Source organism: Micromys minutus (genome assembly GCF_963924665.1).
Source record: "Micromys minutus genome assembly, chromosome: 12".
Taxonomy (NCBI): Eukaryota; Metazoa; Chordata; class Mammalia; order Rodentia; family Muridae; genus Micromys; species Micromys minutus.
In genome coordinates, this window is record NC_137981.1 from 54,804,192 (window position 1) to 54,858,239 (window position 54,048).

The 54,048-nt window shown below is 44.9% G+C and overlaps 1 protein-coding gene across 1 annotated transcript; it reads right to left on the reverse strand.

The window, feature by feature from the left end:
- Positions 1 to 279: 279 nt before the first annotated feature.
- FBXO16 (F-box protein 16) lies at positions 280 to 41,950 on the reverse strand (the record flags this gene model as incomplete). Its single annotated transcript, XM_080926764.1, has 7 exons — positions 280 to 477; positions 15,923 to 16,022; positions 20,830 to 21,059; positions 24,430 to 24,594; positions 25,836 to 26,042; positions 33,121 to 33,156; positions 41,855 to 41,950. The coding sequence occupies 7 exons, from the start codon at positions 41,948 to 41,950 to the stop codon at positions 280 to 282; spliced, it is 1,032 nt and encodes a 343-aa protein (XP_080782890.1).
- Between the last annotated feature and the right edge of the window lie 12,098 nt (positions 41,951 to 54,048).

The window sequence follows — 54,048 nt, forward strand, 5'->3', positions numbered from 1 at the left end:
GACTTAGAGGTGTCATTCCCCTCCCAGACCTGACTTTCCTGGTATTACCAATGAGGACATCAGACGGCCCCTCATCAAACCCAAGGTGTCCATTGCTGTACTCACAATGGTGTGCGTTTGTCACAATTTCTGCTGTTTACTCTCTTTTCCCGAGACACACACTCACAGGACCATTCACAGTAAGGGACTTTGGCCAAAAGAGTTTAATGGAGGGAATAGACTCCAACTCCCAGCTGTGAGGAACACCTCGCCATTTCTAGAAAAGTCCTCTTCTGCCCTTCAGTCGGCTTCGACTCTGGAGCCTTGGGGAGGGTAAGAGAAGCCGGGGCATTTCTGGGGGTGCTCCATGAAGCCGGGGCATTTCTGGGGGTGCTCCATGAGAACTTCAGCTGCTGCTTCAGGATCTGAGGGTGCCCCTGGCAGCTGCAGAGGCCAGGCGAGACGAACTGGAACTCTTGGAGGGGAACTCAGGGACATCTAGGGAAGAATGAATGCTGTTAGAGGGAAGGTGATGGATGCGCCAAAGGAAGCCATGCAATTAAACTTCCCATAATGATGTGACGTAACATAATGTCGTCTTAAGGCAGGGGGGCATTTCTTAAACTCAACCTGTGTGTGTGTGTGTGTGTGTGTGTGTGTGTGTGTGTGTGTGTGTATGTGTGTGTGTGTGTGTGTGTGTGTGTGTGTGTTAGCGCACACCCATGCACACACATGAGGACACCGTGTGTCCTCAAGAATGGCTCACCTAGGTTTTTTTTTTTTTTTTTAAACACAGGATTGGTCAGAGGTCTGGGGCTCATCAGTTAGGCCAGACTGGCCAGTGAGTCCCGGGGACCCACCGGTCTCGGCCTCCTAAGTTCGGAGATTATAAGCCTACACCACCACACCTTGATTTTTACGTAGGTGCTGGGGGTCAATCTCAGGTACTCATGTTTGCCAGGCAAGCACCTTACAAACTAAGCCATCTCCCCACTCCCACCACACTTTATTTGGACCTCGAGAAAATCATGAAAGAGAAAGGAAGAAAGGGGAGAGATTCTCAGTCTCCATTTTAGAAGTAAATGCAAGGGAGGAACACACTTGACAGCTTTGTGTCACAGCTAGCTCCGAATCTTATACCAGGGTCACCCAAGCTTTCCACCCTAAGCATCTGCATGCACCCTTTTTAACAAGGCAAACGGCCCAAGGTGACATTCCAACCCCAACTCACAGTGACAACAGATCTCTCCTTGACATCTGGCCATGTGCAGGAAAGGGAGAGGAAAAGGCAAAGAGTAAATCAAGGCTGAGCTTGAGGCAAGAGAAAAGGGCTTTAAAAAGTTTGCCTTTGAAGCTAGGCTCTTGGAAGGCAGAGGCAGGTAGGTCTCTGTGGATTTGAAGCCAGATTGGTCTGCATAGTGAGAGCCTATCTTAAATGATAAATTAAACTTTAAAAAGTTTGCCCTTGAGCCTATTATGAAGGCATACATCTATAATCCCAGCTGAACTTAGAGGAAGGAAGGGTTGCTGAAAGTTCCGGGCCAGCCTGGGCTACACAGTTCTAGGCTGTCTGACTCAAAACATATCAAACAAACACAAAAAGCAAAGTAAATAGTTTGCCTTTCCCCTGGCTTCAATTGCATAACAACGAAAGATGACTCTCATGGCCACAGCCCCTCCCCTGCTGTCATTCCCTGCTCTCTGTCTCTGTGCTCCCCCGACCCCCACTCCATCTTGTCAGGTAAAGTGCAGATCATGCAAAATCATTAACCTATCTTATGCTCTGACTCATGTGTGCATGCTTCCTCTGAATCTTGAAAAACCTCTCCATTTTCACCGATTCAGAAACCAGTGATTGTTGTCACTTGCTAACTGTCCCTCGAGGCTGCACTGTGTGGAATGGACCTGTCTCACACCTCTGACCTGCCTAAATTCCTAACAGCTAACTCCCCCTCCACGGGCTACTTTCTCCTACAAGTATCAACGCACAAGGTCTCACATAGCACAGGTTGGTTACTTTGAACTCTTGATCCTCCTAGTTGTGCCTCCCGGGTGCTGGGATTGTTGTGACACATGACTACACCCATTCTAATGTATTGAGTATGTTTTCGCACATGCGTACATGTGGAGGCCAGAGGTTGACATCAGATGTCTTCCTCAATTGCTCTCCATCTTGATTTCTGAGGCACGATCTTTTGTTGACCTGGAGCTTGCTGATTCATGTAGACTGGCTGTCCAAGAAGCTTTACTCTTGCCTCTGTCTTCCCAGAGCTGGGATTGTGGGCATGCTGGGATTGCAAACACACACCACCATGGTCAACTTCAATGTGGGCACTGGCTGGGTATCAACCTCAGGTCCCCATGCTCGTATGGTAAACATTTCACTGCCCGAGCCATCTCCTCAGCCCTGTCTTTGTGTTTTAGGATAAGATTTCTCTGTGTAGCCCAGGCTAGCCTTGAACTTGCTCTGATGCTCCTGCTTCTGCCTCACATGCTGGGATTACAGGCGCGCGTGAGCCTGCCCATCCTGAATGCTTTCATCCTCTGGGGTTCCCAGGACATCAGAATCCTCCACCTTAGACTTGGTGGCTTGGTCTTGTGCATCTGTTCATCTCTGTGTCTTGGTCTCCCAGCCTGCAAAGCTGGGGTCTTGGCTTTGACTGTTACTATAGGGTCTATCTACAGAGGTCTAGAATATATTGGATAGTGATTTCTTTTCCTGCAGAAAAGCAGACAAAACTAGGGCTGGAGTAACAAGTAGCTAAATTCAAAGGGTCAAAGGGTCAGTATTGAGGGTGGGAACAGGGGGATGACAGCATATAACCTTCCCTTGCCTGACATTTCCAGGGTGGTTTAAGATCCCTGTTGAGGCTGATGGGATCACGCAGGAGACCGAGGCAGGAAGGTTAAAGTTCAAAGCCTACCTGGGCTTCAGACAGAGTTCCGGGTCCACCCTGGCAATTTGGCAATTTGGCTAAATCTTGTCTCAAAGTAAAGCTGGGTGTGGTGGCGCACACCTTCAGTCCCAGCACTCAGGAGGCAGAAGCAGGTGGATCTCTGTGTGTTTGAGGCCAGCCTGGTCTACAGAGTGAGTTCCTGAACAGACAGGGCTGTTGCACAGGGAAATACTGTTTTGAAAAGAAGAGAAGAGAAATACCCATGGGACAGGGGAGCTCAGTGGAAGAACACATGAGACCCTAGGTTCAATCCTCAATACCACAGAAAGAAAAACAAAATCAACCAATCAAACCAGCCAACCATAGAGCAGTTGTCAGATGCACATGAGGCAAGTGTAAACCCCAGTGTTCCTTTGTGCCCTCTCAGGGACAATACAAAGTGCTGTCACTCTCAGGATAACAAGCCGGGGCTTGTCCTCTCACTGTAACACTTTCAGATTTAATCCTATTATTGAGTCCTGCTTATCTGTCACTGAATTAGAGGAGCCTTCGCTCAGGAGCCCCGGGCAGCCACAGGCCTGGGCAGGTTCTTTCCCCGCTCTCCTTCATGGCGGCAGGTCCCAGGGGCTCCCCCTGCCTTGCTCCCCCATTGTAGCCCCCCTCCCCTACCGGGGTAGCTGTCCAGACTGTTGGCTTTCTCTTTGCTGCTGAGAGCCGTTCTAGGAAGCTGGTTTTCTTGTATCTAGTTTTCTTGTCCTAGAAAGCAGTTACAGACCTTCTCCAGTTTAAGGCTGGGTTTTTGTTTGTCTGTTTTGTTTTTTTGGGTGTGTGTACGTAAGCACACATGGGCATGTGAGTGTTCACAAGTGCGAGTGCAAGATGTAGAAGCCAGAGGGCAACCTCCAGTGTCATTTTTCAGGAACCATGCATCTTTTTTTTTTTTTTTGAGACAAGATCTCTCAAATGGCCTAAAACATGGCTAACCAGAGAGGCCAGGGCCCCACATTGATCAGTTTGTCTTCACTCTCCCACTGGGATTACAAGTGTCCACTGCCATGAGCATCACAGGTGCTGGGGACCAAACTCAGGCCTTCATGTTTACAAGTCATGCACTTTACTGATGGAGCCATGTCCCCAAACCCAGTTTGCAACTTTATGTCAGCCTGGTGGTGGTGCACGCCTTTAATCCCAGCACTTGAGATACAGAGGCTTGAAGATCTCTTTGACTTGGTCTACAGAGAGAATTCCAGGACAGCCAGGGCTACATGGAGAAATGCTGTCTTGAAGAAGAAGAAGAAGAAGAAGAAGAAGAAGAAGAAGAGGAGGAGGAGGAGGAGGAGGAGGAGGAGGAGGAGGAGGAGGAGGAGGAGGAGGAGGAGGAGGAGGAGGAGGAGGAGGAGGAGGAGGAGGAGGAGGAGGGGAGAGGGAAGGGGGAGGAGGGGGAGCAGGAAGAAAAAGAGAAAGAGGAACAGGAAGAGGAGGACTTCTTTAGTGGCTGCTTTTTTATTGTTCTCTCTCTCTCTCTCTCTCTCTCTCTCTCTCTCTCTCTCCTCTGTGTGTCTTAAAGACAGTGTCTTACACTGTAGCCCAAGCTGGCTTGAAACTTACCAATATATATAGCATAGGCTAGTCTCAAACTCATAGCAATCCTCCTGCCTTAGCCTCCCAAGGGATTACAGGCATGAGCCGTAAGATTTAAAAGAAAAATAGGAAAGACATATAAAAGGGTAAAAACAAAAAAAAAAAAAAAAAAATCTTAGAGGGGTGGACCATGGTCTGCAACACCTGACTTACTGAAAGAACTAGAAATATTCCTCATCCCAATACCAGGGCTCCCCAAACCTTCTCCTTCCTACTGATCTTTGCTATCTTGCCATGAGCTCTCCAAAATGTTCACCTTCTCAAACATAAACTTAGCAATGAAGAAAAATTTAGTAAGGTGGATGTCTTAGTTAGGGTTTTACTGCTGTGAATAGACACCATGACCAAGGCAACTCTTACAAAAGATACTTCATTGGGGCTGGCTTACAGGTTCTGAGGGTCAGTCCACTATTATTATGGTGGGAAGCATGGCAGCATCCAGGCAGGCATGGTGCTGAAGGAACTGAGAGCGCTATATCATGGTCTGAAGGCTTTTAGGCGAAGATTGGTTGGTTCCCATGTGACTAGGAGGAGGGTTTCAAAACCCACCCCTACAATGACACACTTCCTCCAACAAGGCTACACATCTTAGTGCCACTCCCTGGGCCAAGCATATTTAAACCATCCTAATTTCAAGTGGTTCATTTGACCCTTGAGCACCTCATTCTCTATCCTTCCCTTCTACACAGGGCCTCTTCCTTACCAGGTATCTCCAAGAAAGGCCTGTGAGGGAAGTGCTAATGAGTATGTCAGATGAGCAGATACAGTGTTGAGAACAGTATGTAAAGTGCAAATGGCCATCAATGTAAGTACCTGGAATCACTCATTAGTTCACTTAGCATTTCCAATGCTTCTGTAATGTGGGAGAGGAAGGGACAGAGCCAAGCACAGGCATGTGCCTACATCCCCGAGTACCTGGGAAGCTGAAGCAGGAGGATCATTTGAGTTCACTCATTTGAGGCCAGTGAAATGAGATTCCATGTCAGAGAGGTAGGGTTAGAACACAGCAAACCTTTACTTTGTAGAAGACCTCGCTGCCTCCTTCAGTGGTTAGGAATTATGTCCCTTATTTCTATATTATGACTCCTAGTTCAGGCTATGACACTGTGTCTACATGTGGATTATTATTACTTGACCGAGATGATTTAATTACTGGCTGGTGACCATCAGGAGGCTCACTGAGTTCTTATTCCTTCTGAGCAGGATCTATGAGGAGGATGGCTAAGCTGTTTCGGCATGCTATTCTGTACCCCTGCCCTGTTGTTGCTCAGGCATGTCTGGTTAGGACCCATGGGATGGTGCCTCCTTCCCCCCCTCTTGTCCTGGAGAAACAGAAATGATGTATTAGGGAGAGATCATCAGGGCTGCCAGAAGATGCCTCCAGCAGGTTTTCCTGAGGCCAAACCATCAGCTGCAGAGGAAGAGGAAGCAATGTAGCCAGGGTTTGAAACTGTAACCTAAGACTTCAGGTTCTGCCACACAGCCATCCAAGTAGATGAAATAAGGTAGATAAGTCACAAAACCCCCACAAGCCATACACATGGACCTAGGGCTGACTCCTCCTTCAAAACACACACATCTTAGCTCACGGGCTTCCAGCAGATTTTCTTTGTTTTTGTTTGTTATGTTTTTGTTTTTGTTTTTTAAAAAGATTTATTTATTTATTCAATGTATACTATAGCTGTCTTCAGACACCAGAAGAGGGCATCAGATCCCATTATAGATGGTTGTGAGCCACCATGTGGTTGCTGGGAATTGAACTCAGGACCTCTGGAAGAGCAGTCAGTGCTCTTAACCACTGAGCCATCTCTTCAGCCCTCTAGCAGACTTTCAACAAAGCCTCATAATACCAAATGCTGCAAACACACAGAAATACATATACATATAGTATATGCATACATATAAAATATACATTTGCATACGTACAATACACACATATATATACACAAATACATATACACATATACAAACATAAACTCATAAATTCTTACAATACAGATGTATATGTAATATACCCATACACAAATCCCCATGCATACACATATATACATACATTTATATATAAATGCACACATATACACACATGCACATATACACACATTTTCTATAAATACACATGCATGCTCATACACAGAGGTATATACATATAAATCCTTCACTACCTACATTCATATATAGTTAAAACACTATGAGAGGAGTGATTGAAACCTGCCATCATGGATACGCACGTAACTAATAAAATATAATTCACAAGTAAAATTCTTTCCTGGTAGATCCTAAGTAGATGCTTACTTTGTGCCAAATGTTTTGGTTTAAATAGCCATTTGGCATCCGTCTAAGTGTTTGGTGACAGAGAAGCAGGAAGGCTCGCTCCTCTTAGTGGGAAATACTGAGGCCATTCATTATACCTGGAATGCTGACACAGGAGGCAGTGAGTCAGAACATACACTCAGCTCTCTGAGCAGTAAAGGATATATGCGGCTGATGGGTTCCCAGACCTTTTCCTTTCAGGCAATTACACAGCCAAAGTTGGCGGTGGTGTATTTAGTACATTCTGTGCTTCAGAATGGGAGGGTAGAGTGAAGTACAGCAGTACCAAGGAGCCAGTGCAGGGAATGTATACAGACCCATAACATATATACAGACAGATACACAATAAATACACAAAAACAGATACAGTGACACAGACAGAAACAGATACAGTGACACAGACAGAAACAGATACAGTGACACAGAAACAGATACAGTGACACAGAAACAGATACACAGTGACACAAAAACAGATATAGTGACACAGACAGAAACAGATACAGTGACAGACAGAAACAGATACAGTAACACAGACAGAAACATATACAGTGACACAGAAACAGATACAGTGACACAGACAGAAACAAATACACAGTGACACAGACAGAAACAGATACAGTGACACAGACAGAAACAGATACAGTGACACAGACAGAAACAAATACACAGTGACACAGACAGAAACAGATACAGTGACACAGACAGAAACAGATACAGTGACACAGACAGAAACATTTATACAGTGACACAGAGGCCAAATGGGCAAAGAAAACCCATGGCTTGCACTTTTTTTAAACTTGGTTTTGAGACAAGCACTTCTAGCCCAGGCTGACCTCGAACTCCTGTAGTCAAAGCTGACATTGAACTGATTCTTCTTTCTCCATCACCCGAGAGCTGGGATCACAGATGCAGCCACTATGCTCAGTATGTGGTGGTGAAGATTGAACTTGGGGCTTCATGAATGCTGAGCAAGCACATGACTATCTGAGCCACAGCCCCATCCACTTCAGAAGGCAAATAAAGAGGAAAGGAAACTGGGGGAAGATGGGTATAGTATGAACATTCTTGCCACGGGCTGGAGCCCCTGGCCACTATCTTCTTTCTGTAGGGCTGGTCTCTCTGCCAGTTCCCCCTTGGTTTGCTTCTCAGCAGCTGTCCCTCACATATGCTGTGAGGTACCAGGTGTGATTTAGAATTATTATTATTATTATTAGACTACTGCAGCAAGTTATAGTAGTCATTAACTGAAATGCTGGTGAGCATTTGGTTTGGGAAGATTTGCATATGAGCAATGAGATACCTTAGGGATGGGCCCTGATACCGAGGAAATCCATTGATTTTTTTGTGTACACTGCATACAGGTATCCTGAAGGTGAGTGTCCTGAATATGCACTTTATTGTGTTTTTCTGTGACCTGTGTTAGGAGGTCAGGTGTGGAATTTTCCCTGGCGTCACTTGGAAAATGTGACACAATCTGAAATCACTTGGAAGAAGAATGCCAGTGAGAGACTGCCTAGATCAGATAGGCCTACAAACATGTCTTTATCACCTTAATTGATGTGGGAAGACTGAGCCTGAAAAAAAACCAGTGGGTGGCACTGGTTTGGGGTCTGGGCTAGATAAACGTAGAGAGGTGCTGAGCTCCAACAAGCATGCTTGCGTCCATTTTCTCTCTGCTCTTCGGCTATAACTACAGTTTCTGCCTTGACTTTACTGCAACAGTGGATTGTAACTCAGGATTGTGAACCAAATAAACCGCTCCTCCCTTAAGGTGCTTAATGCCAGGGTATCGTATACAGCCAACAGAAGCGACATGAGACCACAGAGCATTTCAGATTTGGGCTTTTTGGATTAGCTAAGAACTAAATGCCTTACCTCCTCCTAACCCTGTATTAGTCCCATAAACTGTCTCCATTTTTCCAGATGAGAAAATAGTCCCCAGAAAGCTTAAATGCCCTGGGTTAAATTTCCAAGTTATTAAATAGTGATACTGGGCATTGAGCCTAGGTTATCTGAGTCCTACTCTGTATTCTTAAACAGCAAAGTAAACAAAAATTGAAAACACGAACACATAGTAGGTGCTTGTGATGGCTACTGTTGGTGTCAACTTGACAAGATTTAGATTTTCCTGGGAGTTGGGTCTCTGAGTCTATCTGTGAGGGACTGTCTTACGTTAATGAACATGGGAGGACCCATCTTGACTATGGGTCAGACCACTGCAAGCAGGGAATGCAGGACAGTTTAGGATGGAGAGGAAACTGAGCTCTAATATGCGCTCCTCCATCCATTGCTTTTGGGGCTTGACTGTGAATGTGATGTGACGGGCTGTTTCAAATCCCTGTTGCCGAGATTTCCCCACAGTGATAAACTATAACCCCAAGCTGCTAGCAAAATGAGCTGTTTCCCCATTAGTGGCTTTGGTTAGAGTATTTTAACACAGCATCAGAAAAGAAACCAAGACAGATACAGGTATCAGGCATGATTTTGATGCTATTATAAACTCAAGCATGTGGCTCCCAGGCCTTTGGAACTATTTTGTTGGAGGAATATGGAAGACTGTGAAACTCTGTGCTAGAACAACCATTGAATACTATGGTGGTCTGAATAGGTTTGGTCCCATAGACTCATATGTTTGGAGGCTGGGCCCATGGGGAGAAGCACTATCAGAAGGTGTGGCCTTGTGGGAATGGCCTTGTTGGAGGAATTGTGGCATTGTGGGGGTGGACTCTGAGGTCTCATAGTGCCCAAACACCAGTGTGGAGGACGAGTCTCCTCCCGGCTGCCTGTGGAAGACAGCCCCTCTTTGCTGTCTTCAGATCAAGACGTAGAATTCTCAGCTCCTTCTCCAGCACCATGTCTGCCTGCATGATGCAATGCTTCCTGCCATGATGACAATGGACGGAACCTCTCAAACTATAAGCCAGCCCCGATTAAATGTTGTCCTTTATGAGTGTTGCCTTGGTCACGGTGTCCTTCACAGCCACAAAACCCTAACTAAGACAAAAGCTGTAAGCCCTGCCAAGATAGACTGTTACCTCTGAGCCAAACAAATTCTTTCTTCCTTGTTGCCTTTATGAGGGTATTTAATCACAGCAATGGTGAAAGAAACTAACACCACCTTTTATTATATCTTACATTTATGTGCTAACACCAACCTGGCAAGATAAACACCATGATTCCCATTTTACGGATGGAAAAAATGAGGCTCAGAAAGACTAACTCATCCACAGTCATTCCATTTAGCCAAAGACCCCAATTTCATCTCTACGTGTAGCCACATTCTTTCTGCTTCTTTCCAAATGACATCTCCAGATGTTTCCTTGGTTGAATGAAACGATTTAAAGTCTCTCCTGTGAAAATGTGTAGCTTTGTATATCCAAACCAAATAGATATTATAAAACAGACAGGGAGAGTTTGCCGGAATTTGAAAGCAGTCACTGATGACTGTCAGTGACAAGGAAAGCAATTTAAATTCTCTTTTGTAACTTCTTTAGTCTTAGTGAACCATATTTCCCAAAGTTCAAAGAAAAAGATGAGAGAGTAAATAAGAATTATTGGCTCAAAATTTGGATTCTCAAATGGAATGGCTTACCTTTGGTTTTCTATCTCATGTCAGCTTAATCACAGCCATGGCCTCCAGGAAAGGAGAAAGGGAAGCATGAACACCCTCACTAGGTACCTGGGGGACCCTGTAGAGTCAGGATCCAGCCTGGAACGTGTGTATGCATGTGTGTGCATTTGTAGGTGAAAGCCAGATAACCTCTAGTGCGGTTGCTCGGGTATCATCCACCTTGATTATTGACAGGGTCTCCTACTGCTCCAGGACTTAGTAATTAGGCCAGGCTGGCTAGTTAGTGAGCCTTGGGCATCCCTTCATCCTTGCCTACCCAGCACAAAGATTGCAAACACATATCACCATTTCTGGTCCCCAGCCCCACACCCTCTCAGTCCTCTGGGTTCTAGGGACTGAACTGAAGGATGTCCACATTCTAGAAAGGCAAGCACTTTACCAACCGAATTATCTCCCTAACAACCCCACCCCCGACAACGACAGCATTGTTAAAGTGTATTCAAGTTCTCCTTTTATACACGGACAGACAGAAAGCTCTAAAAGACTGACTGTTAGCATTGATACTGAACCCTGGCTTCTTCCACTTTTCTTACCACACCGTCCCGGAATCATTTCAGCATACATTTTTCTCTCCTCCTGTTTGATTTAGCAAGCTACAATTAGAATGCTTAAAGAAACATTAAAAAAAAAAATAAGGGGGACAGTAAGAGTAAAGTGATCCTGGAAAGAGGTGAAGAAGGTAATTGCCTTCTGGAGGCTGGAATTAGCGGCGGGTCTTATCTAAGGCAATTAGAGAGAATCAGTGGGTAATTAAAGGCTCAACAGCTTTCTGAAATCCCCAGCCCAGACAGGACCTGGAAAGCAAGGGCCAACTTCCAAGGAAAAGTCCAATGGAGACCAAGGTGTGTGCATTTTATACTCAATCTAGTGGGAAGGAAGGGTCAAAAGAAGGGGTCAGCTGAGGGCTGTTGGGGCACAGCACAGCTAAGGAAATGGCTCAGTGGTTAGAGCACTGGCTGCTCTTCCAGAGGACCAGGGTTGGAGTCCCAGGTCCACACAGCAGCTAACAACTCCAGTTCTAGATGATGTGACACCCCTTCTGGCTTCTGTGGATACTGCATAGTGTGGGTACCAACATAGGTGCAGGCAAAGCACATGAACATGTTAAAATAAGTAGCAATTCTCATTCTCTCTCTCTCTCTCTCTCTCTCTCTCTCTCTCTCTCTCTCTCTTTCTCCTTCTCTCTGTGGTCCTCTGAGTCTAATTCCAGAAAGTCTGATACTCACAAACTGGATTTGTCATCTGGAGACTTCTGTTGAGCTGTGAGACTCGTAAGCCTTTATTTGTATAAATAAACTGAGCAGAATTTACCACAGATCCTTTCCCTGGTCCCGAGCACTGTAGGCTTAGGCTTCCCCTGCTCTGCATCCTGGTGTCTGCTGACCATGCCCTTCCTGTCCCAGTCCTCTCTACAAAGTCACCAAAGCCTCCCTGCAGGGAGACAGCCCCTCCTTCTCTAAACAGCTGTCAAGGGGTGTGTGTGTGTGTGTGTATGTGTGTGTCTGTGTGTATGTGTGTGTGTATATGTGTGTGTGTGTGTCTGTGTTTATGTGTGTGTGTCTGTGTGTATGTGTGTGTGTGTATGTCTGTGTGTATGTGTATGTGTGTGTATATATGTGTGTGTGTATATGTGTGTGTATGTGTGTGTGTATATATGTGTGTGTGTGTCTGTGTGTGTGTATATATGTGTGTGTGTGTCTGTGTGTGTATATATGTGTGTGTGTGTCTGTGTGTATGTGTGTGTGTGTGTATGTCTGTGTGTATGTGTGTCTGTGTGTATGTGTGTGTGTATATGTGTGTGTGTATGTCTGTGTGTATATGTGTGTGTATATGTGTGTGTGTGTCTGTGTGTATGTGTGTGTGTATATGTGTGTGTGTATGTCTGTGTGTATATGTGTGTGTATATGTGTGTGTGTGTCTGTGTGTATGTGTGTGTATATGTGTGTGTATGTCTGTGTGTGTGTGTCTTTGTGTATGTGTGTGTGTATATGTGTGTGTGTGTCTGTGTGTATGTGTGTGTCTGTGTGTATGTGTGTGTGTCTGTGTGTATGTGTGTGTCTGTGTGTATGTGTGTATGTATGTGTGTATGTGTGTGTGTGTGAGATTCAGTATCAGACTGGAAAACCTTTGAGGCTTAAAGACAAGGGCACCATGGTATGTGTGTTTTCACTTGCTCTGGGATGGGACTCCGTCATAACTAACAGTGGTGGGGATTTCTTCATCTCGATAAAAATTTCCCAGAAAATCTTGGAGAATTCAAAGCATCCCCAACCAGATCTAAGCTTGCGTCCCATCTTCTAACAGAAGCTAGCAGTCGGCTAATTCCCGGGCAGCCCCGAGGGATCTCACGTAGAAGAGAGAACACAAGGGAAAGCCGGCTTCCAGTGTCTTCATAGCTGTTAAGCAGGAATCAGGCAAGCTCACAGTTCCACGTGTAAATTAGAACTGGGTGCCCTGGGGGATGTTTCTCTCATCTCAACTTGCTCTGAGGAGTGACAGGCAGAAGAGAGGCCGGTCTCCCCAGCTGCAGCGGGGACCCCTGAGCAGGCCTGAGTGTCTGTTGTGTTCTTCCCTGTGAGTCCCCAGACCGGTCCATTTAACACTTTAGCTTCTTCAGCTACCACGCACTCCTCTCCCACAGGACAGGCACAAGTCCCAGGTTACTGGAGTCTCTGGCAGTCCTCTGGTTGGGTGATGGAGGCACGCCACTTTTACCTGTACAGTTGGCACGAACTCCTCCCCAAACTCATTGCTCTTCCCCACAACCCTATTGAAAGGATCCTGGAATTTCCCATCAAAGTCCCCCCTTGGAATCATCTGGGATGCAATCACAAGTGTCACAATATCCCCCTCCTCAGGAGGGATAATGTCTCCACGGCCTGCTCCAGGCTCCCACAGCACTTCCTCACTATCACAAGGTGGGGGAGGGGGAGTACGGCAGGCACTGGGTCTTTTGTGGCTCAAGCTGGCCTTGAACTTGCTACGTAGCCAAGGAAAACCTTGAAGTTCTGGTCCTCCTGCCTCACCACCCCAGTACTGGGTTTACAGGCATGAGCCACCATGACCAGGTTGTGTAGTGCTGGGGATTGAACCCAGGACTTCATGCATGCTAGGTAATGGCTTCTCTCCCAGGACTGTAGCTGTAGTGAGGGCAAGCTGCTACTCTGAAGGAGAGGGGCCCTGAACTGCAGCCTCAACAGCCAAGCTTGTCGCAGGCCAGCATGTCACAGGCATGAGTCAAAGAGCAGAGCATAGTTCTGTGGGGTTGGTTAATTATGCTCCATGGCCTTTATCAAAACTACCAGACGTATGTAGTAATTAGAATTAGTGTACTTATAAAACCAAACAAGCAGATGTAATAACCGTGGATTTAGTAATTGCTAATTGTCCTCTGTCACTGATTCATCTGGTCTTCCCTGTTATCTCTAATTAGTACAACCTCTCCACGGTTGTAGTATTTATTTACTCATTCATTCATTCATTCATTCATTCATTCTCCTATGCATTTGAGGCAATGTCTTGCAGTTGGCTTTGGCTGGCCTGGAACCTGTGCCAATTCTTCTCATGCCTCAACCTCCAGTGTTGGGACTCAGGGTGCATCAACATATCTAACCCCTCCTCAGTGCTGGGACTCAGGGTGCATCAGCACACCTAACCCCCTTTTATCCTTTTGTATTTTGAGAAAGAATTTCTTTGTGTAGCCCTGGATGTACTGGAACTTGCTCTGTAGACCAGACTTGGACTCACAGAGCTCTGCCTGCCTCTGCCTCCTGGTGCTGGGACTAAAGGTGGTACCACCACTGCCCACCACCTAGCCACTTTTTAATGTCTTCACTGGTGGTGGGGGCAAAGGGTCTCACCTAGTCTAGGCTGGCCTTGAACTTGCTATGTAGCCAAGGATAACCTTGAAGTTATGATCCTCCTGCCTCACCACCCCAGTACTGGGTTTATAGGTATGAGCCACCGCGACCGAGTTGTGTCACGCTGGATTGAACCCAGGACTTCATGCATGCTAGGTAAGTACTCCACCTGCTGAGTTACATCTTCAGCCTTCTGCTTTAAAATATTTTTTTTAAAAATAATTTATTTAATTTTATGTACATGCGTGTGAGGGTGCCAGATATCCTGGAACTGGAGTTACAGATAGTTATGAGCCTCCGTGTGGGTGCTGGGAACTGAACCTAGGGCCTCTGGAGGAGTAGCCAGTGCCCTTAACCATTGAGCATTTTCCAGTTCAAGCTGGAGAAACACTTAATTGCATTGACTATTTCTAAATATACATTGCCACCAACCCTTATTATCTTCACATTCATATCCTCTCTCTCCCTTCCTCCCTCCTCCCCCTCCCTTGCCCCTCCCTTTGTCTCTCTGTCTGTCTGTTTCTCCCTTCTCTCCCTCTCTCTTCCTCTTTCTTTCTGTCTCTCTCCCCCTTCCTCTCTCCCCTTCCCTCTGTCTCTGTCTCTCTGGTAATTGTGTGGGCCACTGCATCTGGCTCAAATTCTGGTGGAAACCAGGTAGGAGGTCTTGCAGCGGCCTATGTGATGAGACTCATACTGTCTGCTGCTGCTGTTGTGTTTCTAGTTTGGTTTCTGCGATCAGCAGATTCATGGACAACATGCCTGCTTTGTCCAAGCCTCACAGGCTGTGCATACCTACAAGGAGCATCCCCAAGGCAGTAGAAACAGTCTTCAGCACACAGACAGGTCTATTTTAAGAAGTACCCCCCCTCCCCAATGAAACACTTGAAAATATATTTCAGCAGCAAGTAACAAGTTCTCAACCAGAACTGTGGAAGAGATTTACTCCCAAGTAGGTGCAGATCATCCCACCAATTGATATCCATTTGCTATTAATTTTCTTGGGGTGTGTTCTCAGTTTTCTTCTCTGTTATTATCACATTATACACGCCTTTAATTCCACCACCCATATCCTTCTTGCTTTGCTCTAAAACCTCTCAGAATTTGATAAAGGGGAACCCCTGTGGTCCAAGTCACAATCCGGAAAATTCTGCTACAAACTAGCTGGACTCCTTAGCCACAGTTACTGACATCATTACTTTGCTGGTTACCTGCTTTTTAACTGGAGACAGAAACAAAAACTGACCCAGTGTTTTGGAGTCGGTTTGTCCACTTACTTATTCGCTTCTTTTGGGGACCAGGTTGGCTTTGCGCTTGCTATGTAACCAAAGATGACTGGAAACTTCTAATCCTTCCGCCTCTATCTCCCCAAGGGCTGAGGTCACAGGCAGGTGCCACTGAGAGTTTTTTGCTGGGCTGGGATAGAAACCAGGACTGTGGGCTGGCAATCCCTCTAGCAATGGAGCAAGTGCCTCTAGCCCCAGAGACCAGGGTTTAAACAACCACTTGATGATTCTGATTTAGCCAACAAATTCAATTTCACAAACAGGATTAGGGATCAGGGTAATTTCCTGATTAAGGGAGGAGTGTTTTGTAAGCAGACTTACCGATGACTGTGCTTTCCTGAGCCTGGCTCTGTCCTGAAGTTTATTTTTCTTATCTCGCAACTGCCGCTTGAAGTCTGGGGTCACTTCGTTTCTTCTTCTTCTGCAAAATTGCAAAGTGATGGGAACATTATAATGGATCATTTTAAGTCTTTAGCGGTCCGAATGGTTATTTTTCATTTTGTTGACCCTGGTTGGTAAAGTGAATTAAAGACTGCCTTCACACCACTGGAAATGAATCAAATGTCTCATAGAGAGCTTGCTCCACTAACCCTGGCATCCTAACACAATGGATAGCCATGAGCTGTAAAAAGGAAGGCAGACGTTTCTATCTACAGTGCAGAGTGAGCCTGAGGATACAATGACACATGAAAATCAGGTTTAAAAAAAAAGGCAAGCATATTATATGCTGCCATTCATCTCGGGAGACATCTAAAGACATGTCTACTATTTGCCAATACTTTTTTAGACGTTGTTTTTATTTTATGTGTACAAGTGTTTTGCCTACGTTTGTAATATGCAGTGCCTGTAGAAGCCAGAAGAGGGCGTCAGATCCCCTGGAACTAGAGTTACAGGCCATTTTGAGCCGCCATGGAGGGTGTTGGGAATTGAACTCAGGTCCTCCCCAAGAACAGTAGTCCCTGGACTTTCTATTTGTTAAATTTTATTATTACTTTGGGTTGTGCGTTTTAGTTATTATTGATTTGTCTTTGTTTGTTTCTGAGGCAGGGTGTTACTACATAACCCTTGCTGGCTGTTCCTGAGACTTTTCGTGTAGACCAGGCTACTCTAAAATTCCTGCCGCTCACCCTGTCTCTGCCTCCCAAGATTTGGGGTCGCAGGCCTGCACCACCGTGTGCAGCTTTTTTTAACTTTTTCACATTGAAAAATGATACAAAAATTTGAAAAATCAGTATCAGCAGGAAGGATTCTCATGTGAATCCATCATAAACAACCTGGAGTCTTAGGGGCAAAAGCGAGACTCCCTCAAGCATAACCTCATTTTGTATTGACTTTAGAACCATCTAAAATGTTCTCCAGAGTATGAGCTAAAGTGAAAGAGAAGAAATGATAAAAAGCAAAATTAAACAAGTTTGATCTTGACCACATAGTTGGTGGCACTGCCGTACACAAAGCCGGTTTTCCTTTTGCTTTTAACACCATATTTATTTAAATATCCTTTCTTTGTTGTTTGTTTGTGTGTTTGTTTTTGACAGGGCCTATTTTATATAGTCCTGGTTGGCCTGGAACTTACTATGTAGACCAGGCTAACTTCAAACTGACAGAGATTTACCTGGCTCTGCCTCTCTCTGAGTATTGGGATTAAAGGTATGCACCACCATGCCCAGACTATCTGAATATCTCTGTCGGCTATCTACCGAAGATAAAAGGGACTCTGACACTATTTCAATAATCATGTGTGTGAGTATTAACACTTGCTTACTATCATACATGGCTATCATACATACCAAGGGAAGGAGAAGCCATCTATCCTCAGCCTATAGGGAAGTCCAGCCTGCTGCCAAATTTTGCTCATAAAGTTGTATCAGGTTACAGTGGTTTGTGTGCCTTGTCTAGGCCATCTTTCAGACTATGTCATCAGAACTGAGTGGTTGTACCACAGAGCATATGTCCTGCAAAGTCTAAAATACCTCCCGTCTGGCCCTTTATAGAGTAAGTTTGCCTGAAATAGTGGATGCGCTTCCATGGTTACCAACAACACAGAAAGAACCTGAAATGGAGTTGCATGTCTTCGTTTATATATTGTAGGTCCTCTAGTTCTATTAGTGTGGCCAGGGACAGAGGACAGGGGACATGAGAAGATGCTCAGTGGTAGGGCACTCCTCAGAGTCCAGACATGGCCAGATTTCTACAGCAAACTGCAAGAAGGGGGCGGGGGACGAGAAGGAGGAGTAAGAGCAGGTTGGAGGTAGGAGCAGGGATGGGGGAGTTGTAGGGTGGGGGTGCAGGGTAGGAAGTGGGGGGGTTGTAGGGTAGAGGGTGGAAGGTTCGGGGGACGATGAAACACTACAGAAGAAATGAACAGGTTAACCTACGATTCAGAACAAGAACGGACATGTGTCGGGACTGCAGTTGGGATGTAAAGTGAATTAAAGAAATGAATTAAGGGAAAGAAAAAATGGCCACGTGAGTCAAATACAGAGTGTATTTGACACCTTATCTGGAACCTGGTTAGACAAAGCATTCATAAAGAAGTTAAGCATCAGTGTGACATTCAAGGCACCCTGAACATGGCTGATCCTTAGTTGTATTAAGGACCATTGACTTAGATAAATTTTTATAAATTGTTGTGATTTTTATAAAGGGTCCTTATCTTTTAAGAATACAAGTATATGATATGAAGTAAGCCATACATGAAGTAATATGACATTATTTATTTTAAAAAAATTAGAAGCTATCAGTGGTGGCATACACTTTTAATTCCAGCAGAGGTGGGTGGATCTCTGTGAGTTCAAGGCCAGCCTGGTCTACAGAGTGAGTTCCACTGCAGTGAGGGCTACACAGAGAAACCTTGTCTTGAAAGAAAGAAATAAAGGAAGGAAGGAAGGAAGGAAGAAAGCTAACAACAAAAACAACAACAATAATAATTATTATTGAAGGGATCAAGACATAATGATGATGGGCTGGAGAGATGGTTCAGTGGTTAAGAGCACTGACTGCTCTTCCAGAGGTCCTGAGTTCAAATCCCAGCACCCACATGGTGGCTCACAACCATCTGTAATGGGATCCGACGCCCTCTGCTGATGTGTCTGAAGACAGCTACAGTGTACTTATATATAATAAATAAATAAATCTTAAAAAATAAAAGACATAGTGATGAATGCTTGTGGTTTCAGCATTTGGAAGATCGAGGCAGGAGGATTGGAAATGTGAAGCTTGGAATACCTTCAAATTCTCAATCCTGTCTTAATCATCATCAGCAGCAGCAGCAGCAGATAGAGGAGGGGCAGAACAGGTAAGGAATAAATGACTCTGGACAGGTTATGGGTAAGAACTATTAAGAGTTGATGATAGCCACAAAGGGTTAATTTTGCTATTTTCTTCTCTATCATCTATTTGAATATCTGTCATAAAAAGCTTCCTATTAAAAAAGAATGCATCTGCTCAAATATTACCAGCCTCTTCATTTTCCAGATGTCTCCCAAGTTTTCATTAAGGTGGCGTTTCTTTAAGAAGAGCTAGAAGATTAGGGGAGAGATCCCAGCCCTAAGTGGAGATTGACAGCACGTGGCGGTTCCGGGCCTCACTGCTCCCTGAACATATCCACGGTTGGGTTCCATGGTGGTGGTGGTTTGTGTCATTGCAGAAATGACACACTCCTCCTCAACACTCAGCTCCTAAGATGAAGACATCTGTCTGCCCAGTCACATAGCACCATTATGTCTTAGGAAATAAGCATTATTTAATGTCACTTAACACACAATCCATATTCAAATTCCTGCAGTTGCTCTAAGAATGCCTTTTGTTGTTTCTTTTTTCCCTTCCCTCTCTCCTTCCTCCCCTCCCTATCTTCCTCCATCTTACTCTCCCTTTCTCTTTTCTCCCTCTCTCTCTCTCTCTCTTTTTAAAAGAATTATTTATTTATTTATTATATATAAGTACACTGTGGCTGTCTTCAGACACACCAGAAGAGGGCATCAGATTTGATTACAGATGGTTGTGAGCCACCATGTGGTTGCTGGGAATTGAACTCAGGACCTCTAGGAAGAGCAATCAGTGCTCTTAACCGCTGAGCCATCTCTCCAGGTCCTGACTGTTCTTAATAAGTTTGTCCTTTTCGTCCTCATCTATCTGGTTTTTGTAGCTTTAATGTGTCAGCCGCACAAGCTTCTTAGTTTTTTAAATACTGTGGCTACTGTGCACACATGCCATGGCACGTGTGCAGATGTCAGAGGAGGACTTTTAGGAGTCAATTCTCTGCTTCTACCCCTGGGTTCAGGGAATCAAATCCAGATCATCAGGTATGTATAGCGAGAACGGTTACCCACTGAACCATCTGGCCAGCCCATCATTTAACCTTTGAACTGTAGTTACAGGTGGTTGTGTGCTAACCAGTATGGGTACTGGGAACTGAACAAGGACAAGTCCTTGTGAAAGCTCTTAACTAATAAGCTGCCTCTCCAGCCCCAGCCAGCATTCAGTATTTTAATATTAATACAAGCCAGCATCATATCATTCACTTTAGCTTTTTCCCCCCCTTTTTTATACTTCCTTCCTTTACCAGTGACTCACCAAAACACGGGGAGGGAGGGACTGATTTTGATCCCCATGTAGAGTATAAGGTAGGAAGACTGATTTTTCTGTTGGACTCGTTGCTAGGGAAAACCAAGGTAAGTAGGGATGGACTTGTAAAAAGGTTAGGCCAAGTTCAAGGTAGCCTGGGCTAAGAAATGAGACCCTGTCTCAAAAGAAAAATGATAGTTGGAATATTGGTGGTACAGACCTGTCATCTTAGCCCTGAGGACGCTGAGGCAGGAGGACAGTACATTCAAGGCCAGCCTGGGTTTCACAGAGATATCTTGTCCCCCAAACAAAAAACACAGACCAAAAAGTGTAGTGTAATGAAGTAGAAAGTTAAGATACATGTAGTAAAATACTATCAGTAGTTGAGATGAAAAGGAGACAATATGGTTTCTCACTGCACCGTTAATCTCTACACTCTCCTGCGTTTTAGAGGCTGCTTTGTTTGTGGACATACAGTCTCCTTTTGTAGCCCTGGCTGGTCTTGAACCTGTGTTCCTCGTGCCTTCTTCTGGTGTCCACATCCATCTATTGAAAGCTTCTGTAATTCACGGTGAATTCTAGGGTTACTTCCCCGCTCCATCTACTCAAGGTCAATCAGTTATTCTGACAAACACATTGGCTGAGAGGGGCAGAGAGCTTCTCACCCTAGCCTGAAGAACTCAGGGCCACAGTTGTCTAGATAATTGAAGCGGATAATGTCAGTAGGATGCTTATCCGACGATCGCCACGGCGGAAGCTCTTTCTCCCCAGGGTTATTCTTCTTTCTTAAGGAGGAGGAGGACCGAAAAGCTAAGGAAGGGGACTGCTTCTCCTCTGGAGAATTGCCAGGAATTGGCTGAACATCGGCAGTTACGAGTCCATCCTTTGGAGGTGTCTAGAGGAAGAAAATAAATTACTTGTACTCTCCAAGTACCGGAATAGCAACACTAATAGACAAAGAACACAAGACCCTTCATCACCTTCCCAGTCATCCTCATCCTCACTATGACAATGATGATGCTGATGCTGATGCTGAGGCTTACAGCCACTGTCCCAGGAACACTTGGATGTGTGTATAAGTTTCTTTGTGTTCATAGTAACTTATTTACCATTTACTTATACTGGGGTCACACGTAGCCCAGGCTCACTTCGAATTCCCTCTATAGCCCAATATGATATGAACCCCTTGATCTTCTTGAATCCACCCCTGAATGCTGGGATCACAGGCCTATAACACCAGGCCTGGTTTATCTAGTGCTGGGGATTGTGTTTAGGACTCTGTGATGGACGGGCAAACATTCTACTAGCCGAGCTGTATTGTCAACCTTACTTTGGCTTCAGGAGACAGTCTGTGACCCGGGCTGGCCTAGAACCAGGTAACCAGGCTGGCTTTGCACTCACTGCAGTCCTTCCCCAGCCTGAGAAGGGCTGGGGTTACAAGTGTGAGTACCATTCCCACCCTTCCCAGTAAAGTGAGCTCATCAATGCTCCATTTTACAGAGGCAGAAACTGAAGCCACAAAGAACTACTTGAACTGACCTACAAGGATGGAAGTAGAGTAGGAATTGGAATCCACGGTTCAAATCCCAGGTCCTACCCTTAATGTCCTAACATGTTGCAGTTGCAGAGGGTAGGCCAGAAGCTGTGGCAATTATCCAAAGCCAAACAACTCCCGGAGAATAATTCTATTTCATTTGCAAAATTAGAAGTCCTTTGTATGCTCTGTTCATAAAGTGTTTTCAGTGTGGGTTTAGCCTAAGGGAAGTAGCACTGGTATTCTGGGAAACCATTAAGAGCTCAATTTTTGTTCATTAAGAGATTAGGGGAGCTTTGCTTGGTAAATTGGCTTGCTTCAAATTCGACTTTAAAAAAAAAAATCAAGAATTTCCCCAGTTGGGACTGGGGTGTGGCTCAGGGGTAGAATCTTTGCTAGGGTCTTATATTCCAAACCCAGTACCATCACCAAAAATAAGGAAGGAAGGGAGGGAGGGAGGGAGAGAAAGAGGAAGGAAGGAGAGAGAAGCAGCTCTCCTAGTTCTTCAAGCATAACAAGGTAGTTGTGAGACACTCCTTGTTGAATTTGTTTCTACTCCAAGATTATCCTTAGTATTAAGTGTCTCAGACACAGCGTTTATTTGGATACGTCATGGCTACTAGACTGAGTTCTGTGGAACTCTTGCTTAGGAGCCTTGTATTCTTAACACCTATCACTTAACAGGGTCTGATAAATGTTTACTCAATGAATGGCTATGGTTGTGTCAAGTTTGCTGTCTGCTGCTCCTATAAACTCCATGACCAAAAGCAAGTAGGGGAGGAAAGAGTTTATTTCGCCTTACAGGTTCCAGTCGCCATCAAGAGACATCAGGGAAAGAGCTTGAGGCAGAAACCATGGAAGAATTCGGCTTGCTAGCTTGCTTCCACATGCTCAGTTACCTTTCTTATATAGCTCAGGACCACCTTGCCTAGGGTTAGTACTGCCCACAGTGGACTGGGCTCTCCTATATCGATTCGTAATCAAGACAGTGCTTCACAGATACAGCAACAGGCCAATCAACATGTATGTTAAGATGACGATCAAGATTACCCAGCACTGTCTCCCAGAAGCCAACTAAGAAGACATTTAATATTTGCAAAATTCTGTATTAGATGGGTCTTGTCTAGAATGGACATTCATTTCTATTAGCTTATTTAGGAAGAAATCTTTGTCTTTTTACTGGAGGAGTTCTACTTTAATCCTTGCAATGGTTGAAACTGTCAATTTGATAGGACCTAGAATCACTTAAGAAACAAACCTCTGGGCACTTCTGTGAAGTGGTTTCTAGACTGAGAAGACCCACCCAAACTGGGGCAGCAGCAGTCCTTACACTGGGGTTCCCAAAACAGTGAACTGAGCACCAGCTTCCAATCTCAGCTTCCTGGGCTGAGGACACAATGTAACCAGCCACCTCAAGATCCTTCAGCCATGACCTCCCAGGATGTATGTACCCTTGAACTGGGAGCCAAAATAAACCTTTCTTTCTCGGAGTTGCTCTTGCCAGGTATTCTGTCATACCCACGAAGAAAGCAAATTAATACAACACTATGGGAAATCAAATAGTACATGATCATTAAAAAAAAAAGTAAGTATTTCAGTCCGAGTGATCTTAACATATAGAAAAATCAGTAATTCTGAAAGGCACAAAATGCTTGGCACGCTAACAAACTGGCAATAATGAAGTCCACAACAGTGAAGGAAGAAAGTTTTGTTCTTACCCTTTGAAATCTTCTGTGCTAGCGCTGGGGTTAAGCCCTGGGCCTGATGCACGCCAGGAAAGCACTTTGTCTACCACTGTTGAGCTATATCTCCAGCCCAACTAAAGTCTCCGGGAATTCTGACATCATGAATGGATGCTGAGCTTTGTTAGATGACTTGTTTGCATATCTGTGTTAAAATGACCTTGTATCTCTTCTTCAACTCTGTGAATGTTCATATTGTGTATGTCTATTTGTGCATGTGCATACATATATACGCGCATGCATATATGCACACATATGTGGATACTATTGTGGAGAACAGAGTTAAACTTTGGGGTCAAGGTTGCTCACTGGGACCTGGGGCTCTCCCATTTGTCTTAGCTAGCTGTCCAGTGAGCTCATGGGTTCTTCCTCTCTCCACCTCTATAGTAATGGGATTATAATTCTGTTACACCATTTCTGGCTTTTTTTTACATGGGTGCTGAAGATGGAAATTCAGGCCATAACAGCTGACAAATAAACAGCCAAGCATGGTGGCACATATCCATAGGGACAGCATCCCTAATACTGAGGCAGGAGACTTTTGGAGTCAAAACCAGTCTAGGCTACACAAGGAGACATTGTCTCAGTCAGTGAACTAATTAACCCACTGACTGACCATCCAACAAACACACTTCAGCTCATCTCATAGAAAAATAGTAAATATGAATGTGTCAAATCTAATGGCCCATGGTGACAGTTACTGAACATAATGCAGAATTGCCATGTCAGAGCTGTAAAGGTGTCTGAGGGAGAGGCAAAGAAATCAGGGGCGGGGATAAGAGAGAAGCAGCCCAAGTCCTCAATTCTAAAGTGATCGGAGGGTATCAGGCGAGAGCCCTTGGTAACACAACTATCCTGAAGAGGTCTTCGAAGCCTCAGAAGAGTCGCTTTGACCTTTCCTACATTTCAAACTGGATCATGAACTCAGAGTTCCAGTACCTGCTACAGCCACCAGTTTCTAAGTGAACTGCTTTCTGTCTCAAACTTGCCTTGGGCTTGGTGACGTGAAGTTCTCTCACCATCTGAATGTAGTGCTTTTTCCAGACGCCCTGCTCAAAGGGCGTTGGGGAGAAGCCGATGTACCAGTTAAAGCGCAGACACTTTAGCATCCACAGCTGGTCCAGCTCAGCCAAGCTCTTCCAGTACCAGCTCACCTGGGAAAACAAAGAAGACTACTCAGTTCACAAACTCATGTCCTCTGCTGCCTGAGCTGCTTTGTGAGACCCCAGATAATGTCGGTTATCTGTCCTTTTCCTTGAAGGCTCAGCTCAGTAATTTAACTCTTCTGACCCTCCCGTGGCATGCCGGGATTACAGGTACGCCCCACCAAACCTGCTTTACAGGCTTCTATCTTAATTTAACTTGTTTGGTTTTCTTTGTTTTTTTAAACATTTATTTATTTTTACTCTCATGTGTCTTAGTGTTTACCCGTGTATGTATACAATCCAGAATATGGAGTCAGATTCCCTGGAACTAGGATTATAGACAGATGTGAGATATCACAGGGGTGCTGAGAGCTGAGCCTGGATCCTCTGCAAGAGTAACAAATGCTCTTAACTGCTGAGCCATCTCTCCAGCCCCCTACCTTCAGTTTAATACAGTAAAAAAACCACATGAAAAATATTAGCCTATTTCCCCCCCAATCCCTTGAAGGTATACTGGCATACTCAGATCTACCTATATTTATTTCTGATTTTTTTTTTTTTTGAGACAAGGTTTCACTCTATAGTCCAGGGTAGCCCTGAACTAACAATGGCTAGCCTTAGCCATCCAAGTATTGAGTTCACAGGTATGCAGCTTAGCAGAGATGCCTTTCACTGTCATCCTCTTTGGACATATCTCACAAACACCCTCTGTTGAGCTTTTCTATTCACAGGTGCTCTGCACTGCACAGTCTAGGGCAGCAGTTTACAACATGTGGGTCATGACCCCTTTGGGAAGTCAAACGACCCTATCACAGAGGTCACCTAAGTCCATCAGGACACACCGATTATTTACATTGTAATTCATAACAGTAGCAAACTGAAATAGCAATGAAAATAATTCTGTGGTTGGGGGTCACCACGATATGAGGATGTGTATTAAAGAGGTGCAGCATGGGGGGGGTTGGGAACCACTGACTGACTGTTCTAGGGTGTTATCTGTGTGGGAGGTGGCGATGCTGTCCCGATGAGGAATCACTTATACGAATGTAACTGCTTGTAGTTTTTCTTTGAGCCTACCAGAGTCAGACATTTAAAAAAAAAAAAAAAAGGTCAAGGGTCATTCAAACTTTGCAGAATAAAATCTATTGCTTGGCTTTATGCACAGGAATGTGGGGTTCATCTTTAGGTTACTCCCCTTTCAGAGTTTCCTAAGACTGTCCCAACCAAAGTCCAAGTGCTATTGTGGTTACCTGTGCACAACGGCAAAGGCTCCGGGGGTCCAGGAAGGAAAAAATATAGACAGATAACACCCTTGGAAGCTTGGTGGTAAAATCCAGGGCCTCTGCTGGAATTTTTTCCTGCAGCTTTCGACAACAGAACTTCTGCTGGGACAGGGAGCAGCGCTCTAGCAGGCCTGTAAGAATTCTTCTCCTTTGAGAATCTGTCCACTTGTCAAACTGAGGAGACAGAACAGGAGAGTCTCATATGTATTGTGATCAATTATAAAGAAGAGGATGGCACAGAAAGGGAGTTTAGCGAGTTACTGCTAATGCATAGCATGCCTTTGTTTCTGTCTCAGCTCAGGAAATCCCACATCTCACCACCTATGTCTCCTTCCTCACATTCCTGTGCACATGACCAGACTGCAACTGCACAAGTGCATCTGACCTAGACCTTCAGTGTATCTGTAATGGTTAGTCAACTCAAGTGTCAACCTGACACACAATCTAGAACCACCTGAGCAGAGTGTCTCATTGAGGGATTGTCTAGATCAGGTTGGCTTTTGGGAGGATTATCTTAATTATGCTAATTGATGTGGAATGATCCAGCCTACTATGGGAGGTGTCATTCCCTAGGCAGGAGATCCTGCACTTCCCAAATGCAAAGGCAAAGCTGGGCACAAATGTGCATTATGCACTTATTTCTCTCTGCTCTTGACTATATAGATGTGACTAGCTGTTTTAGGTTACTGCTTTGACGTCCTTGCTTTGGTGGACTATAATTGGAACTGTGGACTAAAGTGCGCCCTTTCTCTCATCAACTGCTTTTAGTTGAGGTGTTTTTATCAGAGTAACAGACACAACACTAGGAAAGTATAATAAATCAATAAAAATAAATAAATAAATAAGTGTGTATGTAGAGTAGGGGGGAAAAACTATCTTTGATTGTTCTCAGATAACTTCCTCCTGTTTGACATAGTTCAAAAGCTCATGTTCAGGAAATGGCACTACCTACAGGACAATCCCCTAACAGACATGCCCACAGGCCAACCTGGCCTAGACAGTTTTTTAGTTGAGAGTCTCTTCTCAAATGAGTCTAGGTTGTAGCAAGTTGACAGTTAAAACTTTCCTTCACAGTAAGTGTGTAAATTCACTTTTGTTGATACACAGATATGAGAAATGTCACTTAGATTTTGCCCTTCTGGCCCGCATCCTCCTTTACCTAGTGTTGATCTTAGAACTTGTCCGTAAAAGCCTCACTTTTTTCTTCCTTTGTCCAAACATCGATTTGATTCAGAGCTATTAGAACCAGTGTCTCCTGGATTATAGTTTCCTAGGCCTCACATAAAATTTGCTTACATATTCTGAGTTTAGACTGTTTATAAGAATAAATATTCACTCACAATTTTCTATGTTTGTACTATTCAAATTGTCTTCATTTATACATTAGGGGTCATATCTACACTGCAAGGCCATTGTGCAAAGATTACATATATATGAGTATGTATGTGTGTGAGTATGTATATGTGTGTGTGTGTATATATGTGCATGTATGTATATATGTGTGTATTTATATAAAAGACAACTATTATTCTAAAATACCATAGCAATCTTAAAACACTATATAAGTGGTTAAATCAATATAAAAAAGATATACAATAAAACCTTAAAAGCACCAAGCTGACATGTTTGGGCCTGGACAAGGATGAGGAGAGGCAGACTCACCAGATGTTCTTAATGCCTGTCCTAGTCAGGGCTTCTATTCCTGCACAAAACATCATAACCAAGAAGCAAGTTGGGGAGGAAAGGGTTTATTCAGCTTACACTTCCATATCACTGTTTATCACCAAAGGAAGTTAGGAACCCAAGCAGGTCAGGAAGCAGGAGCTGATGCAGAGGCCATGGAGGGATGTTACTTACTGGCTTGCTTCTCCTGACTTGCTCAGCCTGCTTTCTTGTAGAACCCAGGTCTACCAGCCCAGGGATGGCACCACCCACAATGGGCTGGGCCCTCCCCCTTTATCACTAGTTGAGAAAATGTCTTACAGCTGGATCTCATGGAGGCATTTTGGCTCCTTTCTCTGTGATAACTCCAGCTTGGGTCAAGTTGACACAAAGCCAGTACAATCAATGCCACAGAAGAGAATGAACTCAAATTATAATGTGACTTAAAATGAATATAAAAGAACGTTAGAATCATAAAAACCTATAAAAGAAAACACTGAAACACTCTCTCTGGAGATTGAAAAGATAATTACATGGACTCCCCATTTGTTTCCCTGATCAAGAAGGCCCAGGATAATTTACATTTGGCTCAGATAGGTGTTTTTGCCTCTGGGATATTCCTTCCTAATTGTGTTTGTTTAAGCTAATAGAAAATGAATTTGCATTCCTTGAACCCCTACCAATTCAAGGTGGGGGGGGGGATGACTCAGAATACTGAACAGCAGGGGAAAACATTCCCTTGGAGTTTGGAAAGTGTTAGGACAAACCAGAAAGAAGACAATCCACAGAGCGGCGCAGGAATTTAGTAATCTCACTTATCTTTTGCACCAACTCTCCAGTGACCCTGGAGCACAAAAAGTGAGGGACCAGCACTTGAGGCCAAGGAGCCATTAGAGTTCTCACTGTCTCCTGTCACACAGTATCAGGCTTCACTCCAGGATGACCCTGTTCTTTGGGGTATACTTGGTAACTGCATGCTATTTTCCCAAGTCGCTGAAGCTCGGGCTGTCAGGGTTCACCGGTCTCAAGATGAATGGCCAGCACATGGAACAATTACGGAGGTTTTCCCCTCACACATGTGGTGTGTGTCCAAGACTGATGGTGGGAATCATTGCCTAGGGTCATCTTTCTAGCCAGCTTGCTCTGGGGATCCTTGGCTCTTCCTTTAGAGGCCAGCCTTACAAGCTGGTACCTAACCTACCTGGAATTTATCTGGGCTCTGGGGATCCAAACTCCCATCCCCACACTTCTGATGTGAGTACTTTAGCCACTGAGCAATCTCGCTAGCCCTACAGAGGATTTTCTTTTTAAAAGAGAGGATCTCATTGTGTATCTCAGACTGCCCCTTGAACTCACAATCCTCCTGCCTCAGCGTCTAGAATGCTATAATTAGAAGTGAGTAATTCCACACAGTGCACTTCCACACACAACTTCAGTTTCTCATTTTTATTTTGTTTGTTGCTGTTCTAAATATTAAACAGAACCATGTGTACATGCATGAACACAAATGAAATTATTTATGGGGCTGGTGTGTTAAGAGCATTACTGTTCTTGCAAAGGACCTGAGTTTGATTCTCAGGATCCCTACCAGACAGTTCACAAGTACCTGAACTCCAGCTCCAGGGATCTGACTGTCTTCTGCACTCCCTGGGTACCGGCACTCAAGTGCACATACCCTGTCTCCTCCATATACACATAATAAAAAGTAAGTTTTTTTTCATGTTAAAACTTTAAAGGGCAGAGAGAGTGTGTGTGTATGTGCTAGCTCAGTTGGTAAGGTGCTTTCAAACAAAAAGATCTGAATTTGGACCCCCAGCACCTATGTAAAAGCTGGGTGTGCTGACACACACTTGTAATCCCAGTGTTGGAGACACTGAGACAAGGGAATCCTTGAAGCTTGCTGACCAGCGGGTCTAGCTGAATCCATGCGTTCCAGGTTTAGGTAAGAGACCCTGCCTTACAAGTAAGGTGGTCCAGCAGATAGAGGAACACGGGGTGCACACAAATCCAGTGACCCGAGGTTAATCTCAGGAATCTACACAAAGGTGTAAGGAGAGAAGAAAGTCCACAAAGTTGTCTTCTGACCTCCACAAGAGCACTGTGGCATATGTGCCCTTATACAGGCATCTCTCTCACACACACATACACACACACACACACACACACACACACACACGGACACACAAAGGGGAAAAAGTGTACAATAGTCTGTTTTTTAGTATATCCAGAAGATCACAAAGCCATCACCACTGTCTAACCTCAGCACATTTTCATCCCTGCCCAAAATTTAAAAAAAAACAAAAAACAAAAACAAAACCAGAAATGGTACCCTCTTCTGTGAGGGTCCCTTAAACCCATTTTTTTTCATCTGTCATCTGCCATCGTTCAGAGAGATTCAGTAACCAAATATCCCAGTCTATGAGTCGAAGCCATCTCACTGCCCGTGTGTGTGGGATCTCATCTCAGTCTCTCAGACTGTAGGTGAGACACTCATGCAGCATCCACCGTGAACAGCTTCACTCTGACTTTTCACAGTTTTGAATTACTATAAAAACCCCCACTATTAAACAGTCATCATTAAAATTACCATTATTAAAGATAAGAGCGATTTGAGAAAAGGCGCACATAAGCATCTCATGCTACTTTAAACCTCTTTTGGGGGGAGGGAGGTGGAGAGCTAGGGAGGATTGGTTTATAAAAACAAGAGCTCAGGCTATCCCAGATCTTGGTATGCAGCCTGAAGCTAGCCTTGAGCTGATTCTCTTGCCCCTGCTCCCCAAATAGTAGGATTACAGGCTTTTAGTACCATACCTGATCTTTTACTTTGGTAAAATGAATATAAAATTCACAATGTTAACCATTAATGTGTATAGTGACATTTAAACAAACTCACATTACGGTGCAACCATCACTGCCATGTGTGTCCAGAACTTTCTCAAACCCTTCAAACACTAGCTCCCCAGTCCCTGGTTCCCTGTTCCACTTCCTCTTTATAAACTTCCCCATTCTACATGCCTCATATAAAGTGGAGCTGCACAGTATTTGTCTTTGTGCCTGGCTTGTTTCACTTAGCACACACAATGGCTTCAAAGTTTGTCCATGTTATAGCACATACCAGAAATACTTTCAGCTTGTCGATGAACAATAACTCCATCCTATAGCACATCTTGTTATTCATTTACCTGCGGATGGATGCTTGGGTTATTTGTGCTTTTGACTATTTTGATTACTGTTGCTATAAACACTAATGTGCAAATGTTTTATGACCATATGTTTTCAATTCTCACGAGTGGTGGAAAACAGTTGAGACTGTAGAGCAATTCAACAAGTAATTTGTTGCCCAGAAACACATAATTTGACATTATCCAGCGATGGATAATGTCCTCTGGGACTCTGTCTCCTCGTTAGAGGAACGGATGAGAGAGGTGCCCATTGACCCCGGAGGGTGGTTGTATCTTGTTAGGCAAAAGCATGAAGTCATTAGTGTTCTCATGTGGAAGTTCAAGTGTATACAGAACTGGATGCCGAGAGCCCAGTAGATGAGCTGAACTGGTTACTAAGATACCATCTCTCAGGTCTCTATGCCCTGTGAGTCCAGGAGTCTGGAACTCTGCAGCCACATTTGTCCTTTGACAGCTAGCCATCTGCTAAATGCTTCCTGTGAAGAGGGAAGCAGCCAGAGGGAAACTGAGGAAGAAGAGGCATAGTCCTCTCTGCATTGCCTTGCTGTTCCTCTCAGAGCCACGTTCACCCTGATCCCTGGCTCCAGCTTTTCCCCCAGACAACCTAGAATCACCATGCTTCCTTGGCTATATGAGATGCCCACTTTATCCCTCAGGGGTGTGGGTTCCGGCTGGGTTGGAGCTCTTCCTTCCAAAGCACAAGGAATGCTGGCATTAGCCCAGTTCTGTCTCCTTGGACCGCATCCATCCCTTCCTGAGCCCTTGTTTCTAGTATTTGTTCACCAATCCTTCTGATTAAATTATGCCCATTAAAATAATGGATGAGTTCTGTTTCCCAGGTGGACTCTGAATGGAAATAATCAGTCACGCTTCCCGAGAGCCAGCATTGCCTTAGGTACACATTCCATAGGCACCAAGATGATGCCACAGACTGGATGCTTGTGTTCTGAAGCGTGTGTTGAAATCTTTTTTCTTTCATTCATTAATTAATTTATTCACTCTACATTCCACAACTAGCCCTCTCTCCTTTCAGTCTCCCCCACCCCACAGTCTCTCCCCCGCTCCCCCTCTCCTGCAAGAACGGGGAGGCCCACCAGGACAACCTTCCATCCCACACCCCTTACACTCCTATCCCCCCACGCTCCACCCACACTCCAACACATCAAGACACTGCAGGAGCAGGTACACCCTCCTGTCATTGAGGTGAGACAAGACGGGCCAGCCAAGGGAACAGGATTCAAACAGACAACAGGTACAGGGACAACCCCGGCTCCAATTGTTGGGGGACCCTCATGAAGACAAAGCTACGCATCTGTTACATATGCGGGGGGCCCAGGCACAGCCCCTGTTCACTCTTGGGTTGTTGGTTCAGTCTCTAGGAGACCCCAAGGGTCCAGGTTAGTCCATTCTGTTGGTCTTCCTGTGGAGCCCGCATCCTCCTCAGGTATCTCAACTTTTCCACAAGACTCCCCTTGTGGAAGATTCCCCTGAGGGGAATATCCACCCCCATAATCCCAGATCTATAAAGCTGAGACAGTAAGATCCCTGAAGGTATATAAGTTTGAGGCCAGTATGTTCTACCTAGTGAGCTCTAGGCCGGCCAGGGGCTACAGACTGAGACCCTGACTCAAACAACAACAGCAGGGGCTACAGACTGAGACCCTGACTCAAACAACAACAGCAGGGGCTACAGAAACAATTCCAAGGACCTAGATTTTGTCTCAGCACCTACAAGGTGGTTTGCAACCACTTATAGCTCCAGTTTCAGAGAATGCAATGACATTTTTCTGGCCTCCAGGGCATCGGGTACCCAAGTGGTACATATATACACATTTGAGAAAAACACTCATACACATTAAATAAATTTAAATAAAAATTAAAAACAACACAAAATCCAAACCTGCAAAATGAGGGGTGGGGTGGGGATGGGACTGTAGGTAGGACCTTGGGAGGTGGAGTCCTCAACAGGATCAAACCAGATCCCAGAGAACCCTTGCTCCTTTCTGCTATCTTAGGAGGCAGCAAGATGGCTGCTCTCACCGGGCACTCATCACCAGCACCTGGATTTTGAGGCTTTCAAACTCCAGAATTAAAAGCAATGAATGAATAGCCACTTGGTCTGATTTTCATGACAGTAGCTTGGATAGACTAAAACAGATAGTATACCACAATGCAGAAACAGGCAAATTTTATTATCTCTATCATCTATCTATCTACCTATCTATCTATCTATCTATCTATCATCTATCTATCTACCTATCTATCTATCTTCTATCTATCTATCTATCTATCTATCTATCTATCTATCTATCTAGTGGTATTGAGGTTTGAACCCATGGCCCTGTGTGTTTTAGCCAAGTGCTCTGAAACCCAGTTATCCCCAGCCATGTATATTTTAAATGCTTTACCCATTTTCCAAGCAGAGCTCTCCGTTCTTCAAACACCTACAGCAAATAAAAGAAAATAGGGTCATTTATGGTTCCAGACATCCATTACAAATAGCATCACTAAAGGGTGAGTATGTACTATCCCAACCGAGTAGATAGAGATGCGCTCCATTACTTATTTATTAAGTGACTTGAGCTCTCTACATAAGCCAAGGACGACTGTGAATGTCCAACCTTCTCTACTTCTAGAGGGCTTGGGTATCATGTCTGGTTTATGCTGGGGATCAAACCCAGGGTTCTGTACATCCTGGGCAAGTTCTCTAGTGCTGAACTACACCACCAGCCCACTTTACTTACTTTTAACCCAGATGAAGGCCTCCTTTTAGTTTCTGTATATAGAATGATTCATATAAAATCTACAATCTACTCTCTTTCTCCCTGTCCTCCTTCCTCTTTTTTTTTTTTCCTTTTTCTTTTTTACTTCTAGACTAGATGTTACACTCTGTAATCCAGGTTGGCCTAGAATTCACTACATAGCCCAAGCTAGCCCAACAGGTTTGATTTTCCTCCTTCTGTCTCCCAAGTGCCGGTGTTACATGTACCACCATGATGACTCACTGAGAAATCGTTCTTTAAGAGAAATGAAATATGAAAGAGAAGAAATTGTAAAGAATATTCAAGTCCCAAATTTGAAAGGTCATAAACTCACACAGATAGGCAAGAAAATGGAGATCCTGGAAAATTTTCAAATATTAATCAAACAAGAACTTATAAAATACATAAATGAACAGCTGCCTCCCTCCGTGTGTGTGTGTGTGTGTGTGTGTGTGTGTGTGTGTGTGTGTGTGTGTGTATGTGTAGAGGCAAAAGATCAACAATATTAGGTATCTTCCCTCATCTCTCCCCAGCTTAGTTTTTGAGACAGGTCCTCTCACTGAACCTGAACTCATCAGTTTGCCTGGGCTGGCCAGCCAGCAAACCCTAGGTATCCCCTTGTCTCTGCCTCCCAGAAACTTAGATACAGATTCATACCACCATGTCCGGCTTTTAGGCAGGTTCTGGGCATCAAACTCAGGTCCTCACACTTGCCGAGCCAGCACCTTACTGACTGAGCATCTCTCCAGCTTTGCTTTTGCCCTTCAGTGTATACCGATGTACACAGACATCCATCAGTCATTTCTGTATTCGTACCCTTGGGCTTGCAACCTAGTGTCTGCACAGGTTTGTTCTTGTACACTATATCGGACAGAAACCATGTCTGCCTCATTTGATGCATTCAAGCAGAGTGCCGGCATAGCACATCTCTGTAAGAACGGATGGCCTTCTGGGTGTTGCAGTACAGTGTGGGTGAGTGTTTTTCTGAGCCCCAGAGCATATGTGGATTTGAGCAAGTGAAGAGAAGACCAACGTGGGTCTATTTTGGCAGAGGAAGGGTTATGCAGAAAGAAAGAGAGGATAATGAACATATGTGACTGTCTCTGTGGCGCCAACACAGAGACACCCTCTGTCGGCTTTCAGATGGGGATCAACATTGCAAGCTCTGCAGGAACAAGAGGCAACAGCAAGGCAGTGCAGACCATGCGCCCTCCTGACTGTGGAGGTTCAGAAGCTGGCTTCCTGCTGCCAGCAGCTCATCTCTTCCTTTCTCAGTTGCTCACACTCTGGTTGCCAAAGGCATCTTGAAATGGGGGCTGAAATACCAGTGTCAACAAGTCTTATGAGAAGTCCTCACTCTCCTTTGTGAGGAATCCCATACGCCCCACGCAGATGCCTTTTGCACATTAAAGAAGAAGGAAAATGACTCTTGGATCCTCCCGCCCCACTTGCTGACACTGAGATGTTATGGCCCCGTAATAACGGCATCGGCTAAACTCGGATTATGCGTGCAAACAGAAGAGAAAGTAGAAAACACAGAAGAGAGAAAACTAGATCTGGATTCAAATGTTTCTGGAGTTGTCTCTCCAATACCTCCTCTCAAGTCACCAGTGTGAATGCAATCTGTGTCCACGCTCTTCCCTTTCTGCTCTACCCAGGCTCCATGGGGGCTGAAGAGTGTCTGGGTGTTTGTTTGTTTGTTTGTTTTTATTGTTGTTATTTTTCAAGACAGGGTCTCTCTATGCAGCCCTGCCTAAACTAGAATTCACTACGTAGCGCAGGCTGGCCTCAAACTCACAGAGATCTTCCTGCCTCTGCCTCCCATGTTCCGGAGTTAGAGACAAGTACTGGTTGAGAGTGTTTGGTTTTGCTTCTTGTTCATTTCACCTCCCCATAGACCTGAGACCTCTTTCTCTTACATGCTCCCCAGAACCTGCAAGAACAGGTTCCATCATAGATTCTCTAGGACCCTGCTGCTCAAGCAGTGATAACGGAAAGGTTTCTAACATCATAGGAGCTCAGAGCTGAAGGAAATCCTCAAGAGGAGCTGGAGAGATGGTCCAGGAGTTAAGAGCTTTAGGATATTTATATCAACTTGTAACTCCAACTCCAGGTGACCTGACACCCCCTGCTGGACTCTGTAGGCATTGCACTCATGTGGACATACTCATATACACATATACACATAATTAAAAATATTAAAATAGATAATAAAAAAAACCTAAGGAGATTTTTTTATTAAACTTTCTTATTTTAGATAAGACATGAACTTTCATGAAAGTTGTTTTGTCCAGATTTTTTAAAGACATAATCAAATCACTGGGTCTAGCTAGGCACCATGGTTATCTAAGTTAGGGTTTCATTTCTGTGAAGAGACACCATGACCATAGCAACTCCTATTAGGGACAACATTGAATTGGGGCTGGCTTACAGTTTAAGAGGTTCAGTCTGTTATCATCATGGAAGGAAGGATGGCAGCATCCAGGCAGATATGGTGCTGGAGGAGCTGAGAGTTCTATATTTTGATCTGAAGGCAGTGAGGAAGACTGGCTTTTGCAGGGAACCAATGGAGGGACTCTTCCACACACTGGGCGGGGCCTGAGCATAGGATCTCAAAGTCCACCTACACAGTGACACACTATCTCCAACAAATCCACACTTATTTCAGAAGGACACACCTCCTAATAGTGTCATTTCCAGTGAGCCAAGGATTCAAGAACTTGAGCCTATGTGGACCAAACTTATTCAAACCAGTACCATGATGCAGGACTAAAGTCTCCATACTCAGGAGTCAGAAGCAGGAAAACAGTATGTTTGAGGCACAAGTGGGCTAACAAAAAGGCCAAAGTCCAAGTATGGTGGCACACACCCGCATGCCCAACACTTAGAAAGCAGAGGCAGGAGGATCTATGCAAATGTATCCTCTACTACATAGTCAGTAAGCTAGCCTGGCTTACATGAGACGCTGTACAAAAAACCAAAAACAGACAAAAAGGAGGGAAGGGGAGGAAAAAGAAGGAAAGGAGGAAAAGAGGAACCCTGGTATCAAACTACCTATTCAGCTTAACTCTGCCCTGGTCTTTCACTGGTCGTCGTGGTCTTCTTCATCCTGACTGCCTGGAACTTCGTGTGTAGCCCAGATGGCCTGGAACTGATAATTCTCCTGCCTCAGCTTCCTGAGTACTGAGATTATAGGTGAATACCACCAAGCCTGCAGCCCTAAATTCTTACGGAACTTCTGCCAGTGTGCTAGCTGGCTGTGGGGAAAAGCCTGGGCCTTGACGTCATAACTAAGCTTTCAAAATGAGGTTGGGCTGCACCATCAAGGTGTTCTCCAGGGGTGTGGCTCGTGTTAACAAAGGGTACCAGTACAAGAGGAAGACACAATCCACAGAAAGGAATCAGAGAAGGAGGAATGGGGGTAGGTTTCTGTCACAAAGCAGGCTAAAGCAAACACAACGTCTGACTAAGCCAGACCTGGTGATGCAGGCTTGCCATCCCAGCTACTCAGGAGGCTGATGCCGGAGGATCACAAGTTCAAGACCTGCCTATTTATATTTAAATAATTAATTTGGGCAAATCATTTTGTCGTCAGTCCTCAGTTGGATTTGCACTCTTATGTTCCCTGAATTACAGTGAGTTTCCGTTCCGAAGATGTGCAACCAGAGTCTTCCTTTTTTAAGCAGCTGGAAAACAGACCATCTCTCTCTGAAATGGCAGTATTAAAATGGCTCTCCTCTCCCAGACGGCTGCTGTCTGTTTATATCACAGTTTATTCACAACCTGCTGTTAAGTCAAAAATCCCTTGGTTGTAATTTTAGTCTGTTGACATTGAAATGACATATTTCCTCATGTGACATCATGACAGCGGAAGAGGGAGCTATTTTGGAAATTTTAAACCATGATCCATAGATGGTAACAGAGGTGCTGTCTCCCAGGGCACCGTTTTCTCAGGCGCAATGTGGTGCACAATTCTGTGCTCCCCAAAGAATTGGGGATGTGCACTTTTTATGTGTTAAAATTATACATATTTAAGGTGTGCAACATGATGTTTTGGGATGCATATACAAGAGAGAAATAATCGCTAGAGTTGAGGCAATTATCCTGTCCATCCCTGCCCATGGCTAACTTTGCTTGTAGGGGAACGTGATCCTTCTAATTACAGCACTGGCTGGCAACACAGATACTATTAAAACACTCTCCCCTAGGTATCCTCAGTGCCCAAATTACTCTGTAATCTGCTGTATTCGCCTTCCTTGATGATGCTTTTTTTTTTTTTTTTTAAAGTTATCTAAATTTAAATTCAGTCTCTCTGCTGAAAACCTGCTGTGAAGTTAAAACCCCGAGTCTCTTATTTTGGGCCGAGTTGGTTATTATGTATTTCACATTTTACTACAGAACAGAGGGAAGACAAAAATTAAGAACAAAATGAAGGACTGGAGACATAGCTCGGTTGGTGAACTCGTTACTTAGCATGCATAGTGCCCCGGGCTGAACCTCCAGCCCTTCATAAACAGGGCTTAGAGCCGCACGCTGGGAACTCTTAGACTAGGAAGGTAAATGTCGGAGGCTTAGAGGTGCAAGGTTGTTTACGGCTGCATAACAAGTTCAAGGCCAGTTGTACTACATGATGCCTTGTCCCAAAAGAGAGGAACAGGTGTTAGAGGGGGCACAGTAGTTAAGAGCATTGCTGCTCTTGCAGGGAACCCACGGTTCAGTTCCCACACTCAAGTAGGGCAGGGCACAACTGTCGGTAACTCCAGCTCCAGGGAATCTGAGGGAATCTGATGATGTCCTCTTCTGGTCTTAATGAGCACTTATTCTCTTCCCCTTCCCCCTCAATACACACATACATTAAAAATAAAATAAATATTTTTTTACAAAGGACTTCATGATATATGTTTTTTCTAATTTATTTGAAATAAGCTAACTAGATGATTATTTTTGCATCTGGGAGTTATAAATAATGAGTATTTTCTCTAAAAATTATTATTAGATGTGATTAAAAAAACATTAAAGAACAAATATAAAACCATGCCATGTTTGCTAGGTTGTATCTACCCTTTCTAGAACTGGGGGATGTATTTAGTATCCATTGGGAGGCAGCTGGTCAACAGCCAGGAGCTCAGTGGAGCTGCCTTGGGCCAAGTCATGACCTTGGAGGGAGAGCAGGTGGTCACTAAAGGGTAGTGTCAACTATAAAGACCAGGCCTCCTTGCTGAGTTGTGAGATGACTCTGAAGAAGCCTAACAGCTGGTGCCCTATGGGGCCAGTGGAGATGTCACAGAGACTTCACTGCAGTCATCTTTGGCCACAAACCTATACCCTAGTCAGAGTTCTCTAAAGGAACAAAACTCCCACACCTACACCGTATTTATTAGGATGGCTTAAAGGCTGTGGTCCAGCTAATCCGACCATGGCTGTCTAGCAAAGGAAGATCCAAGAATCCAGGAGTTGTTCAGTCTGTGAGGCTGGATGTCTGTCTTAGGGGTCTCTAGTACATGCAAGAATCCTGAAGTAGGCTCTATTGCCGGTGAAGGAACGGACTTGCCATCAAGAGCAAACAGGCAGAGAGCAAGCTTCCTTCTGTTCTGTCCTTTCTGTTATTCTGGCTGCCACCAGAAGGTGTGGCATGGAATAAAGGTAGCTCTCCCCACTTCAGATGATTTAATTAAGACACACTCCCTCACAGGTGCTCCCAGCCACTTGGGTTTTAGTTAACTGCAGATGTAGTCAAGCTGATGACCAAGAATAGCCATGACACCTTCTCTCCCTTCTTTAGGACTGACTCCCGCAGGTTCTAATGTGGACTTAAGTATGGAGCTGTCTCCCCAGCCACCATTTTTTTTTTTAAGGAAACAGAGCCTTGTATGCAGCCTTGGCTGGCCTGGAACTCACTTTGTAGACCAGACTGAACTTGAATTCACAGACATCCTCCTGCCCTCTGAGATCTGGGATTAAAGGCATGTATACTGTGCCTAGCTTAGGATAATGTTTTTTTTTTTTGTTTGTTTTTGTTTTTGTTTTTGTTTTTGTTTTTTTTTTTTTTTTTTTTTGCTGTTGTTTTTTTTTTTTCACAGTGGCCAAACCGATCAAGACCGTTCTTGGAAATTTTCTGAAAATAAAGACATCCAACAGCTTCGTATTTCAACTCAAGTCACTTTCTCACACATGTGCAAAACCTTACCAATTCAAGGAGAAAACAGATTTCCAAATCTGACACTGAAGTCGGAGGAATAAGCTGTTATATAAACTGTTGGAGAGCTACAATTGTCACAACAGGTGTTCAATAAATAGTCGTTGTGATGAAAGAAAAAGATTTCCATACGTTCACTTGGTCCCGTGAGGCCAGGCTCCATCTGCCTGTCCTTTTGTTCCTGAGGCCTCCTTTCTTCCACCACACCCGTATGTCATTTCTGCATCTTTTTTCCTTCCTTTATAGCTTCTCCCCACTTTATTTCTCAGGATTCCAATCTCTTACACACACATACACACACACACACACTTACACACTTTACTCCTATATCATATCAGAATAGGAGAAAGTTTCTAGTTCTAAGATGAGCCAGGTTTGACCATGAGCAATACTTAGTTAAGATTACAGCAACAGACCAACTCCAGCCAAGGAAGGAGCAGGAAGGGCCCAAAGATAAAAGTCAGTGAATGTCCAAGAAAGGGCCCGGTAGGTGAAATACTTGACAAATACAAGGAACTCAATTACATCCCCTAGAACTCACACTAACTCATCAAGGGTTGTGGTGTGTTTAAAGTCCCAGTGTTGGAGACCCCTGCGGATCCCTGGGTTCCCTGGGTAACCTGCAGGACCTGCTTAGTGAGATGCAAGCTTATGAGAGACCTTGTCTCAAAAAACTAGGTAGATCACACCAAAGGAATAAAAGCTGAAGTTGTCCCTTGGCCACCAGGCCCATGCATGCACACATATACTTGCATGTGCATGCGCGCGCACACACACACATACACACACACACAGAAGAGTGGGCTGCCTGGACTTGTGTTCTGGGTCTTGATGGGCTAAAGCTGAATGAGAAAGCCAGAGACACCAATGAGAGAGAAAAGGAGACAGGAAGTAGAGATCTGCTGAGGTGATAGTGAACTGATTCACAGGTGATGGGCAGGAGCTGTGGCATCGTAGACCTCACCTGGCTGGCCTCAACTGCGGGGGTGGGATCGAGGAGGTTAGCTGGGGGCCAGGACCTGAAGGGACCTCTAGGATGTGTATGTGTGGTGAGGTTAGAACGTGCCCTTTGGGGTAGATTCCATTTTTCAGCTTCACCTACTAAGATTGGTAATTCAGAAAGATCTTTCTTTTCTTCTTTCTTTAAAAAGATTTATTTTATTATATATAAGTGCACTGTAGCTGTCTTCAGACACACAGAAGAGGGCATCAGATTCCATTACAGATGGTTGTGAGCCACCATGTGGTTGTTGGGATCTGAACTCAGGACCTCTAGGAAGAGCAGTCAGTGCTCTAACCACTGAGCCATCTCTCCAGCCTCAGAAAGATCTTTCTGGAGCCTTAACAGAGTGGGTTAGAGGCAGTGGCAAGAGCCAGGATGTTATGGTACTGTGCCTGGCAAAGGGTGGTGGTGAGGCTGTGAACTGTGAACATGCAGCTGGGCAGACTAGATCTAGAAAGGAGTCACAGACCCAGAGAGCACATGGAGTGTGGAGGCAGGGGTGTGCAGAGAGACGCTCCTATCATGGACCCAATTGCCAAAGCACCTCATGATGGTACGAAGTGGGGCTTGGCACCTGGAGAGTGAGGTCGGTCTTACACAATGAAACTGGCCGTTTCATTGCCAGGTAGGTGTGGTCCTGACGTTCAGTGACTGATCAGAATTCTGCAGCTCCTAGAAGCAGGAATACTATACCCTAGAGGGCTGCCATTCTCACCGCCCCACCCCCCAGCCACATACTGCAATCCTTTATCGGGGGTATTTTACATGTGTCTCCCCAGAAGTTGGCTGGGAAGTGGACTTCTTAGGAGGACATCAGTCTCATGAGTACTTGACTGAAATGTACTCACTAAGTGACCTCAATTTCACCCAGAAACTCGGGGATCTGGGCGGGGCAAGAAAACCTGGACATCTTTCCTCCCCTCCCCAAATTCTGTTGGCTTCAAGGAGATATATCGAGGATCCAGGGCAGGAAAGAATGACAACTTTTCCCTTGGGCAGGATTCTGATCTATTTTTGGTCTTGTCCACATAGCAAAGATACAAATAAAGTTGTTGTTGTTTTCAAATCTTTTCTCTTTTGTTCATAGATTGTGCCATCTTATACAATTCTTGCTCATCTTCTGATGATCAGAATTTTCCCCCCTCATGGACCCAAATGATAAAGCACCTGTGGCCACTCACCTGGTCATTCAGAAGCTGATGATTTAGAGGTGTCCAGGTACTCATCTTTGTCTGCATTTTTGGGCCATTGGTGCTTTTGGGAGGTGCAAATGCCATCACGAAATGAACCGGTATTTTTCCATAAGAAAGACTACACCTATCAGGAGAAATGAATCATTGAATCTTCTGAGAACCAAATAAAGTTAATGGATTTTTTTTGTTCTGTTTTGTTTTTGTATGTTGAGGGAAGGTACGGGTGGGTAGATTATTTACCGAGAGCTTTGTTTATGTCAAAGACTTTATATGTCTGATCAGTACAAGTATAGAATGACCATTGGAAAAAAGTGAGGCGTACGGAGGTTACACACCCTGTCCAGGATCATCGTGACTAGATGAGGAATGGGACCACTGGGTCACGGGGGAAGCTCAGAGGCATCCTTACCTCAGGACAGTTTACTGGCCAGAAAGAGAAGTGCTTCAAATTGAGGGCCACAGTGCAACATAACACCCTTCACCCCAACATTTGGGAGGCACAGGTAGGTGAGCCTCTTTGAACTTAAGGCCATATTGGTCTTCAGAGAGATTTTTGAGGCCAGCCCTCAAGGCCATGGCTTTGGAGATGGACAGACATGTTTATTGGGAAGAATTCTGCCGGTTTAGATGATCTGGTATACAGTCTGGCTATTTTTAATCAAAGTAGCTTAATTTCCATAATAAAATGTCGTGGGTTGGGTGGCTGGTTTTAGAGGGGTGCAGTTGCTGCTTCCTGTCTTCCTTTAGGGGCTATCAGTAGTGTTCTCATGGCAATAGATGATGGGCGATTGGATCACACTACAGATGGATTGACCATGACTTATACTTTCCTGCATTAGTCACTTGAGCAGACTGCTACCCCTGCTCGTCTGACCCCCGGGAGCTACACGCCTTTTCCTTTTCTGTGTCTGTTAGCAAGATGCTGTGTCTAGTTTTGCAACATTTTTTTTAAACCTTGTGCAGTTTTTTTTTTATACTAGTTTTTCTATTTCTTCAAAAAAATTTTTTTCTTAAATGTATTTCCTTTTTTTCTGTGTATGTTTTTATCTGCATATATGTATGTGCACCACATGCATGTTTGGTGCCTGATGAATTCTGATCTTCTGGAATCTGGAATCCTCTGGAACTGGAGCCATAGATGGTTGGGAACCATCATGTGGATGCTGGGAATTGAACCCGAGTTCTCTATAAGAACAACAAGCATCCTAACTTCTAAGCCATCTCTCCAGCCCCATTTTCTGCAGTTAAAAAAAATCTTATATATGTGTATCTCCAAAATGATGCTTGGAAGACGAGAGAGGAGGAGTCTTGCCAAAGTGGCTGAAGAGTCAGTGGTCTGAGTAACTAGTAACCTCCTTCAGTCTTTCCTAGAACTTACCAGATAAAGAATGCCCCAAACCTGTACTTTGGGGGACTGTGATGGAATATTTTGCAACAGACAGTGGTGTCAGTGCCTGCCTCAGTGTTTCCACCTTCCCTCCCCTCTGAAGATTGGTTTGCACACACAAGTAGAACAGATTGAAACGACTCTACACATGAACAACGTGGAGAAGTGTTTAATAGTCCACACCTTCCCACGGTCCTGCCACCAAAGCCCAGGTATGAAGAGGCTCAGATTAGCCTTTGGGCATTTCTCAGCTCCTAATATCTAATAAGTCACTACTTTTTTAGCTAGGTTACAAAAGGTACAGGAAATGGTTTCTTTGCAGCTCCATTAACTAGCAGCCAGACACACACACACACACACACACACACACACACACACAGGTGAGCAGCCAAACTACAGCTACCAAGCAACACCACCAAGTTCATATCTGTCCATGTAAACTTGTGAACTGCATGGTTTTTTTTTTTTTTTTTTTTTTTTTTGGAGACAGGCTACCCTCAAACTCAAGATCCCACCCCCTCAATCTTCCTTGTGCTGTGATTACTGGAGTTTGTCACTGTGCCCAGCCCTCTTCTTCTTCTTTTAAAACAGCAGTTAGTCTTAAAATCTTTGAGCATCTGGGATAAAAGCTATTCACCTCTTCCTAGAAAAATACACAGGAAGCTAAAATTCTGCTTCCCCCAGGTTAGAAATATGTCTTAAACTGAGCGGCTCCCTGTTTCCCAGTGTGTGTGGAAAGCCATTTGATGTATTCTAGGGACTGTTTCTGAACAAAGCTGAAGTAGCTCGTCTCAAAGACACCCTAAGGGGCCGCACAGGCTATTTTCCTCCTCTGGTTTCTTGGGTCTGGAAACCACTTTAGCTCCAGCTTTCTTCATAGCAGCTGTGGTTTCCAGAGGTGGGCTTCACCCTAATCTTGGTGACACTCATAAAGAAGCTCGCCGGTGGAGATGTCTTGCCTGTCTTTTGCAATTATCCTCTTTCAATTTTCCCTTCTCCCTCAGTCCCAGAAGATGAATGGTGTACATGGTTTGCATGCATACACAAGTTCACAAAATAGACCACTGGCTACTATTCAAAATACAGAGGTTTTCACACAACACACACAATAACTGTGCCCTGACTACCAAGACAACAAAGATTGTCTCATCCTTGTACACAGATACAAGTTGCTTATGACTTCCTTTCCTTTTAATGGCCACCTGTCATTATGTTTCCTGTTCCTTGGAATAAAACTGTAGGAAGAAGGCCCAGGGTCCTCATCTCCTACATATGGCTCCAGGCTCATGATCAACATCCAAGCAGAGGTCCCAATCATCACACCCTTCCGGTCAGGCCTTCTAAATCTTCTGTGCTGTTCTTCACACCATCCCCATTACGAAATCGTCTTTCTAAGGATCTATCCCAGGCAGTCCTCAAATCTGCTTGAGTAGTCAAGGATAACCCTACGCTTCTGACCCTCTCGCCTGCAACTTACAAGTTCTAGGTTGCAGGTGTTCGAAGCACCTGACTCATGCAGCGTTGGATTTGGGCTTCAAGCATCCTGGACAAGCATTCCACCAAGGGTCAGATATCCAAACCCCTAAGGTTCGTTTCGTTCTGTTTCGATTTCATTTTTGTTTTGAGACAGAATCTGCCTCATATCCCTGGTTGGCCTGGAACTTGCTTTGTCGACCAGGCTGGCTTTGAACTAACAAAGACCCACCAGCCTCTCCCAGTATCTTTGCTGCCACTCCGGACCATTTTGTTTGTTTGTTTGTTTTTAAAGGACCAATCAGTGAAGTCACTTTTCAACTCAAAAGCCTTCTCACCTCTCACTAAGGACTGGAATTCCAATTGCTCAATGTGAAGTCTGGGTCAACTCAATATAACTATTTCAGACTGGCCTCCCCTTTTTCCTGTACTCTGTCCAGATCCTCTGACAGTAAGGATGGTGAAATGAGACTCTGATGCTTTGGGGCTTGTGTGTTCTGTCCCTGCTCATTTAAATTCCAATCACAGTCGCACATAGTAGATGATCAATAAATGTTATTCGATGGGGCGGGGAATGTCATGGTGGAGCACAGGGGGAGTTTGAGGATTAAACCTTGTGGGACTGCACATTGAAACTCAGAACATGATGATCCTAGCACTGAAGAAATACTCACGGTTGTCAGAGTTTTATTGGGAGGTTACAGTGAAAACTCGGTTTGGGTTTCTCTGCTAACACACAAGTCACCCACAGTACACTGCAATATCACCTGACAAAGGGACTCTCACACAGTATCAGAACTAGAGGGTAGGTAGGTTTAAATACTTATTCGCCGTATTTTCAAACAGCTAAAACCTGAACAGGCACTGTAACCCATGATTTTCAAAGCTACCGCTTGACCTGAGCTTAATTGTTGGTTGTTAATTTCAGAGGTGTGAAGCAGCCATTGAAAACTGCAGCGCATTTTAATCCCCATGAGCCCGGGCAAGCTTTTGGGAAGCTGGGGGAGCTCTCTCAGAATCTCCATCTTTTTCCTGCTCACCTCGGCAGCCGGCCTCCTTCTTCAAGCCTCTGGTTCTGGGGTTGCTATCGTTGCACTAGGACCGCTTTCTTTGACTTCCTCAGCCTCCACCTCACGGCTGCCAGCAGTCCAATCGCCATCTATAAATCCCGTCGCTGGCATCCGGGGTCTCTTAGGCAACAATGTGTGGTCTCTTGATTGGCCAGGGCATCTAAGGAAGGCTGGCTCCAAAATTGGGCACAGAGATAAAAGGAGAAAGTGTGGCGGTCGGTGAGTAGGAGGAGCAGGTAAGGTGAGTGGGAGGAGCTGTAACATCTTGATAGAATGCTTGGAGGAACTTGTGTCTAATCCTGAAACGAGCAGCCTTGAAAAATCTCCCTTCAAGACTCGCTGCGTTTGTGTTCCAAAACAGCAATTCGCTACCGAGCATGCTCAGTTAGTTATGTTGCTCTGGTCACTCGGGAGCTCCGAAAGGAAAACTCCATTGTGCCAGGTTTTAAGACTTCCCAGGAGGTGGAAGAGGGTTGGAGGAAATAAAAACTGGCGACGGTTGAATGGGGGGGAGCGTGGGGGGGAAGAGCACCTGCAGAAGAAAAGGCAGGTCGTCGGGAAACTGCCCCAAGACACACCAGGGACAGATACACCAGGGAACCAGCAGATGGCACGCCCTTGTAAGAATAACTCTGAATTTAGGTTTTAAGACCCAGTCACATTCAATTAGCTAAATGTATTGAGCACCCACCTTGTAGTGAGAACCAGAGAATGCAAGGATTAAAAAAGGAAAAGAAATCTGAAGGCGGGCACAGTGGCTCAAGCCTACAATCCTAGCACTCCGGAGGTAGAGGCAAGAGGGCTAGGGTTCCTTGGAAAGCTTTGGCTACACAGGGAGATGGAGACTAGCCTGAACACCAGAACCCTCTCTAAAACATGAGAGAGATCTCTTGAGAGAAACTGAACAGTGGAGTGTACAAATGAGCAACATTAAGCCCAGGGCTCTAGTAGCTGTGATAAAAGCAAGTTCTGGAGAATTCTAAGAAGTTTAAAATCCCACGCCTGCGTCCACAGTGCAAAGCAATCTTGGTAAGAAGCAGTAAACCAGAACTTAACCCCACAACCTAAAAAGCAAACCCAGCTTTCCACATTATCTTTGTTTGCTAAAACAACGGACGCCTCCAACTTAAGCAGTCCTACAGATCCTACATGTCTCATCGTTCTTATTTTTTTAATAGGGCAGTTTTAAATGTACGTTTATTTACATGGAGTGTTGGCCTGTGTGAGCCATGCTTAGAGGAGGTCAGAAAACAACTTGCAGGAGTCGAGGCTCTGCATCACGAAGGTGCAGGGCTCAAACTCAGGTGACAAGGCTTGTCACCATGTGCCTTATGTTTCATATTTTTAAAATAGCATCTCTCCCATTTGAATGAAAAGGAGACAGTGGATCTCATGGAGGTTGGAACTTTTCGTAAGTTAACAATGGATCAAGCTGAAATGAGAACCTTAGGTTGTCTGGATTCCAATTTGGTGGTTTTTCCAAATGACCAGCTTGTATGTAAATGAACAAACAAAGCCTTTGGGGAAGTGAGGGGGTGGCTTGGGGGAGGCAGGTAAAGATGTCATACTAAATTACCATGCATTACCAGTTAACATTTATGGTTTCAAAAAAACGGGTTCATCCAGAAAGGGACTAGTTTTAACAATGCCTAGGTGGCAGAGTCTCTCTGTGAAGTTCCCGCTTGTTAAAAGCTTCTATTAGTGGTTACAACATGGAAGGAAAGGGACAGGAGACATACAAAGCATCTGGAATTATCCCCATGGGATTTGAATGTTTCCATTCCTCACAGAAGATCCCTTTCCTCTCTGCTCTGAACAGTACCTTCTGGGTCTCCTTATCTCCTCCAACTGACTGCTCCCCCAAAGGGGAATGAGTCACCCCGTTCCCACTGTGTTCCTTGTGAGTCACCCCATTCCCACTGTGTTCCTAGGGAACATGCACACATAGCCCAGTGTCTTGTGATACTTACTTCTTTGTGGAACATATCACACTTAAAGAAAAGTTTAGAGACTTTTATAACGAATACTTGTATCTTCACAATGATGTTAAGATGTTTTCACTATGTGTGTGCACACACTCTCTCTCTACCTGTGTGTGTGTGTGTGTTTACCAGACATGTAGTAGCCCTTTCTGCACACAGATCCCATTGTCCTGTGTGTAGAAAACCATTTTGTGCAGCCTTCTTGTTCTTCTTTAGATATATGTTCACCCTTAATGTTTATTCTTGCCAGTTTTTAAAGATCCACCACCACTTACATAGTTTCCTTGTCTGTGACTTGACACTGTTGACATATCTGTAACTGTGCCGTTCCCATCTGCTGATGTGAGCAGCATCGAGGCCCGTGTCTGTTTTTATAGCATGATGTGTACACTGAGTAAGAAGGCTCCTGGCAAACACATTTCCAGTGCTTTAGTTATGGGGATCTAGCAATGCATAAAGCTACCACAAAGTTTCTCCTCCGTCCCCATATGCCACCTGCCTCTTTATTTACTCTGATTAAGAGACACGACTTCATATTCTTGTCCTAAAAATGTTGCTGCACAAGTGTCAATAAGGAAGATGAAAATTGTCTGAGATTTTATTTATCATGCTGGTCTATCCGTTCTATCAATTCTGATGTGAGACTGATCGGAGCACAAGACTTTTCGACATTCACTACATTACTTGAGAACTTTTAAAAACTTATTATATATGTCTCTCTGTCTCCCCCCAACTCTGCATGTGTGTCGGTTGTGCCCCACTTAGTTTTTGAGACAAATTTCTCACCTGCCTGGGGATCCATTGAATGGGCCAGACCAAGTGACAGGCAAGCCCCAGGGTCACCCCGACTCCACCTCCCCAGCACTGGGTTCACAAGTGCCTACTACTAGGACTGATTTGTTTGTGGGTTCTGGGGATGTCATTGAGGTTCTTCTGCTTGTATAGCAAGTGCCTTACCAACAGAACTGTGTCTCCAGCCCTTAAGTTACCAGCTTAGCTATTTATAAATATAAGGGTCAGTAGTGTCAAGTACACTCTCTTACAACAGGGCCAATGCTGCAGTAAGTCCTGTGAGCTACCAAGAGAACCAAATGATGCTATGGACTCTAACATATGAAAGTGGACAAAAAGAAACTTAGGTAAAGCCCTGTAGCGAAGAGAAACGCAGTCACGATGAATCGAACCCAGACGCTGACGTTAACATGCTGTGTGACTTTAAGTAAGACATCCAACCTTTCTGAGCGTTCTTCTCCCCTGCTGGGGAAAATTTTTGTATTTAGATGACCTCTAAAGAATCTTTCAGCTCCTCAAAGCTGTGCATGTAGTAAAGGGGATGGGGGTCTTCTAAGAAGAAGGGGAGGCATGCTGTCAGTAAATACAAGCTCCATCTGTTTATAGTAAGGTCTCGGTGGAGAGGACACAAAGCGTGCACCTGCTTCGCGGGTCAGAGGGCAGCGTTGAAACAGGCCGGGTGTCCCTTGCAACCTGTGCGTGGCACTCTTTTCCATCGCGGGTCCCTGAGGTTGGCACACCGGCTCTCAGAGCAGGTGTTGGTGGACCCGCATTGAGAGCTTGGCTCGGGAGGGCTTTACAAGGAGGACCGGGTACGTGTCAGATGAAAGCCTCCAGCGCTGGGAACCACTAAGCCGACGCGCCGCAGCTCAAGGCGTCACTATCGCCTAGAATGCCAGGCTGAGAACAACGAAGCAGGTCAGCGATGCACACACAGCCAGGATCTGGCTAGGCGGCCGGGCGCAGCGCGCATGCGCGGCACGTGCGCGCTCACCTTCCTCCCCGGGCCGCGCGCCCCGACGCTCGCGAAGGCTCGGCGCGCCGGCGGTCCTCGGCCGCTCGGGGGACCTGAGGGACGCGCGGCCGCCTGCGGGGCCAGCGGTGCTGCCCGGGGAGAGCCCGGAGACCGGCGGTGAGGTGAGTCGTGCGGCCGACGTTTCCTCCGGGACCGGGACGGCGGGAGAGGAGCGGAGCGTGTGGAAGACGCCGAGCCGCCTGCCCCAGCCCGGCCGCCTCTCGTCAGGCGGCGCTCGCTGCTCGCGTCGCGGCCGAACAAAAGCCCGAGGCCGGCGCTGCCGAGGCGGGCGCGGAGCTGCGGCTGGCGAGCGGCCGGGCCCGAGCGGGGTCGGAGTGGGCGGCGCGGAGTTCGGGGCCGCGGCCACGCTAAGCGAGGATGCCCCGGGAAAACGGCGGGGCCCGTACGTCCCGCCCGCGCCGGGCAACCTGTGCGAGTGTGGACGCGGCGGGTCCCCGCGCCGCTCGCCTGCGGGGAGCGAGGCCGGCCCCAGCCGGTTTTCTGCGCTCGGCGCCGCGGGGGCGTGGGCGGGAGGATGGTGCGCTTGGCTCCGGCACCACTGCTTCCCTGCATCCCCCGGCCCTACCCTGCCACCCAACGCCAAAAAGTTGTCCCTTGCTGCCCATCAGTTTGCAAAGTCGGATGCTCCCAGCGCCGCACGCTCCCCAGTTCCCCCCGGGGTGGGGACTCGGGGTCGGCAGATTTGCCCTGGGATGCGACGGTAAATTCATAGCCTTCGGAATAAAGGCACTGAGATGCGGGTATGGTTAAGGTTATAAACATCCCATAGGTTTTTCACATCTTGGGACTCTTGGAGGTAGGAGACTTTCTCAAGAGAAGAGAAGAGGGCTTTTTCATTTTTCTTTTTTCTTCCCTTTTCCCATTCTTTCCTTTTTGTGGGTAGAAAAAGAACAAAAGCGCATGCCATTAATTAGGCAGAAGAGACTTAAAGTTGAAAAACACCACGACTCTGGTCTGGGTTTTCGCCCAATGTAAATGAAAAAAAAAAAAAAAAAAAAAAAAAAAAAACAAACAATTTTTAGCTCCCTTCTGAATTTCTCAGGCTGCCGACCAGACGCACCAGTTTAAATCTCAAGGTAGAAAAGTCCATCCGGAATGTTTGTTGATGGGAATTGGGTTGCTTTGCAAAGCCAGTACAAGAGAGTAAGGGAACAAAGACCAGCTGGGCTTAAGGATGCTACCTCCCTTAGCCTGCTTTGGTCCTCTGTGGTCTGCTGGTGGCATAATGGGCTAGAAGAGGACTAGATAAATCCTGAGTTGTGTATTAAGCGGGTACTCAAGTCGTGCATAATAATAATAGCTCATGCTTATAATTTGAGTAATCGGGAACTAGAGGAGGAGGACCACAGAATGTTATAGACCAGAATAAGCTTCCCAGTGGACTCCTTTCTCAAAAGAAAGGTCCGGGAAGGTCCTCGAGGCGACATTCCATCTTTACCATTAAACAAGTCAGTGTCCCCTACCTCCTGGGAAACAACACATTTACTTGAACCACAGCATAAAAGTAAAAAGATGGAGGGTTAAGGAGCCAGGGAAAGGAGTGTAAATATTTGGAAGGATAAAACCAAGATAAACTATAACCCAACTGCAGCTCTCAGCATGCTTCCCTATACTTCATAAAACAGTGCATAGTGTTGGGCGATCTACCTCCAAATGCTTTGAAACTGTTAGGAAAATAGACACATTTAAATAAAGTCTAGAATTCTGTTTCATCTTTCTCATCTCCCAAAGGGCTAATAAGATTCCATTAATGAAAGAAAAAGTGACTGTGGCCTTCTCATCCCTTTTATCCTTTCCCATATTTCTTCGAACTTTATTTTCTGTTTTGGGTCTTCAAGTTTTTTGTTTTTTTTGTGTTTTTTTTTTTTTTTTTTTTTTGTTGTTTGTTTTTTTAATTCCATGCTTGAGATATTTGAAGTAGAAAGGGTTGAGAAACCTTTATTGTCTAGGAAGAAGAGAGGGGGGTTTTGCTTACAAAAGATTGTTTCCCTACTTGACCTCTGGGGGTTGGGGATCTACCCAACTTACATTTCATATTAGTTTGTTACTGAAACTCTACAGTGATTTTGTATGTAAAACTTCTTAGTGTGAAATCTGGTGTGGTGGCACATACCTCTTATCCCAGCACTTGAAAGAGGATCTCCGTGAGTTCAAGGCTGGCCTGGTTTACATAGCAACTTCCAGGATAGCCAGAACTACATAAAGAAACCTTTCCAGAAAAAGAAGAAAAAAAAAAAGATAATAACGCCTTCTGAGCATATTAGTATATTGATTGTTCTTAGGAGGCAGGTGGTAGGCACATCTTAGCACATCTGTTGTCTTCTTTCAGTAAAGATCAGGGCAGAGAAGGTAAGTTTTCAGAGGTACTTGGAAGGCTGGGAATAGCAACTGTTCATTGGCTCACAGGGACTTTTAGCTGCTGTTTCAGAAATACCTCCCTCTCCTATTTCCAGTTTATCATCCTGGGAACCACTGGCTTCAGTGCATCCAGGGAATGCACTATAAATGAAGCTGTTGAAGACTGTAACTTAGGGAGTGAGCTTAAGGCGTTACAGTCCCCCCCCAGCCTCCCATGTCTCACCAAAACAGCACTTTAGTCAAAGCACGCAAGCATATGGCCTTGTTGAGGGAAAAACATGAGGACTTGCTATTTCCTCACAAAAGTTAAGAGTTTTCTGATCACTTTTATTCATTTTATTTATTTTTCTGCCAGCGTCTATTCAGCTTTAGGACTGGGGATGCAGCTCAGCAGGTACATTGCTTACCCGGCACCCACAAGACTGAGCCCAGTTCCCTCAAACTGCAAACAAAACCAACCAAGCATGCAGAATTTTTGAATTTTCAGTTTTGTTTACAGGCTAGTTTTGAAAGATTATTTGCTGCTCTTAGTTTCAGGGCTTAGTAGTTTGTCAGTCTGATTGAAATTTGGTGTCTACCATTCGTTTTACTTCTGAATCTAGAAGTACTGTTTGGTTTATTTCTTTAAGCAGTACCACTCAGCACCGTGACAGATTAGATGATTGTAATTAGTAGATGGGCAAAGTGAAATTTAAAAGTTAGAAAGGTGGGGCACATCCCTGTAATTGTAGCACTTGAGAGTGAGGCAGGAGGCTCAGGAGTCAGATGATAACCTTAGCTACAAGAGATGCTGTCTTACTCCCTGCCTCAGGTAAGAATTAGATTGTTATAGTAAAAAGAGATCAGGAAAGAATTACTCCGATATTAATACAAATATAGATCCTATGAATTAAATATGATGTTATATAAACTTTTTTTTTTTTGCAATAGCTAAGAGGCAGTTTTGTGAAGATGAATTTTATTTCTTTAACTGTAAGATATAGAAGGCTGGGGAGGCGGCTTCATTGATAAAGTGTTTGCTGTGGTGAATGAGGACCTGAGTTTGGATTCTCCACAGCCGTGTAAAAAGCCCTGTGTGGCAGTGGGTGCTCATGACCCAGTGTTGGCAAGAATGAAACAGAAAGATCCTGGGGGCTAATCTAGCCAGTTGGTGAGCTCTGGTTTCAGCCAGAAACCTTGTCTCAAAACAAAAGTAGAAAGCTCTAGAGGAAGATAACCTGGCACATGCAGGCACACATATGAGTACGATCACTCATATACCCCCAGTAGGAAATGGGAAGTAACAGGCTAAATTCTGATGGGACTAAGAAAAGGGAAGTGATACTGGAATAGGACGTAGGAATATTCGTCTAAGAGACAACACTTTCCTTCCGAGAGACTGACTTAAAGCAGCCCATTGCTGATCCTTTGCGATGCATTCTTGAAAAAAAAAATCTGTCTGAAAGACAGGAACATCGTAGCTTTTCACACTGTAGCTAGTGTAACTAGCATTACAACCTTCAGATAAAATTCCTGAACTGCCTGTATTTACAGGGTCTCAAAATTAAATGTAAATGAAGACTAGTGAGATTGGCCCTGTCTATGCAGAAGGTGATAGAACAGTGTTTATGAACATAGTCTTTTGTTGCCATTTTTTTCTTGCTGTGCCCCTTGTGGCACACTTTTCCCACGGGATCCTCCTGCTCTTTCCACCTGAGTTGTTTGGATCTGATCTGGCGTTGTTATCCAGCCTGGGAAGACAGCCTTTCAGCATTTCCTTCATCTTTTTCTTGCTGTCCTTCATATCATGTGCTCAGCTTAGTTAATTTTAAGGACCTTTACTTTTTATCATCAAAATGGACAATAATTGGAAAATACCAAAGTCCTGATGGTCTACATTCATAAGACCAAAAATGTATATATTTCAAGTATTTTCCATGCCCCACCTAGTATAGGAATTCAAACCAGTGCTTCCTACACACGTGCTAGGAAAGCACTCTAACACCAAGCTGTGTCCCTAGCCCTAGTCTAGAATGTTACCAAGCACTAACAATCAATTTTCCAAATATTTTATATTGCTCTGTGGAGAAGTCAAAGTGCCTCTT